Below are 72,089 nucleotides of genomic sequence, written 5' to 3'. Positions count from 1 at the left end.
ATGCTTGTGAAGGCAGCCTTTGGCTGCCGAAGCTTGCCCCCGAAAGGAGACTTTCGTCTCTGTCTGGGAGTTTCGGCCGTCGAAAGTGCCGCCGAACATGCATGAGTTTCGCCTCTGTCTGGGAGTTTCGGCCGCCGAAGGTGCCGCCGAACCTGCCTGACTTTCGGCTCTGGAGGGACTTTCGGCCGCCGAACCTGCCCTGTCCAGCCTTCTCTTGCATGTTTTTCTATGATTTTTCTATGATGTTTAGGGGGTTTTTGGGGAGTAGTTTAGAGTTATGTTCTAGTTATTTGGTCCCTCACTTGAGTCCACCTGTGTAGGTTCGGACCCGAGGAACCGAGGACCCCAGCAGTGAGTCAGCTGTTCCAGTGTCTGGTCAGAGCTATCCAGAGGTGAGTGGAATGAATCTTTACGTTTTAAAGTAAATCGATTGTAAAGTTTTGAGCATGTTCATGCATCATGAATGCCATGTGATGATTTAGGTTGTTGCACTAGAATTCACGAATATGTTGCATTGCATATTTCCATGTTGATGTGGATGAATGTTGGATGATCCATAGCCCTCGATCTATGATGTGACGATGTGATATGTACGGTACAGAATGTAAGACCAGTGGGACCCATTCTACGTTCGCTGGCACTATGTAAGAGAAAGACCAGGACCCATTCTACGTTCTGGCACAGTTGGACTATGTAGAGGGCTATTGGTGACAAGTTCATCCTTGATGTGATTAGTTGTGATGTGATGCATTCCATGTTATCATATGTTTTAAATGTTTTATTATTCTGCTCACTGGGCTCTAGTAGCTCACCCCTCTCCCTAATCCCCCAGGTTTGCAGGTACAGGGTAGACCAGGAGGTCGGCAAAAGTATTGAAGTCTTTGTATGTAATAGATAGAATGTGGACATGATAAATTGTAAAGTTATGAATAGTTGTGTATTGTAATGATATTGAGGATTAGAGGTTGTGCTTGACCTATGTGTAAAGTATCCCTTTTAATACATGATCCTAGATCTTGTATGATGTTTATGTAAACTAACTCAACATATGTTGTATTGCCCATTGGGGCATTGATGAGATCCCACAGAGGGGTCAATGTTTATGATTATGATTATGTTCAGTGTATGCACAGGTTGAGTTTGGTGTATGAGAGAATGTATGAAAGAAAAGTTTTAATTTTTATGTATATTCTTGATCATGTATGGGATTAATCAGGTTTACAGGTTGTATGTCAGGCTTGCTACGGGTCTCGGTGGCCTTAAGCCGACCTGGATCCTAGCGCCGGTAGCGGTCCGATTTTCGGGTCGTTACAAAACCAATTTCAGATAGAAGCAAACACAATCAGATTAAGATTATGATAAGAGTCATCATAGGAGTAGTAGAGTTTCTTTTAAATTGTGAACAATTATCTTTTTATTGGGAAAAAATCTATATAAAGACTGCCCTAGAATTAGAAGAGCATCCTTCATATCATCTCTTCTCCTCCTCTCTCCTTTTTGGCTCCACCTTAGTCGAATTCTTCTTCTTCTTCTCCTTCTTTTATTTTTGCACTTTTATTATGACTCTTAGAGGCTAAACTCTTTTATTCAGTTGAAGGTTAATCAAATTGAGATTTATTCAAAGTTGTGAGGTTTTATTCTTAATTTCTATTTGTCTTATTTTTATTTTCAATTAATTTTTATTTTTCAAGAACATCACCTCTATTATTGTCCTCTTAGAAAATTTATGAGTGATTCCTAATTTTTTACAAAAAAACTTCAATATTCTCATTTTCAAATTCTCTACCATGACCACTCCTTATTGAAGAAATTTGAAAACCTTTTTTCATTTTGAACTTTCTTTGTAAAACTTTTAAAACCATCAAAACAATCATCTTTATGAGCAAAGAATACAACCCAAGTATACTTAGAATAATCATCTATTATAACAAGACCATAATGCATACCATCAAGACTAGCTACTCTAGTTGAACCGAATAAATCCATATGCAAAGGTTGTAGAAGTCTAAAAGTGATTACCTTGTTAAGATTTAAAGAACTTTTAACTTGCTTACCCATTTGACAACCATCACACACTTTGTTGTTTTCAAATTTGATCCATCAACTAGCTCACCCTTACTCAAATTTTTTAGAAGATCCATACTGCATAAGAGAGCCTTCTATGCCAAACCCAAGAATCATCACTTATATAAATAAAACACTTCATATGTTGATTAGACATAGCTTATAAATCAATAACATAAATATTTTAAACTCTTTCACCAACAAAAAATATTTTGTTATCTAACATTCTAGAGACAAAGTATGATTTTGGTTCAAAGATGACTCTAAAACCTTTATCACATAATTTACTTACACTTCATAAATTATGCTTTAAACCATCAACTAAGAGAACTTTATCAAGAATAGGAGAATTCTCCTTACCAACATTACCTATTCCCACAATTTTACCTTTTTCATTGTCTCCAAATGTTACTTGTCCACTACCATTCTTTTTTTCAAGAGAGATGAAATGACTTGAATTTTCGGTTATGTGCCTTGAACATCCACTATCTAAATACCATTTGCTTTCAAGTTTTGAAGATTTCAACCATACTTACAAAAAGAGATTCAAACAGTTTTAGGTACCCAAATGTACTTGGGTCCTTTGTGGTTAGTCATTCATTTTTCAATTTCCATATACTTTCATATCCAATGTGTACTTTTCTAATAGTACACCTATAGTTGGTGTGGCCAAACTTGCCATAATAGTGACATAACCATTGAACCTTCTTCTTCTAGGTCAATAGGTGAATGAGTATGCTTGTATTCTCATGTAGCCATTTCTCCTTTGTCTATTATAAGCATGTGAGTAAGAGGTATGATTATGTGAACTAGAAATATGTGCTCTACAATTATCATTTCTTTTATATGCAAATTACCCAGATGTATGTCTTATATGAACATTGTGACTAGTGCATTGGTGTACATATGCATTCTTTTTAGGTGCATTACTACTAGAAGCTTTAGGTACATTTTTATTAGAGCTAGACACCTTAAGTTCATTCAAGTTAGTAGCTTTAACAAAAATAGTTTTAAATTATGTGAACTAGAAATATGTGCTCTATAATGATCATTTCTTCTATATGCAAATTACTTAGGTGTATGTCTTATATGAACATTGTGACTGGTGAATTGGTGTACATATGCATTCTTTTTATGTGCATTACCACTAGAAGCTTTAGGTACATTTTCATTAGAGCTAGACACCTTAGGCTCAAGCAAGTTATTAGCTTTAACAAAAATAGTTTTAAAAGCACTTACTTAAGTTGATTTATTATAGCCAAGGCCATACTTGATGCTATGAGTTGTCCGTATCTTTTAAAAATTTTGAAAGAGATGTTTTTAGCTTAAGGATTTCATTTTTCAAATTTTTATTTTCTAGTGAAATCTCATTTAAGGATTTTTGTAAATCATCATTTAAGGGTAAAGATTCCTTAAATGAGTTTTCACTTTCCCTTTTTAAGCTAACTCACTTTTCAAAACTTTACTTTTCTTATAACTCTTTTCAAGTTCATCATTTATCATTTTTAAAGTAATAACAAGTTCATCATATGAAAATTCAATAATATCATCACATATAGTGAAGAATTTTGGAGAGAATTTTAGAGTATTCTTATATTTCACTCTTGATTTTTATAAGTAATTTATATGACTATTCATACAAAAAGAATTATAATTAAACAGGAAGCAAATAATCAAATAATAATTATTGAGATAATTAAGGATCCTAATCAAATCAAATCATATCCCTAGAATCAGTAGATAAGTCAACACTTCCCCTCAAGTTGGTGCATAGAAGTCACACATGTCCAACTTCCAAATCAGATTATGGTTGATCTTATTATTGAGCCCTTTAGCAAACACATCCGTAAGTTTCCTAGTAGAAGTCACATGAACTAAGCTGAAGACATTGTCTGTTAATTTTTCTTTAATGAAGTGCCGATCAATCTTAATGTGCTTCGTTCAGTAATTTTGGACTGGATTTTATGTTATACTGATGGCAGCTTTGTTGTCACAATACAAAGTTATTTTTTCTCTCTCGGGCAACCTCAGCTCCTTCAATAACTTATGCAACAATAAAAGTTCCCACATACCTTAGTTCATTGCTCTGTATTTTGCTTCAGCACTTGACTGAGCAACAACACTTTATTTTTTGCTCCTCCAAGTGACAAGGTTCCCTCCCACAACTGTGCAGTAGCCAGAGGTAAATCTCCTGTGATTGAGAGATCCTATCCAATTTACATCTATAAAAGCTTCAACTCGGAGGTGACCATGTTTGGAGTAAAGAAGCCCTTTTCCTGGCGCAGACTTTGGATATCTTAAGATGCAAAGTACAACCTGCATATGAGTCTTACAAGGGTCATGCATGAATTGGCTAACTAACCTAACAGAATAGGCTATATCCGATCGAGTGTGTCAGAGATAAATCAACTTCCCTACTAATCTTTGGTATCTTTCAATATCCAAGGATTCACCAGTTTCTGCCTGCATGTTGTGATTACTTTCAATGGGAGATTCTGTTGGTTTACACCCCAACATACCTGTCTCTTCCAAAAGATCCATAATATACTTTCTTTCAGAGATGAAGATTCCTTTTTCTTATCTAGCCACCTCAATACCTAGAAAATATTATAGCTTTTCTAGATCTTTGATTTCAAATTTTTGAGCCAATAATCTTTTTAGTTGAGCCATTTCCTCTTTGTCATCACCTATCACCACTATATCATCAACGTACACAATAAGAAGGGTGATCTTATTCTTGTGATATTTAATAAACCGAGTGTGATTAACATTGCTCTGTTGGTAACCAAAGGAGATCATAGCTCTCCTAAATCTTTCAAACTAAGCTTTGGGAGATTATTTTAGCCCATACAAAGCCTTTTTTAACCTGCACACCATTCCTTATATCTTCTCATTAGCACACCTAGGAGAGATCTCTATGAACACTTCTTCCTCTAAATCTCCATTGGAGAAAAGCATTCTTCATATCAAACTACTATAAGTCCCAGTCCAAGTTGGCTGCACAAGACAATAGGACTTTGATTGAGTTCATTTTTGCAACTGGGGCAAATATCTCTTAATAATCCACTCTATAGGTTTGGGTAAATCCTTTAGCAACCAATCTAGCTTTAAACTGTTCAATTGTGCCATCAGTTTTGTCTTTCACTGTGAACACCCACTTACAGCCAACAAGTTTTTTTCCAGGTGGGAGAGTGATAAGCTCTCAGGTCTCATTTTTTGTCAATGCTTTCATCTCTTCAATCACTGCTCCTGTAATACCCGGCTAGATTTCGACATCGGAATCCCTATCTTCCGGTGGAATCTCCGTTGGAATCTGGAATTTGATGATGCCAGAGTCTTCTTGAGGGGTAAAATGTATTTCTAAAATGTTTTCACATGATTTTATGATTTTAAATGGAAAAGAATTGAGTTTTGAAAAGAAAAGACCAAGAAGGCAATTGCCAGGTTCGGCCGCCGAAAGTGAAGTTCGGCCGCCGAACAATGGAAGGTTTTGGGAGCGCTTTTGGCCTCCGAAAGCTTTGTTTGAACGAACCAAGGTTCGGCCGTCGAACCTCAAGTTCGGCCGCCGAAAATGCATGAGTTTGGGGGGCACGTTAGGCTGCAGAAGGTCTTTGACCAGGCCAACTATAAAGAGCCCTCAGATCGGAAATGGGCGAGTTTTCTCCATATTCTCGAGCTCAGGTGAGTTTTTGTACTCCTTTGGTCGTTTTCATGCTTTCTCTACCCATCCCTCAAGTTTTCATGAGTTCTACCCTTGTTTTTGAAGATTTGAAGCTTAAGTAGGAGTTTTGGAAGCTTGGAGGCTTTTGGAGCTTGGATCCTCCACACCTCCGAGTTAGGGATCGCACCACCCCTCGATCTTCAAGAGGTAAGTGTAGATCCTTGCTTTTCTTGTGTTTTAATGAAGTTTTAAGTAAGTTTAATGATGTTTTGATGGTTGAGTATGGGTAGATATGCATGTTTAGGTTTATGAGAGTTTTATGCCCAATGTGTGCTTATGTATGTTTAAATGATGTTATGTTGAAGGTTTAGGCTAGTTTATGCATGTGGGAGAGTGTATGTGTAACGACCCGAAAATCGGACCGCTACCGGCGCTAGGATCTAGGTCGGCTTAAGGTCGCCGGAATCCGTAGCAAGCCTGACATGCAACCTGTAAATCTGTTTAATCCCATACATGATCCACAACATACATAAAAATTAAAACCTTTCCTTTCATTCATACATTTTCTCATGCACCAAACTCAACCTGTACATACACTAAATATAAACATAACCATAACCTTGACCCCTCTGTGGGATCTCATCAATGCCCCCAATGGGTGGCATAACATGTGTTGAGTTGGTTAAACATCTACACCATAAAACATCTAAGATCATGTATTACAAGGGGATAACAACATCCATAGGGTCAAGCACAACTTCTAATCCTTAATATCATTTTACATAACATGACTATTCAAATTTTACATCATCTTACAATTTATCATGTCCACTTTCTATCTATTACAAACATATGACTTTACTCTTCTTGACTTCTTTGTCTAGCCCGTACCTGCAATCCTGGGGGATTAAGGAAAAGGGGTGAGCTACTAGAGCCCAGTGAGCAGAATAATGAAAAATAACATTTAAAATCTCATGCCAATATGTAATGCAACACATCACAACAAATCACATCTCGGATGGTATTGTCCCCAATAGTCCTCCACATTCCAAAGTGCCGGGACGTAGAATGGGTCAACCGGTCTTTCTCTTAACATAACATAACATAGCATTCCAATGTGTCAGGGACGTAGAATGGGTACAACCTAGACTTTCTCTTACATCGTGCCAGGGACATAGAATGGGTACAACCTGGACTTCCATACCGTATCATGCCGTAACATCGTCATACCATATGAGAACTAAAGGATCATCCAATAACCAATCCACATCAACATCATAAATGCAATGCAACATATTCGTGAATTCTAATGCAAACAACCTAATTCATCACATGGCATTCATGATGCATGAACATGCTAAAAACTTTATAATTTATTTACTTTAAATCGTAAAGGTTTATTCTACTCACCTCTTGGCTAGCTCTGACAATGACTGAAGCAACTGACTCACTGCTGGGGTCCTCGGTTCCTCGGGTCCGAACCTACACAGGTGGACTCAAATGAGGGACCAAACAACTAGAACATAACTCTAAAAACATCCCCCAAAAACCCCCTAAAAAACCTCAAAACAATCATGCAAAAACATGCAAAGGAAGGCTGAACAGGGCAGGTTCGGCGGCCGAAAGTCCCTCCAGAGCCGAAAGTCAGGCAGGTTCGGTGGCACCTTCGGCGGCCGAACTCCCAGACAGAGGCGAAACTCATGCATGTTCGGTGGCACTTTCGGCGGCCGAAACTCCCAGACAGAGATGAAAGTCTCCTTTCGAGGGCAGGTTTCGGCAGCCGAAGGCTGCCTCCACAAGCATGTTCGGCGGCCGAAAGTTCCTTCGGCTGCCGAACCTGGTTTCTCCCAAATGGCAGAAACTCAGCTCTTCTATGCACATACGCCTCCCAAACTTTCCAAACATGCGTAAACCTATTCTACAACACACATACACAAGCATATAAGCTCCTAGGGGCTTCAAACTATCTTAAACCCCATCTACAACACATCAAACAACACAAATCCAACATACATTGTCCATAAACCAACATAAACCCAAAAACTCATAAAACCCTACACATGCATTTCTACTTCAAGAATCAACTTAAAACTTGTTAAAAATATGTAGTGAGCTCAAGATCGGCCCTTACCTCTTGTAGATCGAGAGGAAACCGACCCTAGCTCGGAGATGGGAGAGATTTGAGTTCTTGAACCTCAAAGCTCCAACACTTGCTTTAAACTCGAAAATCTTCAAAACAAGGTGAAAACTCATAAGAAAAACATGAAAACTCGAAGGGAGAAGCTCAAAACAGAGGAGGGGTGGTGGAGAACTCACCTTGGCCGAAAACGGGAAGAAAAGCTTGTCCGTTTCGGCCATGGGGTCCTTTTATAGGGCTGTCCTTACCACCTTTCGGCGGCCTAACGTGCCCCCACAACGCATGCAAGTTCGGCGGCCGAACCTTGGCTAATTCAAACAACGCTTTCAGAGGCCTAAAGCGCTCCCAAAACCTCCTCACGTTCGGCGGCCGAACATGACTTTCGGCGGCCGAACCTGGCAAAGTCTCCAAAGCCCTCTCCACTCAAAAACTTGGATTTATTTTCATTAAAAACCATAAAATACATCAAAACATTTTATGAAAACATGATTTTACCCTTCTAGAGGTCTCCGACATCCGAGATTCCCTCGGACGGTAGGAATTCCGATACCGGAGTCTAGCCGAGTATTACATTCTCCCCCCCTTAAGAACATTCGTCCCCGAATGTTCCTCAACTAGCACATAGCATGGCATACACGTATCATACATACAAAGCATATAAAACTCACAAGGAACAAACCTCAGAAAAGATAAGGGTACTGCTGGAGCATGGACTCCCGTGTCTCCCAAGTGCATTCTTCCATATTGTGGTGGTTCCAAAGGACTTTCACCATCGGGATTTCCTTGTTTCTCAGCTTTCTGATCTGGGTGTCTAGGATCCGTACTGGCTGCTCAACATAAGTGAGATCTTCTTGGATCTCCACATCAGGCTCACTAAGAACCTTGCCCGGATCTGACACGAACTTCCTCAACATTGAAACATGGAAAACCGGATGGATTCTTGCCATTGAAGCAGGCAAATCTAGCTTGTACGACACATTCCCAATCTTCTGTAAGATTTCAAAGGGTTCGATGTATCATGGGGCTAGTTTACCTTTCTTCCCAAAGCGAACCACTCCTTTCATTGGAGACACTTTGAGCAATACCAGATCCCCCTCCTAAAACTCTACTTGCCGTCTGCGGATGTCTGCATAACTCTTCTGTCTGCTTGCAGCAGTCTTGATCCTTTCTCTGATTATGGGTAACACCCTGCTGGTAATCTCTACTAGCTCAGGCCCTGCCAAGGCCTTCTCTCCAACTTCCTCCCAGCAAACAGGTGATCTGCACTTCCTTCCATATAAAGCTTCATATGGAGCCATCCCGATGCTAGCATGATGGCTGTTATTGTAGGCAAACTCCACCAAAGGTAGATGCTGCCTCCAAGAACCGCCAAAATCCAGCACACACATTCTGAGCATATCCTCTATCGTCTGGATGGTCCTTTCTGATTGTCTGTCCGTCTGTGGATGGAAAGCAGTGCTAAAATCCAACTGGTACCCATGGCATTCTGCAGACTCTGCCAAAACCTGGAGGTGAACTGGGGCCCTCTATCAGACACTATTGAAACAGGAACCCCATGCAGCCTGACGATCTCATCTACATACACCTGCGCCAACTTGTCCACAGAATAGCCACTCCTGACAGGGATGAAGTGAGCAGATTTGGTGAGTCTGTCCACAATCACCCATATGGAGTCCAATCTGTTGGACGTCACCGGTAACCCCACTACGAAGTCCATAGCTATATTCTCCCATTTCCACTCTGGAATAGGTAGCGGGTTAAGCATTCCAGCCGGCTTCTGATGTTCCAGCTTCACCCTCTGACATACTTCGCAGGCTGACACAAATTGTGCCACTTCTTTCTTCATCGCTGGCCACCAATAAACTTTCTTCAGATCTTGATACATCTTGGTGGCTCCGGGGTGAACGCTGTATCTTGCATTATAAGCCTCCCTCATAATGTCTCCTTTTAGCCCTATGTCATCTGGTACACACAATCGACTCCCATAGCGGAGGATTCCCTTACTATCAAATCTGAATTCACTGTCCTTGCCCGACTGAACAGTCCTGGCAATCTTCACTAACTCTGGGTCCTCATGCTGTTTCTGAGCCACTTGCTCCAGAAACACAGGTGTCACTCTCATCTGGGCCACTAAAGCACCTGTACCAGACAACTCCAACTGTAGACCTTCATCAATGAGCTTGTAAAACTCCTTCACCACTGGTCTCCTTTCTGCCGTAATGTGGGATAGACTGCCTAGTGACTTCCGGCTTAGGGCGTCTGCCACGACATTCGCCTTACCCGGATGATACTGAATCTTGCAATCATAGTCACTCAGCAGCTCTACCCACCTTCTCTGTCTCAAGTTCAAATCTCTTTGACTCAGGATGTACTGTAGGCTCTTATTATCTGTAAAGATCTCACATTTTACCCCATAAAGGTAGTGCCTCCACATCTTGAGTGCAAAGATTACTGCTGCCATCTCTAGGTCATGCGTGGGGTAATTCAACTCGTGCTTCTTCAGCTGTCTAGAAGCATAAGCAATTATCCTCTCATTCTGCATTAGTACACAACCCAGTCCCACACGGGACGCATCATAGAAGACTGTAAAGTCCTCATCACTAGATGGCAGAGCTAACACTGGTGCTGAAGTCAACCTCTTCTTAAGCTCTTCAAAACTCTCTTCGCACTGGTCGGTCCACACAAACTTCTGATTCTTCTTGGTTAGTCTGGTCAGAGGAGCTGTAACTTTCGAGAAGTCCTGGACAAACCTCCTGTAGTAACCTGCCAAACCCAAGAAACTCCTGATCTCTGTCACTGAAGTGGGTCTAGGCCAGTTAGCCACAGCTTCTACCTTCTTGGGGTCCACCTCTATTCCATTCTCTGACACTACATGCCCTAAGAATGAGATGCTCCTCAGCCAGAACTCACACTTGGAGAACTTGGCATACAAGCCATGTTCCCTCAAGGTCTGCAGAACCAACCTCAGATGATGGGCATGCTCCTCTGCATTCCTGGAATACACTAAGATATCATCTATGAAGACAATAACAAGGTGATCCAGGTATTGGTTAAACACTCTGTTCATGAGATCCATGAATGCTGCAGGGGCGTTGGTTAACCCAAACGGCATTACAAGGAACTCAAAATGCCCATATCTGGTCCTGAAAGCTGTCTTCGGCACATCTTCTTCCCTTATCCTTAGCTGATGGTACCCCGATCTCAGATCTATTTTGGAGAAACAACCTGCTCTGGCTAGCTGGTCAAATAGATCGTCGATCCTAGGCAACGGGTACTTATTCTTGGTAGTGACTTTGTTCAACTGCCTATAGTCGATACAAAGTCTAAGGGATCCATCTTTCTTTCTCACAAACAAGACTGGTGCACCCCAAGGTGAGGTGCTCGGTCGGATGAAGCCCTTTTCTACCAGTTCTTGCAACTGTTCCTTCAATTCCTTCAACTCAGCTGGAGCCATCCTGTAGGGAGGGATAGAGATCGATCGGGTTCCAGGCATCAGTTCTATCTCGAACTCTATCTCCCTAGCAGGTGGTAAACCTGGCAGCTCATCTGGGAAGACGTCTAAAAACTCTCTAACCACTAGCACCGAGGCGGGCTCTCTAACCTAACTGCTAAGCTCTCTCACATGAGCCAAATACCCCTGACATCCCTTCCTAAGCAACCTACGAGCCTGAAGAGCTGATATCAGACCTCTAAGTGTACCCCTCCTGTCTCCCCTGAAGACAACCTCTGACCCATCCTGACCTCTGAACCTGACTACCTTGTCCCTGCAGTCCAAGGTAGCACCATGGGTAGATAACCAGTCCATCCCTAGAATGACGTCAAAATCAGTCAAATCTAGAACCACCAGGTCGGCGTACAAGCATCTTCCCTCAACAAACACTGGGCTGCACTGGCAGACTGACTCTGCCATTGATGGATCACACTTGGGTCCACTGACCCAGAGAGGGCACTCTAACTCAGAGATCATCAAACCCAACCTCTCAACGGCTCTCGGAGCAATAAAAGAATGAGATGCACCAGGGTCCATCAAGGCATACACATCTGAACAACCAATGACTAAGTTACCTGCCACCACGGTGTTAGATGCATCTGCCTCCTGCTAAGTCATCGTGAAGATCCGTGCTGGAGCTGATGGACCTTCACCTCTGAAACCCACTGAAGAAGAGGCTGACCCTCTCCCTCTGCCTCTGCCACTGGCCTGAGTCATGGCTGGAGCTGCTGGTTGAGCCACACTGCCAGAAGCTGTCTGCTGAGACTGTGCTCCAAAAGCTGCCCTAGGACACTCCCGAGCCATGTGTCCCTCTTGGCCGCATCTGAAGCAGGCTGCTGTCCCAACCCGGCAAACTCCCCTGTGTGGCCTACTATACTTTGCACAAACTGCATTATCCGCACCAGAGCTCGAGCCACTCCCTAGTCCCAGACTGGATTTGACCTTGTTCCAAAACTTGTTCTTCTTGGGCTTCCTAGTGGTATTACTCCACTTTTTGCTACCTGAAGCTGCTGCACTCAGAGAAGAAGAGCCTGGGGTCTTGGAACCAGAAGGCTGTGCCACTGACTGCTTAACTGTCCCCTGAATAATGGCACTGGCCTCCATTTTCCGGGCCATATCCACTATGGCATGGAAGCTCTCCCTATCTGCTGACTGGATCAAGGAGGAATATCTGGAGTGGAGTTTCATGATATACCTCCTTGACCTTTTCTGATCCGAGTCAAGATTTTGCCCTGCAAATGGCAACAGCTCCAAGAATCTGTCTGTGAACTCCTCTACACTCATATCATCAGTCTGCCTCAACTGCTCAAACTCTATCATCTTCAACTCCCTCGAACTATTGGGAAAAGCCCATCCTGCAAACTCGTTTGCAAACTCCTCCCAGGACATGCTGTCCATTCTCGGGTTCACATAATTCTTGAACCACTCTCGTGCCTTCTTGCACTTAAGCGTGAACCCAGCCATCTGAATGGCTCTACTGTCATCAGCCCCAATCTCCTCTGTGATCACCTTAACCCTTTCAAGATACACAAATGGGTCATCCCCTTTTTCATACTGAGGAGCACCCAGTTTCATGTAGTCGGTCATCTTGACCTTACTCCCACTGGCTGCGCTAGGTCTAGAAGGCTGAGTAACTGGGGCTGCTGGTTCTGTAGGTGGTGGAGGTGGGGGTGCAGCATTCCCCGAGGTGGGGTTTGCCAGGTGAGGATAAAAGGGTGAGGGTGGATAAGCTGGGTATTGGGGGTGAGGTGGATAGAAAGGTGGATGAGGCATGTAGGTAGGGTAGGGGTTAAAGCTGGAGTAATCCGATGTGCCTCCCATCGGATACCCTGAACCCTGTGGGAAGGGTGGATAATGGGGTGGAAAACCATACCCCGAGGCCTGAACGCCTCCCTGTGACTCCCCTGTCCCCTCTTCCGTCATGCTGACATCCAGATTCCCATCCCTCCTCTGGTCCTCTTCCATAACCTCCTTCACATCTGAAGAACTTCCTCCTCTATCTATCCCCCTTCTGCTAGCATCAAAAGACCTTCTAGGGTCCCTTGACACTCTTTCTCTGCTTGATCTACATGACATTGCCCTTGGCAATGCAGGAGGACGGGCGCTCGTGCCCTCATCCTCAGGTGGTACTCCAGTCAATCTTGCTGATCGACGAGTTCCCCTCATCCTGTTTTCTGAAAGGCAGCACATAACAAGCAAACATTAGCATCATATGGTTCATGTGGACACACATGAACCCTCATCACATACATCACATATCATTAATGCACATGCATATAATCATGGCATTTCACATCATCATTCAAGACAGGACACTACATCCTATCCTAGTGGACATGATCTTCCTATTGTGCTTGACCTTCTATGACATCTATGAGCCCGACACTCTAGGTCCGACCATATGAACCTAGGGCTCTGATACCATTCTGTAACGACCCGAAAATTGGACCGCTACCGGCGCTAGGATCTAGGTCGGCTTAAGGCTACCGGAACCCGTAGCAAGCCTGACATGCAACCTGTAAATCTGTATAATCCCATACATGATCCACAACATACATAAAAATTAAAACCTTTCCTTTCATTCATACATTTTCTCATGCACCAAACTCAACCTGTACATACACTAAACATAAACATAACCATAACCTTGACCCCTCTGTGGGATCTCATCAATGCCCCCAATGGGTGGCATAACATGTGTTGAGTTGGTTAAACATCTACACCATAAAGCATCTAAGATCATGTATTACAAGGGGATAACAACATCCATAGGGTCAAGCACAACTTCTAATCCTCAATATCATTATACATAACATGACTATTCAAATTTTACATCATCTTACAATTTATCATGTCCACTTTCTATCTATTACAAACATATGACTTTACTCTTCTTGACTTCTCTGTCTAGCCCGTACATGCAATCCTGGGGGATTAGGGAAAAGGGGTGAGCTACTAGAGCCCAGTGAGCAGAATAATGAAAAATAACATTTAAAATCTCATGCCAATATGTAATGCAACACATCACAACAAATCACATCTCGGATGGTATTGTCCCCAATAGTCCTCGACATTCCAAAGTGCCGGGACGTAGAATGGGTCAACCGGTCTTTCTCTTAACATAACATAACATAGCATTTCAATGTGCCATGGACGTAGAATGGGTACAACCTGGACTTTCTCTTACATCGTGCCAGGGACGTAGAATGGGTACAACCTGGACTTCCATACCGTATCATGCCGTAACATCGTCATACCATATGAGGACTAAAGGATCATCCAATAACCAATCCACATCAACATCATAAATGCAATGCAACATATTCGTGAATTCTAATGCAAACAACCTAATTCATCACATGGCATTCATGATGCATGAACATGCTAAAAACTTTATAATTTATTTACTTTAAATCGTAAAGGTTTATTCTACTCACCTCTTGGCTAGCTCTGACAATGACTGAAGCAGCTGACTCACTGCTGGGGTCCTCGGTTCCTCGGGTCCGAACCTACACAGGTGGACTCAAATGAGGGACCAAACAACTAGAACATAACTCTAAAAACATCCCCCAAAAACCCCCTAAAAAACCTCAAAACAATCATGCAAAAACATGCAAAGGAAGGCTGAACAGGGCAGGTTCGGCAGCATCTTCGGCGGCCGAAAGTCCCTCCAGAGCCGAAAGTCAGGCAGGTTCGGCGGCACCTTCGGCGACCGAACTCCCAAACAGAGGCGAAACTCATGCATGTTCAGCGGCACTTTCGGCGGCCGAAACTCCCAGACAGAGACGAAAGTCTCCTTTCGGGGGAAGGCTTCGGCAGCCAAAGGTTGCCTCCACAAGCATGTTCGGCGGCCGAAAGTTCCTTCGGCTGCCGAACCTGGTTTCTCCCAAATGGCAGAAACTCAGCTCTTCTATGCACATACGCCTCCCAAACTTTCCAAACATGCATAAACCTATTCTACAACACACATACACAAGCATACAAACTCCTAGGGGCTTCAAACTATCTTAAACCCCATCTACAACACATCAAACAACACAAATCCAACATACATTGTCCATAAACCAACATAAACCCAAAAACTCATAAAACCCTACACATGCATTTCTACTTTAAGAATCAACTTAAAACTTGTTAAAAACATGTAGTGAGCTCAAGATCGGCCCTTACCTCTTATAAATCGAGAGGAAAACGACCCTAGCTCGGAGATGGGAGAGATTTGAGTTCTTGAACCTCAAAGCTCCAACACTTGCTTTAAACTCGAAAATCTTCAAAACAAGGTGAAAACTCATAAGAAAAACATGAAAACTCGAAGGGAGAAGCTCAAAACAGAGGAGGGGTGGTGGAGAACTCACCTTGGCCGAAAACGGGAAGAAAAGCTTGTCTGTTTCGGCCATGGGGTCCTTTTATAGGGCTGTCCTTACCACCTTTCGGCGGCCTAACGTGCCCCCAAAACGCATGCAAGTTCGGCGGCCGAACATGAGGTTCGGCGGCCGAACCTTGGCTGATTCAAACAAGGCTTTTGGAGGCCTAAAGCGCTCCCAAAACCTCCTCACGTTCAGCGGCCGAACATGACTTTCGGCAGCCGAACCTGGCAAAGTCTCCAAAGCCCTCTCCACTCAAAAACTTGGATTTATTTTCATTAAAAACCATAAAATACATCAAAACATTTTATGAAAACATGGTTTTACCCTTCTAGAGGTCTCCGACATCCGAGATTCCACCAGACGGTAGAAATTCTGATACCGGAGTCTAGCCGGGTATTACAGTCTGCATGATTGGGAGAGAGCAAGTGAGGTTTTGAGTAGTTTTGATGGTTTTGGCTTATGTGGGTCATAAGCTATTTATGTATGCTTTATGATGTTCTTTGTTGGAGTTTAAGCTTGTTTAAGCTCCTTTATGCATGGTTAAGGGTTTATGCATGTTTTTAAAAGGTTGAGTGCTTGTTTGGGGTGCTTGGGAGGCTTGGGAAGCTTGTATGCATAAGAGGCTGAGTTCTGGATGAACTCAGGTTTGGCCGCCGAAGGTTTCGGCCGCCGAACCTGCCTGTGGATGCATGGTTTGGCCGACGAAGGTGATGTTCGGCCGCCGAAAGTGCTTGACTTTCGGATCTGGAGAGAGGGTTCGGCCGCCGAAAGTGCCCCCGAACCTGTATGACTTTTGGCTCTGGAAGGGACATTCGGCCGCCGAAGGTGCCGCCGAAAGTGCCCTATCCAGCCCTTTCATGGTTGTTTTCTATGCATGCTTTGGTGATGTTTTAGGGAGTTTTTCGGTAGTTGTTTATGAGTTGATTATAGTGTGTTTGGCACCTCATTCGAGTCCACCTGTGTAGGATCGGACCCGAGGGACCGAGGAGGCCATCAGTGTTAGCTGTTGCTGAGTCAGTCCAGCGTCTGCCAGAGGTGAGTAGAACTAAACTTAATCTTTTACTTTAAGAAATCAAATGCCTATAGCATGTTCATGCATCATGATTATATGTAATAGGTTGATCGCACTAGTTACACGAATATGACACATTGCATTATTTACTGTTGGTGTGGATGGACCAAGGCGACCCCAATAGCCCTAGATATGTTATGTTAATGAAGTCCTGAGGAGCCCCACCGAGGGCCGGGCATAATGAAGTCCTGAGGAGCCCGAAGGGCCGGGCACCATGTTATGTTACAGACAGAGGGAGTTTTAGTGGTCATGTCCATCCGTTATGTGAAATGTTTGTGCTGTGACGCATTTCATGAAAGCATATAATAAATGAAATGTTTTTTCTGTTTCTACTCACTGGGCTTTTTAGCTCACCCCTCTCCCCTAACCCCAGTTTTGCAGACTCCGCCAAAATCTGGAGGTGAACTGGGGCCCTCTATCCGACACTATCGAAACAGAAACCCCATGCAGCCTGACGATCTCATCCACATATACCTGCGCCAACTTGTCCACAGAGTAGCCACTCCTGACAGGGATGAAGTGAGCAGATTTGGTGAGTCTGTCCACAATCACCCATATGGAGTCCAATCTGTTGGACGCTGCCGGTAACCCCACTATGAAGTCCATAGCTATATTCTCCCATTTCCACTCAGGAATAGGTAGCGGGTTAAGCATTCCAGCCGGCTTCTGATGTTCTAGCTTCACCCTCTGACACACTTCGCAGGCTGACACAAACTGTGCCACTTCTTTCTTCATCGCTGGCCACCAATAAACCTTCTTCAAATCTTGATACATCTTGGTGGCTCCGGGGTGAACGCTGTATCTTGCATTATGAGCCTCCCTCATAATGTTTCCTTTTAGCCCTATGTCATCTGGTACACACAATCGACTCCCATAGCGGAGGATCCCCTTACTGTCAAATCTGAACTCACTGTCCTTGCCAGACTGAACAGTCCTGGCAATCTTCACTAACTCTAGGTCCTCATGCTGTTTCTGAGCCACTTGCTCCAGAAACACAGGTGCCACTCTCATCTGGGCCACTAAAGCACCAGTACCAGACAACTCCAACTGTAGACCTTCATCAATGAGCTTGTAAAACTCCTTCACCACTGGTCTCCTCTCTGCCGTGATGTGGGATAGACTGCCTAGTGTCTTCCGGCTTAGGGCGTCTGCCACGACGTTCGCCTTACCCGGATGATACTGAATCTTGCAATCATAGTCACTCAGCAACTCTACCCATCTCCTCTGTCTCAAGTTCAAATCTCTTTGACTCAGGATGTACTGCAGGCTTTTATGATCTGTGAAGATCTCACATTTTACCCCATAGAGGTAGTGCCTCCACATCTTGAGTGCAAAGATTACTGCTGCCATCTCAAGGTCGTGTGTGGGGTAATTCAACTCATGCTTCTTTAGCTGCCTAGAAGCATAAGCAATCACCCTCTCATTCTGCATCAGTACACAACCCAGTCCCACACGGGACGCATCACAAAAGACCGTAAAGTCCTCATCACTAGATGGCAGAGCTAAAACTGGTGCTGAAGTCAACCTCTTCTTAAGCTCTTCAAAACTCTCTTCGCACTGGTCGGTCCACAGAAACTTCTGATTCTTCCTGGTTAGTCTGGTCAGAGGAGCTGCTATTTTCGAGAAGTCCTGAACGAACCTCCTGTAGTAACCTGCCAAACCCAAGAAACTCCTGATCTCCGTCACTGAAGTGGGTCTAGGCCAGTTAGCCACAGTTTCTGTCTTCTTGGGGTCTACTTCTATCCCATTCTCTGACACTACGTGCCCCAAGAACGAAATGCTCCTCAGCCAAAACTCACACTTAGAGAACTTGGCATACAAGCCATGTTCCCTCAAGGTCTGCAAAACCAACCGCAGATGATGGGCATGCTCCTCTGCATTCCTGGAATACACCAAGATATCATCTATGAAGACAATAACAAAGTGATCCAGGTATTGACTAAACACTCTATTCATGAGATCCATGAATGCTGCAGGGGCGTTGGTTAACCCGAACGGCATTACAAGGAACTCAAAATGCCCATATCTGGTCCTGAAAGCCGTCTTTGGCACATCCTCATCTCTGATCCTCAGCTGATGGTACCCAGATCTCAGATCTATTTTGGAGAAACAACCCGCTCCGGCTAGCTGGTCGAATAGATCGTCGATCCTTGGCAAAGGGTACTTGTTCTTGGTAGTGACTTTGTTCAACTGTCTGTAGTCGATACAAAGTCTAAGGGATCCATCCTTCTTTCTGACAAACAAGACTGGAGCACCCCAGGGTGAGGTACTCGGTCGGATGAAACCCTTATCCACCAGCTCTTGCAACTGTTCTTTCAATTCTTTCAACTCGGCTGGAGCCATCCTGTAGGGAGGGATAGAGATCGGTCGGGTTCCAAGCATCAATTCTATCTCGAACTCTATCTCCCTAGCAGGTGGTAAACCTGGCAACTCGTCTGGAAAGACGTCTAGAAACTCTCTAATCACTGGCACCGAGGTGGGCTCTCTAACCTGACTGCTAAGCTCTCTCACATGAGCCAAATATCCCTGACATCCCCTCCTAAGCAACCTACGAGCCTGAAGAGCTGATATCAGACCTCTAGGTGTACCCCTCCTGTCTCCTCTGAAGACTACCTCTGACCCATCCTAACCTCTGAACCTGACTACCTTGTCCCTGCAGTCCAAGGTAGCACCATGGGTAGATAACCAGTCCATCCCTAGAATGACGTCAAAATCTGTCAAGTCTAGAACCACAAGGTCGGCGGACAAGCATCTTCCCTCAACAAACACAGGACTACACTGACAGACTGACTCTGCCATTGATGAATCACACTTGGGTCCACTGACCCAGAGAGGACACTCTAACTCAAAGATCATCAACCCTAACCTCTGGACGGCTCTCGGTGCAATAAAAGAATGAGATGCGCACGGGTCCATTAAGGCATACACATCTGAACAACCAATGACTAAGTTACCTGCCACCACGGTGTTAGATGCATCTGCCTCCTGCTGTGTCATTGTGAAGATCCGTGCTGGAGCTGATGGACCTTCACCTCTGAAACCCGCTGAAGAAGAGGCTGCTCCTCTCCCTCTACCTCTGCCACTGGCCTGAGTCATGGCTGGAGCTGCTGGCTGCGCTACACTACCTAAAGCTGTCTGCTGGGACTGTGCCATCGGGGCTGCTCTGGGACAATCTCGAGACATATGCCCCTCCTGACCACATCTGTAACAGGCTGTCGTCCCAAACCGACATACTCCTCTGTGTAGCTTACCACACCTTGCACAAACTGCATTATCCGCACCAGAGCTTGAGCCACTCCCTAGTCCCAGACTGGACTTAACCTTGTTCCAGAACTTGTTCTTCTTAGACTTCCTGGGACCTCTGTCCCACTGTAACAGCCCGGAAATCCGGACCGCTACCGGCGCTAGGATCCAGATCGGCGTAAGGCCGCCGGGACCCGTAGCAAGCCTAACATAACCTGTAATCCTGCTTAATCCCATACATGATCAACAGTACTCATGAACCTATAAACATTTTCATATAACAACCAAGCTCAACCTGTACATAAACATAAACATATCATAAACCTCCACTGGAGCCCTCATCAATTGCTCCAATGGGGTAACTCATCATACATAAGCTTGGTTGAAACATAAACTCATATCTCATATCATAAGGACCATGTACATACAAGTGGGATTAACAATCTGTATTGGTCAAGCACAACTCTATCCTCAATATTCAAATTACATAACATAACTTAAAACACTTTTACATTACATCAATATACAATTGTCATGTCCACAATCTAACTATTACATAACATCACTTCATACTCTGGTTAACCTCCTGAGCTACCCTGTACCTGCACATCTGGGGTTAGGGGAGAGGGGTGAGCTATAAAGCCCAGTGAGCAGAATAGAGAAAACATATATTAAAATATTTCATGCTTCCATGAAATGCAACACATCACAAACATATCACATAAGGATGGTATTGTCACCTATAGTCCTCAACATAGTCCAGTCGTGCCAGGGGCGTAGAATGGGCCTCACTGGTCTTTCTCTTAACATAATCCAGGGGCGTAGAATGGGCCTCACTGGCAATCCATACCGTATCATCATTATCATATCATACCATAGGAGGACTAGAGGATCATCCAATAGCCAATCCGCATCCACATCATATTATGCAATGCAACATATTCGTGATTACTAATGCAAACACCCTATAATATCACATGGCATATATGATGCATGAACATGCTCAAAAAGTTATATTTCATTTATTTAAAAACTTAAGGTTCATTCCACTCACCTCTGGCTGAAGCTCTACAGACTCTGAAGCAGCTATCTCACTGCTGAGGTCCTCGGTTCCTCGGGTCCGAACCTACACAGGTGGACTCCAATGAGGGACCAAACATATATAAACATAACTCTAATAAACTCCCCAAAAACCCCCTAAAACATCATGAAAACATCACCTAGAAATATGCATGAAGTGGCTGAACAGTGCACTTTCGGCGGCACCTTCGGCGGCCGAAAGTCCTGGACAGAGACGAAACTCAGGTAGGTTCGGCGGCACCTTCGACGGCCGAAAGTCCCAGACAGAGACGAAAGTCTCTTTTCGGGGGCAACTTCGGCAGCCGAAAGGCTTGCCTCCCCAGCCATGTTCGGCGGCCGAAAGTGCCTTCGGCTGCCGAACCTGGTTTCTGCCAAAAGGGCAGAAACTTGGCTCCCTTGTGCATTTTCGCCTCCAAACCCATAAATCATGCATACCACTCAACCAAAACATGCATACAAGCTCCTAGGGGCCTCAAACAAGCATATACCCCAACTACAACAATTCAAACATACTCATAACAAGCTACATTGCTCAAAAATCACATAAAACCTAACATAGCTCAACTAACTTAAACATGCATTTCTACCCCATAAAACTTCTTAAAACTTCTTTAAAACATATAAGGAGTTTAAGATCGGCCCTTACCTCTTGAAGATCGAGGGTTGAGGAGATCTAAACTTGGAGATGGGAGAAGTTCCAACTTTTGGTCTCTAAGCTCCAAAACTCGTTCTAAGCTCAAAGATCTTCAAAACCAAAGTTATAAACTTGTAAAGATCATGGAAAAAGGAAGGAAAAACTCAAGATTGGGGAAAGATGGCGGAATGCTCACCTTGGCCGAAATGGGGAGAAAAAGCTCGCCCATTTTCGGCTAAGGGACCCTTTTATAGGTGGCTGGCCAGGCCACGTTCGGGGGCCGAATGTGCCTCCGCATCCATGCAATGTTCGGCGGCCGAACTTGACTTTCGGCGGCCGAACCTTGACTTCCCTCACTCATGCTTTCGGGGGCCTAACGTGCCTCCAAAACGCATGCATGTTCGGCGACCGAACTTGCTTTTCGGCGGCCGAACCTGGGTTTTCCTCCAAAGCTATTTTCATGCAAAAACTCATTTTCTTCCATACTTAAAACATTAAAATACATGAAAACATTTTATAAAACATGTTCTTACCCTTCTAGAGATTTCCGACGTTCGAGATCCCACCGGACGGTAGGGATTCCGATACCGGAGTCTAGCCGGGTATTACACCCACTTCTTGCTACCTGAAGTTGTTGCACTCATTGAAGAAGAGCCTGGGGTCTTAGAACCAGAAGGCTGTGCCACTGACTGTTTAACTGTCCCCTGAACGATGGCACTGGCCTCCATTTTCCGAGCCATATCCACTATGGCATGGAAGCTCTCCCTATCTACTGACTGGATCAAGGAGGAATATCTGGAGTGGAGTTTCATGATATACCTCCTTGACCTTTTCTGGTCTGAGTCAAGGTTTTGCCCTGCAAATGGCAACAACTCCAAGAACCTGTCTGTGAACTCCTCTACACCCATCTCATCAGTTTGCCTCAACTGCTCAAACTCTAGCATCTTCAATTCCCTTGAGCTGTCAGGGAAAGCCCATCCTGCAAACTCGTTTGCAAACTCCTCCCAAGACATACTGTCTACTCTGGGGTTCACATAATTCTTGAACCACTCTCGTGCCTTTTTGCACTTAAGTGTGAACCCAGCCATCTGAATGGCTCTACTATCATCAGCCCCAATCTCATCTGTGATCACCTTGACCCTCTCAAGATACACAAACGGGTCATCCCCTTTTTCATACTGGGGAGCACCCAACTTCATGTAGTCGGTCATCTTGACCTTGCTCCCACTGGCTGAACTAGGTCTAGGAGGTTGGGTAACTGGGGCTGCTGTTTCTGCTGGAGGAGGAGGTGCAGCATCCCCTGGGGTAGGGTTTGCTGGATTTGGATAGTAATGTGGGGGTGGATACATTGGGTATTGTGAATATGGTGGGTAGTAGGGTGGGTATGGCATCTGTGTGGGATAAGGGCTAAATCTGTGGTAATCCGATGTGCCTCCCATCGAATACCCAGGGTTTTGTGAGAAGGGTGGGTAGTAAGGTGGCTGAACAAATCCCGAGGCCTGAGTGCCTCCTTGGGATTCTCCCATTCCCTCTTCTGACATGCTAACTCCCAAACTGCCATCCCTCATCTGCTCTACATCCATATCATCCCCCATGTCCTCTAACGCTCCTCCCTGAACTGTTCCTCTGACTGATCTGCTTCTTCCCAGATCCAAAGACCTTCTAGGGTCTCTTACTGCCCTTTCTCTGCTAGACCTACTAGACATTGCCCTAGGCAATGCTGGAGGACGGGCGTTCGTGCCCTCATCCTCAGGTGGTACTCCAGTCAATCTTGCTGATCGACGAGTTCCTCTCATCCTGTTTTCTGAAAAACAGTACACATCACATAAACATTAGCATCATATGGTTCATGTGGGCACACATGAACCCGCATCACACATCAAAGCATATCATTCATATCATAACATTTCACATCATCATGTAAGACAGGACTCCACATCCTATCCTAGTGGACATGATCTTTCCTATTGTGCTTGACCTTCTATAACATCTATGAGCCTGACACTCTAGGTCCGACCATATGAACCTAGGGCTCTGATACCATTCTGTAACGATCCGAAAATCGGACCGCTACCGGCTCTAGGATCCAGATCGGCTTTAGGATCCAGATCGGCTTAAGGCCGCCAGGACCCGTAGCAAGCCTAACATGCAACCTGTGAACCTGTTTAATCCCATACATGATCAACAATCATACATAAAAATTTAAAACTTTTCTTTCATCCATACACCAAACTCAACCTGTGCATGCACTGAACATAATCATAAACATTGGCCCCTCAGTGGGACCTCATCAATGCCCCCAATGGGTGACATAACATGTGTTGAGTTGGTTAAACATGGTCATCAATAAACATTAAGATCATGTATCAAAAAGGGATCACAATATACTATGGTCAAGCACACTTCTAACCTTAATATCGTCACATTACATATCTATACATCATTATACAATCTGTCATGTCCACATTCTAACTATTACATACATAAGACTTCATTACTCTTCTCGACTTCTCTGTCTAACCCGTACCTGCAAATCCTAGGGAAATTTGGGAGAGGGGTGAGCTACTAGAGCCTAGTGAGCAGAATCATAAAGCATTTAAAACACATGCTATCATGGAATGCATCACTTCACAACTAATCATATCAAGGATGAACTTGTCACCATTTAGCCCTCTACATATTCCAATCATGCCAGGGGCATAGTGCAGGCCACACCTGGTCTTTCTCTTATACATAACATAACATACATATTCCATGGTGCCGGGGGCATAGTGCAGGCCACGTCTGGTCTTTCTCTTACATAGTGCCAGGGGCGTAGTGCAGGCCACATCTGGACTTCCATATCATATCATCATGTCATAACATATGAGGGCTAATGGATCATTCAACATTCATCCACATCAACAATATTTTATGCAATGCAACATTTTCGTGATTTCTAATGCAACAGCCTAAAATATCACATGGCATCCGTGATGCATGAACATGCTCAAAAACTAATTTATTTATTTAAAAGCATAAGAGTTATTCCACTCACCTCTGGCTAGCTCTGACACTGACTGAAGCAGCTGACTCACTGCTGAGGTCCTTGGTTCCTCGGGTCCGAACCTACACAGGTGGACTCAAATGAGGGACCAAACAACTAGAACATAACTCTAAAAACATCACCCAAAAACCCCCTAAAACATCACAAAAGATCTATGCAAGAACATGCAAAGGAAGGCTGGACAGGGCACTTTCGGCGGTAGGTTCGGTGGCCGAAAGTCCCTCCAGAGCCGAAAGTCAGGCAGGTTCGGCGGCACCTTCGGCGGCCGAAACTCCCAGACAGAGACGAAACTCATGCATGTTCGGCGGCATTTTCGGCGGCCGAAACTCCTAGACAGAGGCGAAAGTCCTCTTTCGGGGGCAAGCTTCGGCAGCCGAAGGCTGCTTCCACAAGAGGGTTCGGCGGCCGAAAGTCCCTTCGGCTGCCGAACCTGGTTTCTCCCGAAGGGCAGAAACTTGGTCCAAACACGCACAACCGCCTCAAATTCATACCATCATGCATTTAGCTCAACCAAAACATGCACACAAGCTCCTAGGGGTCTCAAACTAACTTAAACCCCAACTACAACACACATACACAAGCATTTGCAAGCCACATTGTCCATAAACTAAAAAATCATCAAAACTCACTAAAAACCTACACATGCATTTCTACCCCATAGATCTTGCATAAAACTTATTTAAAACATACTATAAGCTAGAGATCGACTCTTAGCTCTTGAAGATCGAGAGTAGAGGCGACCAAACTTGGAGTTGGGAGAGATTTGGGTCCTTGAACCTCAAAGCTCCAAAACTTTGCTCAAAAGCTCAAATCTTCAAAACAAAGTTAAAACAAATGAAAAACTTGAAAGATCTAGAGGAAAAACATCAAAGATCGATGAGGGACGGCGGAGAGCTCACCTTGGCCGAAAATGGGGAAAAACTCGCCCGTTTTCGGCTAAGGGACCCTTTTATAGTGGCTGGCCAGGCCACGTTCGGGGGCCGAACGTGCCTCCGCATGCATGCCATGTTCGGCGGCCGAACTTAAGGTTCGGCGGCCGAACCTGGACTTCCCTCACTTATGCCTTCGGGGGCCTAAGGCACACCCGAAATGCATGCATGTTCGGCGGCCGAACTTTAAGTTTCGGCGGCCGAACCTGAGTTTTCCTCCAAGGTTGTTTTTATTCAAAAACTCATTTCCTCTTTACTTAAAATCATCAAAAACATTAAAACATTTCATGAAAACATGGTTTTACCCTTCTAGAGGTCTCCGACATCCGAGATTCCACCGGACGGTAGGAATTCCGATACCGGAGTCTAGCCGGGTATTACACTCTGAAATTTAACTGCATCTCCAGTACAGTTTGCTTGGAAGTCATGATAGTAATCAAGTTCCTGCCATAAGCAACATAACTCATAATAAAATTAGGAGATAGTTATTTCTCCTTGCTTAATACCATGGATCTTATTCTGAATATCATAAATTTGGGCATCATTCCCAATCTTGGAATAAGTTAAGGACAAATCCTTCCATATCTTTGTAGCAGTATTAATTAACAAATAGACCTTAGAGATATGAGGTTGCATAGATTAAGTAACTATGTCATAACAAGACAATTATCCAAGTCCCATTGAGGAAAATATGAATCACTCTCGTCAAGTTGCTTCTTATTACTAGTGACATAGCTCTACAGTCCTCTAGCCTTGATAAATAACAAATAAGACCTTGACCAAGCAAGTTAATTGAATCCATCAATTTTGACAGGACTAATTTGCAAGGAAGGATTATCAAAGTTAGGAATTGAGACCTTTTTACCTTCTACCATGGTAAAAATAAATGAACTGTGAAAGAATAGGAGATATCCAAGGTTGTATACACAAAAGAGCCCAACCAAATCACCAAAGGACCAGGTAGTGGCAGCCGGAAAGGAGGTCGAAATTAGCACCGGAGTGGACAGAGCGGTGAAGCAGCATTAGGAAAATCTCATGCGCTAAGAAGGAAGGGCCCGTGAGCCTTCTACCATGGTAAAAATAAATGAACTATGAAAGAATAGGAGGTACCCAAGGTTGTATACACAAAAGAGCCCAACCAAATCACCAAAGGACCAGGTAGTGGCATGGGATGGCTGGAAAGGAGGTCGAAATCGGCACCGGAGTGGACGAAGTAGTGAAGCAGCGTCGGGCAAATCTCACGCGCCCTTGTGACTTTCCAGCGTCGAAGCTAGGCAGTCTATCCGACGATAGTCCGACTATCGTCCTAGTGGCGGCGGTGAGATGTGAAAAGTCCCTAGATAGAATAGTACTAAAAAGGTATATCTAGGGTTTTAGAAACCCTAAAGAGGAAAAGTTGAATTTAAACCCTAAAATCAGGAAACAACTCTAATACTATGAAGAATTTTAGAGAGAATTTTAGAGAATTCTTGTATTTCACTCTTAATCTTTACAAGTGATTTACATGACTATTTATACACAAAGAATTATAACTAAACAGGAAGTAAATAATCAAATAAAAATTACAGAGATAATTAAGAATCCTAATCAAATCATATCCCTAGAATTAGCAAATAAACCAACATATAGTAATATCATCAAGTGTAGTTATCTCATCGGAGCTTTCCTCTAAAGCCATGAAGCACATATTGACAACTTTATCACCAACATTCTCCTCTTCGGTGTCACTTGACTCATCCCATGTTGTTTTGAAAGTCTTTGTAACGACCCGAAAATCGGACCGCTACCGGCGCTAGGATCCAGGTCGACTTAAGGTCGCCGGGACCCGTAGCAAGCCTGCTATACTCTCTGTGTACCTGTAAAATCCCATACATGATCATACATTTTCTGTAAAAATATAAAACTTTGCTCTGAACCAAGGCTCAACCTGTGCATGCACTATCTCTGTACCACATAACCTCTTACTAGAGCTTGCTCTAGACAGGTTAAACGCATACATGTTAAGCCTGGTTTTCACATATTCATAAAAACATTTACATAAAACAAACCATGTATAAAAAAAGGGATTTATACTACAAATGGGTCAAGCACACTACTACACACTATACAAAGCTAATACATCTCTTTCACTATGCTATTACAAAACTCTTTACTCTTCCTGTACCCTGCTGAACTTCCCCTGACCTCTGATCCTGCAAGACTGGGATTAAGGAGAGGGATGAGCTACTATAGACCAGTGAGTAGAATCTATAAAATCATGTTCATAAACATGCTCACATGAAATGCATCACATTACAAGTAAATCACCCATCTCAGACGGACTGATTCAAAAATCCCTCAACTGTGCCCGGCCCGCGAAGGAGCTCCTCAGGACTTTATTACGCACCTTAGGGTGCCCTGTGCCCGGCCCTCTCAGGGCTCCTCAGGACTTTACTACGAGGGCTAATGAATCCACTATGTCCGATCCGTACAAGCATAGAATTATGCAATGCGTCACATTAGTGTAGTCTAGTGCACTCAACCTATTACATATCATGATGCATGGAACATGCTAAAAGCATTTAATTTCTCAATTTAAAACCTTACGTTTAGTTCCACTCACCTCTGGCTGACTCTGAACTGACTCTGAAGCAGTGTTCACTGCTGCTCTCTTCGGTTCCTCTGGTCCATTCCTACATAGGTGGACGCAAATGAGGGACCAAACTAACTCAAGAACAACTCTATAAAACTCCCCAAAACCCCCTAAACCATCCTAACACAATCACATAAAACATGCAAAAGAAGGCTGGACAGGGCACTTTCGGCGGCAGGTTCGGCTGCCGAAAGTCCCTTCCAGAGCCGAAACTCAAGCACTTTCGGCGGCACTTCGACTGCCAAAAGTCCTCTCCAGAGACGAAAGTCCCCAACCTTCGACGGCACCTTTGGCTGCCGAAACCCCCCTCCAAAGCCGAAAGTCCAAACTTTCGGCGGCACGCTTAGGCAGCCAAAACCACCTCCTCAGCATGTTCGGCGGCCGAACCTTCCTTCGGCGACCGAAACTGGATTCTCCAGTAAGGTAGAAACTTGTTCTGCTTCATGCAAAACTCACCCAACTTCACACAAACATGCAACCCAAAATTCCACAACCCGCATATACTCAAGTATAGGCACAAAGGGGTCTAAAACTACCTTAAAACCCCAACAAACATCACAACTCAACATATATACATGCTTTGACCACAAATCAACCAAAAATGCCAACATAACCTAAACATGCATTTCTACCCATAAAACACCATAAAACCTGCATAAAGCATGAAAAGAAGTTCAGGATCTACACTTACCTCTTATAAACAAGAAGCTAAACGATCCCAACGTGGAGATATGGAGAAACTCTCCCTCAAAGTCTCCAACTTCAAAACTTTTGGTAGATTTGCTCAAAAGCTTCAAAACAACATAAAACTCATCAAAACTTTGAAAGATTTGAAGAAAATATGAAAATCACCCAAGGAAAAGCATGGTCTCACCTCTGTCTGTGAATGGAAAGAAAATCTTATCCATTCACCGACCTAGAGCCTTTTATAGGTGGCTGGCCAGACCACCTTCGGCGGCCTAACGTGATTCCAAACTCATGCATGTTCGGCGGCCGAACTTCACCTTCGGCGGCCGAACCTGGCATTTCCTCCTTGGTGCTTTTCTTTCCAAAACTCATTTCCTTTTATACTTAAAACATTAAAACATACTCAAAGACTTTAGAAAAAACATAAATCTTACCCTTCTAGAGGCTTCCCACATCCTGGATTCCACCGGATAGTAGAATTCCGATGCCGAACTCTAGCTGAGTATTACAATCTCCCCTCCTTAAGAACATTCGTCCCCGAATGTTCCTCAAACAAACAAACACATAAAAAGGAGGAAAAACTAACCTTAAAATAGATATGGATATTGCTAGAGCATAGACTCCCGTGTCTCCCAGGTGCACTCTTCGATATTGTGGTGGTTCCAAAGGACTTTCACCATCGGAATTTCCTTGTTTCTTAGCTTTCTAATATGCGTGTCTAGGATCTGCACAGGCTGCTCTACATAGGTGAGATCTCCAAGGATCTCTACATTAGGCTCACTCAGAACCTTACTCGGATCTGCCACGAACTTCCGTAGCAGAGAAACATGGAAAACCGGGTGAATTCTCTCCAGAGAAGCAAGTAAATCCAGCTTATACGACACATTCCCGATCTTTTGCAAGATCTCAAAGGGTCCAATGTACCGTGGAGCTAGCTTACCTTTCTTCCCAAACCGAACCACTCCTTTCATTGGAGACACCTTCAGCAAAACCATATCACCCTCCTGAAACTCTATCAGCTTTCTGCGGATATCTGCATAGCTTTTCTGCCTGCTCACAGCAGTTCTGATTCTCTCTCGGATAATGGGCACCACCCTGCTGGTGATCTCTACTAACTCTGGCCCTGCAAGAGCCTTCTCTCCCACTTCTTCCCAGCAAACAGGTGATCTGCACTTCCGTCCATACAAAGCTTCATAAACATGCTCACATGAAATGCATCACATTACAAGTAAATCACCCATCTCAGACGGACTGATTCAAAAATCCCTCAATTGTGCCCGGCCCGCGAAGGAGCTCCTCAGGACTTTATTACGCACCCTAGGGTGCCCTGTGCCCGGCCCTCTCAGGGCTCCTCAGGACTTTACTACGAGGGCTAATGAATCCACTATGTCCAATCCATACAAGCATAGAATAATGCAATGCGTCACATTAGTGTAGTCTAGTGCACTCAACCTATTACATATCATGATGCATGGAACATGCTAAAAGCATTTAATTTCTCAATTTAAAACCCTACGTTTAGTTCCACTCACCTCTGGCTGACTCTGAACTGACTCTGAAGCAGTGCTCACTGCTGCTCTCTTCGGTTCCTCTGGTCCGTTCCTACATAGGTGGACGCAAATGAGGGACCAAACTAGCTCAAGAACAACTCTATAAAACTCCCCAAAAACCCCCTAAACCATCCTAATACAATCACATAAAACATGCAAAAGAAGGCTGGACAGGGCACTTTTGGCGGCAGGTTCGGCGGCCGAAAGTCCCTTCTAGAGCCAAAACTCAAGTACTTTCGGCGGCACTTCGGCTGCCGAAAGTCCTCTCCAGAGACGAAAGTCCCCAACCTTCGGCGGCACCTTCGGCGGCCGAAACCCCCCTCCAAAGCCGAAAGTCCAAACTTTCGGGGGCACGCTTACGCAAGCTTAGGCAGCTGAAACCACCTCCTAAGCATGTTCGGCGGCCGAACCTTCCTTCGGCGGCCGAAACTGGATTCTCCAGTAAGGCAGAAACTTATTCTGCTTCATGCAAAACTCACCCAACTTCACACAAACATGCAACCCACAATTCCACAACCTGCATATACTCAAGTATAGGCACAAAGGGGTCCAAAACTACCTTAAAACCCCAACAAACATCACAACTCAATATATATACATGCTTTGACCACAAATCAACCAAAAATGCCAACATAACCTAAACATGCATTTCTACCCATAAAACACCATAAAACCTGCATAAAGCATGAAAAGAAGTTCAGGATCTACACTTATCTCTTATAAACAAGAAGCTAAATGATCCCAACGTGGAGATATGGAGAAACTCTCCCTCAAAGTCTCCAACTTCAAAACTTTTGGTAGATTTGCTCAAAAGCTTCAAAACAACATAAAACTCATCAAAACTTTGAAAGATTTGAAGAAAACATGAAAATCACCCAAGGAAAAGCATGGTCTCACCTCTGTCTGTGAATGGAAAGAAAATCTTATCCATTCACCGACCTAGGGCCTTTTATAGGTGGCTGGCCAGACCACCTTCGGCGGCCTAACATGATTCCAAACTCATGCATGTTCGGCGGCCGAACTTCACCTTCGGCGGCCGAACCTGGCATTTCCTCCTTGGTGCTTTTCTTTCCAAAACTCATTTCCTTTTATACTTAAAACATTAAAAAATACTCAAAGACTTTAGAAAAAATATAAATCTTACCCTTCTAGAGGCTTTCGATATCCTGGATTCCACCGGATAGTAGAATTCCGATGCCGGACTCTAGCCGGGTATTACAGTCTTCTTCTTGAACTTTTTGATAGACTTCTTCAACTTGGGACAATCTACTTTATAGTGACCCAGTTTATAGCACTCATAGCATATAACTACTTTCTTTTTGCTTGGTTTACCTTTCTCCTTTCTAAAACTTTTTTTTGGAATGAACTTTTTATTTTGAAAGAGCAACTTTCTCATCCTCCTAGTCACCAAGGTTAATTCTTCTCCATTTAGCTTTTCTTCTTCCTCACTAGAGTCTTCAAAAGATACCCTTAGAGCAATGGTCTTTTTTACTTTTCTAAGTTCCTCCACTTGCGCTCTCTTTAATTTCATCTCATAATTAATGAGATTCCTCAAAATTTCATCCAATTGTACCTTACTCAAGTCTTTAGCATCCTTTAAACAGGTCACCTTAGGTAGCCATTCCTTAGATATCTATGAATTTTCTTCACCAATTCCTCATTTGTAAATGTATTTCCAAGGGATTTTCATCCCTCCAATAATCTCAATGAACCTATCATACATTTGGCTAATAGTTTCATCAGATTTCATTTTGAACAGCTCATATTGGTAGATGAGGGATTTTATCTTGTTTTCTTTAACTTGATTGGTACTTTCATGAGTGACAACTAAAGCATCCCAAATCTCTTTGGCGGTAGATTTCATGCATACTTTGTTATACTCACTTCTAGTAAGAGGACAAAATAAAATGTGAATGGCTTTGTCACTAAGGATTACTCTTCTCTTCTCTAGTTTACTCTATTCACTCTTAGGCTTTTGCTTTTGTTTTCCCTCTACCACTTTTGTTGGAAAGAAAGGACCATTGTCCACAATATCTCACAAATTAAATCCTTCCAATTTAAGGAAATAGTATATTCTATTTTTTCAATATAGAAAATCATTCCCATCAAAAAAGGGTGCTCTCACAATTGATTGGCCTTCTTGAGTATTGATGATTGTCATTTGATCTTTACTCCAAAATAATTAAATCTTCTAGAAAAGGAAACTAGCTCTAATACCACTTGTTGTCCCTTGAAGCAACCCAAGAGGGAGGTGAATTGGTTTATAAAAAAAAATTTAAAGGCTACAAACACAAGCTCAAAAGCAATAAGAAAGGAAGAGTGATAATGAATATAAGGATTTATAGAAGTTCAGTTATGCCAAGCCTACATCCTTTCCTTAAAACCCTCCTAGAGAGTTCAACTTCTCTATCAAATCTTCTTTGGATTTTGGGTGAAGATTAAAATCCCTTACAATTTTAGAACAAAACTCTTACTCTTTATAATCTTTTTTTTTTTTTTACAAGAGTAATCCTTTACTCAAAATCACACCCAATATAATAAATTCACTCAACAACCTTTAATCAATCTCAAAATACAAACCAATTACAAATCAAAACTATTTTTCAAGAAATTAATGTTATGACTCAAGGTTTAAAGAGAAAAAGAGTGTGAAAAGCTTGAGAGTGTGAAAAGCTTGATCCTAATAAATATATGCTTAGATGGTTGTTGTAACTTTTTTATATCAAAAATACATTATATTTATAGTTTTAATATAAATATGACTATTGGGGATGCATTAAATGCAAATATATTCGTTTGTATACTAAAATAGTCATTATTTTGTATTTAAAAAAAATTCAAGTTCAACAATTTAAAGTTAAAGTTCGGCGACCGAACCTTTGGAGATAAAAACACAACTCTTGAAAATAAACTTTCTACAGTCTAAAGTCCCACTTTCGGTAGCCGAACAGTGAAATTTTTGCCTCTACTTCTCTTTTCCTTCGCCACTTAAAGTTCACTTTAGAAGTACAAAATCCTTTATTAAATCTTTAAAAAATCATAACTTCGACTATAAAATTCTGATTTTCAATCTGTTTGAAACTTTGTAATCTATATTTTAATATTTTTTACTTTGTTAAAAAAATTTCAAAATCGGTCCATTTATAAAATTTCATTTTGGTTCCTCAAAAATTATAGAGCAAAAACTTAAGCTACAAACATTCAATTTTTATTCTGTTTGAATTCTTGTAACTTATAATTTGAAATATCTTATTTGATAAAAAGTATCTTTAGAAAAGCTCCATTTATCAAATTTCATTTTGGTCTTAAAAATAATTTCTTAAAAATTAATCATATTTTTAAGTTTTAGAATTTAAAATATAAACTTAAACCAACATAATTAATTAATTGAAATTCACAATGCATAAACTAAAAATTATATTTTAGTCCCTTTCTTATAGTATGCTTCAAATCTTGATACTTTTCATCGTAAAAATTAAAGCAATTTTATTTATTTAAATTAGAGGTCTACAATCTCACACAAACACTTCTAAAATTAATTAGTAGTACGTACACTAATTATTTATTAGTATCAAAACAAGAATTAGAACATTTAGGTCCAACAATCTTAATAAATAAACTTACGATAAATATCATTTCTGAAATTTAAAGTAATAAATCATAAAAAAATTAACAAAATATATACTTTATCAAATACAAATATGATTCTCTCTTTTTATATAGAAATAATGTCATATAATTGTCTAACAAACTTTTTCCTCCGACATCTAGCTTCTATTATTTCCCTGCATTTCCAATTACTTCAACTATGTAACAATATTCTCTTGTGAGGATCTTATTTACTCCAATAAGATTTAAAATCTGAAAACTGATTGAAGATGAATAACTTAGATATCTAGATTAAAAATTAAACAAAAAACTTATTTTTATATTTAAAAGATATTCTTTTTTTTTTCTACTCAAGTTTCAATTGTATAAATATTTTTTAATCAATAATCTAGCTTGAAAATTTAACCTTTTTTTAATAATGACGATATTATTTTATATTTAAAATTTATTCATTTAATTTTTTTTCTTTTTAATCTTTTGCAGGCTTGCTTGAATATTTCAAGCTTCAACTGTATTTTTTTTTTTTTACCAATTTTAATAGTTCGTCCATTAATTTATTAATAAATTTTGCAGAAAAATGTACTTACTCCCATGCAATTTAATTTAATTGATATTTCTCTTGATTTGGATGCTTCTATCAGATGTACTTAAATTCATATATTTATTTATGATTATTATTTATTACAAGAGTAATTTAATAACATGTATTTTTATAGTAAAGTTATATCCATTGCAATCTTATATATTTTACCAATAAGAAACGCTACATTATTAATCAGTCTGTTGAAACTGAACATTCTTTTATTATTTACGATGACAATTTGCTTTACGGGCATCACTTACGAGTTGTTTGGCTGTGATTCAACTGATCAATGTCTTACTCTTTATTTTTTACTTTCTTTTTCATGTTTCTAAGATTGTAATTTACTCTTTTTTTTTTTTTTCTAGGCTCTACTCTCTAGCTGCTCGATTTAAGTTGTCTGCAGCATGCTTGTGACCATTGAGGCTTATTATTTTGAAAAGCTGAACGCTTGAAAACATCTCATAGAAGTAGAAAGTTAGCTTGTCCTCTTTGTTGTAAAAAAGAGAAGATTAGCTAGGTTGTCGATGCTAAAAAAGCCTCCTCTATATTTAGCTTAATTATTAAATCATACATCAGGACCAATATGCACAAAATTCAAAGAGAATACACATTTATATAATTTGATTTTTGCTTTCACTTTTATAGGTGTTAAAATTAACCACAAAATTAATAAAATAAATGGTCCTTATGTTTTCAAAATAAGTGGCTAGGTTTATCATGCTATTGGATTTTTATGACATGTTGATGGAGAGGTTGTCATTATTTTCATATGATTCACCTATAGATGAAATATCGTTCAAAATCTTATTGAGATGTTCAATTCGAATAATCAAATTGCCAAATCATTTAGAATAGCAAGAGATAGAATTTTGGAAAGAAGCTTTATGCCCATTAAGCCAAAAGTTATTCGTAAACATGAAAGTGATGATCTGCAATATGGAAATCTAGTTGCCTCTAAAATTGAAGGAACAATTTTGGAATGTATGATAAAAATCTTGATATCATTGTTGAACATAAAAACGATTAATTGAAAAGAATTAGTATGTTACACTCAAGCTTAATATCTATGCAATATCTTATATTATTTTTTTCATGGAGAAGATAGATACATATTTGATATTGAATACATAGAATTTGATCCTCAACTGAACCTAAATTTGTGATTATGCGATAGTATTATACTTATCGACTGCGACAACGGGCTCTAGAAGCAACATCCTTACTAAATGAAGGGTGATTATTTGTGTGAATATGAATGACTAGATTTTATTAATAACTCTGGTCGAAATATATTTAAAAATTAAAGAAGCATTTATTAGAGGAAATTGCTTTAGAAATAATGTTATGAAATTAGTAATTTTGCCTTCCAGTTATATTATTAGTCCTAGATATATGTTAAAATATTATCATGATATTATAGCTATTTGAATGTTTTATAGTCATTTAGATTTATTTATTACTTTCACATATAATATGATTTGAATTGAAATAAATACATGTTGAATTTAATTTTAGGTCAGAGGTCTGAAGATAGATTAGATATACTTAGCAGAGTTTTTAAAATTAAACTTGATTGCCTAATAGAGTACGTAAAGAAGTATAAACACTTTGGATCTTTTGTGGCTATATTGTATATAACAGAGTTCCAAAATTGAGGTTTACGACATGTGAATTCTTTAGTTTGATTAAAGAAAAAAAAAAAAAAAAAAAAAAAAAGAAAACAGACTTAGGAAACCATAGGAAATTGATTTTGCAATACCATTGAATTACCTTGTAAAATACAAGATTGATAGATTATGAAACAGTTTCTTAGTTTATGATTCACAGTCCATGTGGTAATATGAATCCTCATTTTCCTTGTATGCATAAAAGCTATTGCTCTAAATATTATCCAAAAAAGTTTGCCAGATAAAAATGGATTTGCATTCTATAGACGAAGAGATGATAATTCATTTATTGAAAATAAAAAGGAAATAAGATATACAATAGGTTTTTAATTTCATATAATAGAGATTTGATTGTTAAGTATTAAGCTCACATAAATGTTAAATTTTATTATGTCAGTACTTTAATAAAATATTTGTTCAAATATTTTAATAAATAACTTGATAGGACAACTTTTGTCGTACTTGAGAGATCTTCTAAACAATGTATAGATTAACATTAGTTAGACTGCTTAAAGAAAGAATGATTGTCACTTCCATCAATAAAATTATAAATGCAACGTCACACATTAAAATTATATATAATAGCTAGTATAAAATTATTAAATAATATAGGTTAGCCATTTTATATTAAGTGAAAAATAGGTATAAAAAGTATTTATATCAGTTTGGGTCGAATTGTTATAATTAGGTGAGGAAATGACTATCTGTACGAGATGAAGTGGAGCCATTCTAGATACTAGCGAACCATAATATCCAAGAATCCAGTCTTGACTTAGCAATTATATCCGATTCAGCTATGATGAGAACATTACAAAATTTAGCAGGGGAGAATGAAACGTCCCACTAGCACAAAACTATTAAATAAAAATAATTTAAATTTATTATTTTAAATTAAGTGAAAAATAAATCCATAAGTTATTTGGACTGTTATAATAGATGAGATAAATAGGAAAAAAAAAGTTAGATATGGTTCCAATAGAATAAAAAACTTATTGCAATTTTGATTAAATTTATAAGACTTCGGCAAATTATGATTAGGGGTGTAAACGAATCGAGTTCGAGCCGAGTATTAAGAAGCTCAAGTTTCGCTCGTTAGTAAACGAGCTTAGATGAGTCGAACTTTTATCGAGTTGAGTCGAGTTTTTATCGAGTTTAATCTCGAATAATTCAATTTATTTACATGTATAATGAGTTTTAGTTTAAAACTAATAAGTTTAAAATTAAAATAATTTGTTAAATAAGTATATCTACAAATTAGTTCATAAACTTATAAAGATGAGTTTTTAAATCTTAATGATCTAAATATATACAAGTTTAAGAGTGTAACTAAACTATATAGAGCTGAATTTTAGAAAATTTAGGTTTAGCTCATGAAAGTATATGCAAGATTTGAGTTTATTTCTCTTATAATAATAATTTCAGCTTACTTAACGAGACAGTTCACGAACCTATTCGCGAACCTGCTCATGAACTCAGAAACGAGCCGAACTCACGAGTCAAATACTATGAAACTCGAGCTTGGCTCGTTTACCAAACGAGGCTAAAAATTAAGCTCGACCTTGGCTCGTTTAGAAATTAAGTCGAGTTCGATCGAGATTTTATCAAACCGAATCTCAAGTAGCTCACAAACGGTTTGATTCATTTACACCCCTAATTATGATGATCTTTAAGTTCTATATCATGTTGAGTTTTAAAACATTTTAGAATTTAATTGTTTTTCTCAATAGGAATTATACTTAAAAATAAATGCTCTAATAATGTTGCTTAGTTAGAAATTTAAATCTCAGCTTAAAACTATGATGGAACTAGGCTAACAATCAAATATCTAGAAAAGCATGTAATTACAGCTATAATTATGACAAATTCTTTTACAAGAAATAAAGTTTATATTCCTCAGATAATTTTATCAATGACATACAAGAAAATGGTCATTTACATTAAAGAGAAGACAATTTCTTATAAGACTATTGATAAAAGTTAAGGTCAGGCTTTATAGCAAGTAGGTATTTTTTTAAATCAACTTATATTTTATCATGTACAATTATACATTGTTTTATCTAAAATTATTTCAAAAGAAGGAATAAAGATAGCATCGTCATCAAATCTAAAGCACTCAAGTTCGACAGAAATAAATATATATAAAAATATTGTATATCATGAAATTTTTTATGAATTATTTTGATTACTTTAATCCATAGAAATTACATTTATATAATTTTTAAATTTTATTTATTATTTAATAAAACTTTTTTGTAGAAAAATTCCATGTATGTCTCAAATCAATGAAAATAGCAAGAATATTAAAGTTAGAATTGCATGGACATGGAATTTTTGTAATCCATACAATCCAACTGATTTATATAAGTTTTATTTTTTAAAGAAAAAAGGTGATAAAAGTTTTTAAGTAATCGTTAATTAAAGGACAAGTATATCATATATCTGATATAATTGTGTTACACTACCAAAAGAATTACAAATTAAGTTATCTAACTATAACAAGAATTCTGGGAATTTAGTGAAATTAAATTGTGTATTTATTTTTCTTAGTTTGCTCATTATTGTCTGTTTTTAAATATTCTTTTGGTCGATATTTTTTTTATCTCTTTTACATGGGCAAGGAAAATTCAATATTACATTATGTGAAAAAACTGCTTTTGAATTCTCTGGAAGTGATATTTTTAAAGAAGAAGATAATGGACTAGTTGCTGTGGCTGTCAAAAGTTTTAGAGACATTAAATCCATTATATGTAAATTAACTATATATCTGAAATTCACAATTAATTTTTCAACTTTTTTCCTCTTAGACTCTGAATTTTAACAGCACATTATTCACAAAAATCTATATTAATCCAGAGATTCCAAAAGAACCACTAGGAAACTCTTTGCGCTTGACTCACATGAAAAAGGTATAAATTTTATTATTTGTATTTGTTAATCGTCTTTTATTTAATTCTACGTTCTTTTTTAAATAATAAAAAGTGAAATTCACATGTAAAATAATGATTAAAAATATTAATTTAACGACTGATTGATAGTATAAATTTTATTTACATTGTAAGATTTATACAAGAAATTTCAATGATATTATTTTATTCAACGACAATTGCCGCATATTAAAAAATACTTCTTGATATTTTAATTATGTATTTTTTATTTATTTATAGTATAAATGAAAAATATATAAATTTTTATCATATTATCTATTACGATTTTTAGTATAAATTGAGACTCATCATTTTTGGTAGACTTGCTTTAGAACTTATTCCACTCCTGCATCTACGTTAGTTCTTAGTTCAAAAGATAGAATTTTGATATTAGTTGTCAAAAAATATATAATATTAAAAAAATATTTCAAATTATATCTCTATAGAATCTCAATTGATAGTTACCCCTTTTCAATCTGAGAGCATTATTTATTCAAATTCTTTTATCCAAAAAAATTGAATAAAGTGTTTGAAAAACACGTGATTTATCAAATATTGAAGAGAATTGTCCCTCTCCTTCTATATTGAATGTTAGTTCTTCATAAACAGAATCATTATCAGCTTTAAAATTAACTGATGATTTGACTTTGAGTCAAATAGAATTAATTGTCAAAAATGGTAGATTAGAGTATGTGTTACAACATTTACTTTTTTTCTAAAATTATATAATATAATGTTAAACAAAGGTTTACTTGTTCTCATAATTATGTATTTACATCATCATTATAGAATGAGATTAAAAAAAGAAGGTTCATCAAGCAATACTTCAATCGACGTGATTCTGTCGAGCATAATTGGAGTAGGCTTGAAACTAATATCATAGTATAAAACACAATTTCTTTTCAACGTTACTGTTTTTGGCCTTTTTTTTCTTTTTGGCAAGAATAGGAGGAAGAATAGGACAAAACAAACCTGATATGCGTATTTTTATTTTGACAAATTTAGGTTTGTTTTTCAATCATATCGCATTGCGCACGTAACTATTTAGTATTATAACACCAGAAGCTAGCTTAGTAATTCCCCTAAAAAAAGGCAATGCTCTAGAAGATTTCTCACCCTAGATTAATGCATTCAGCCAGACAATGGTAAAAAGTGTAGCAGGGAATGTTAAGGTTGGTGTTTAAGGTGATAGTCTTACACTGTGCCTTTGGACACCTTTTTTTATAAATATCCTGCAAATAAATCCATAAGAGGACCACAGTTGCATCGCCGGTACAACCGTACAAGTGACTTGAAGGGTGGGGAGTCAAATGACCATAGTCCTGCCAAACTGGCCCCGTCTAAAACCACCCCATCCCCTTCCCATCACTCCATCTGAGGGCAGGACGGGAACTCGCCAAGTCTCATATTGTGAATTACCGGATTTGGCATAAACTCTGACTTTACATCTAGGCTCATATTGTGGTGTCTCTACGTAAACATAATCAAATCCCAAACAAAAATGAATTGCTGATAAGTTTGGAGCCATTCGACAGGGAATGGCTGCTTCAGAACTCGGCTCCAAGGTGCCTTCACACAATCTGCAAATCTCCAATTCTTTTCATATTCTGGTGTCATTTTGGATTGGTTTTGCAAGCGAATTCCCAAATTTGAGACCCGTTGGTTCTTGAATGTTTAGCTCGTAGGCAGGGCATGCAGTTGGCTCTTAACTAAGGTTATAGTTCAGTTGGCCTTGAAGGGGACTGCCTAGAAGTTATTCATTGTCTCACTTGCCCCTCTCAAATCCCAGATCTGATTCAGGATATCAAAGATCTTGCTTTTGGATTGACACCAGTCTCCTTTATTCATGTTTGACGATCAACAAACAAAACAGCGCATGAATAAGCCTCAAAAGCAAAATTTTCTTTTGTAATCCTATAGCACAACATGACTTTGTAATAGGCTCTTTGCCTTCATAATTTTATCAATGCAACATCATCTCAACCCAAATAAAAGCAAAAGCGTTAAGCTAACTAAAGGGTCAAACATCAGAATATTTTCCTCTTTGCAGTTATGCCATCTACTGCACAAATTATCCTAATTGTTCTTTTCAAACTGGTGAAAAATGATATGAAAACACAAAAGTGAATCCACAATTACAAGAATGCCTTCATGAATCATATGAATCCACAACTACAAGAATGCCTTCATGAATCATAAAATTCAACCGGGCTAGAAAACTAATTTTTTTTCATTTAAAAAAAAAAACTACGTCTAGTGGAATTTTTCTTTATAACAAATCACATTCACATCAGTTTGAAATGTTAATTACAAGGGTTAAATTGCGTATGCATATGTAACAACAGTAAAACCAATATTATAAAGAAAGCCCAAATCAAGACTAACAAAACTTTCTTGATCGAAAGAGTGAACTCTACGAGGAGGTTTAGTCAAGAAAATGAAGCAAGTATGTGTAGACTCACATACGCACCTTGCATTGAGAAATTGACATACCCTTTTGTCTAACTCATGAATGCAACTTTCCAATCAATTGGCAATTGCATGCATCGAACTACAGTATCAAAGGTAACTAAGACTTGCATTATTTCGGATAGCAAAATCAATTGTCAAACCATGTATGTCATGCCAACCTGCATGAGATGCGAGTGCGGAACACTCAAATTTGCAACCCCTCTTCTGCAATTCTTCCTCAGAAAAGCATAGAAGTAATTTATGACTAGCTTCTTTATAAACCATGAATCCTTCCTTGCCCTAATATCACCATGACCAAGAAGATAGACCATCCCAGATTCTTTAGCTTTGTGAATAAAAGAGAGCTCCCTTTCAAGGCTCAGTTCTGGATCAGAGGTGGTTGGGTCTGCAGAAGTCCCTAGTTTCACCTCCTCAGAGGTGCTTGCTTCAGAAATGGGCTTACTTGTATCCCTGAAGTCGGCCAAGAGAGGGAGACCAAGTGAGTAAACACTTCCATTGGGAGCTATTAGAACCCTGGTACAAGCGTTCTCTTCTTCAGAGTCTGTATCATCATCTCCGTCACTCTCCAATGACCGTTCTTGGGCTTCCCGGCGAATGAACTTCTCGAGGCTCTCAATTAAAAGTTGTTCAAATGTCTGATGATTCTCTTTGCGAACATCCTTGTATCCATACCTGTTTAAGCAATTAGTCGTGATCTCTAAGGCAATATGATAGAACCATGAAGGCCAAACAAATATACATTATATAAATCAATGAAACAATATTAATTTCCATAAAAAAGTTAAGGTAATGATATGTTACCATTGCATAACAGCAAAGAATAACTATTACAATTAAGTAAATGCCATTTGCATGGACATTTTTTTACTTTAAATTGCAGTCATCATGATAATTGGACGCTAAAAAACACCTAAATAATTACTATTATGTTACGCAATAGCATTATCTGAAAACATGGCTTCACCATGTTATAAGTTATAGAAAGTAAATATGTTAATATAGAAAGTAAATATTGATAGATGGGTCAGTTACTTAATCTTAAGAATTGTATAATCATAGGCTTGATTTTCCTTCCTATTTAAATACTGTCTCTCATGTATAAATAGATTGTAATCTCTATTGTGAGATAATAACAAATATTATATTTCTACATGGTATCAGAGCCTTTCTCGTAGAGATTTTTTTTTTTTTCTCTCTCTCGTCAAGTTCTAAATTTTTTTTTTTTGAGACTTAAGGCTCTATTCATTTGGATTACCCATAAAGGGTAACATTTGGATCTCATCGTTGTTAGAGTCGCCACACCGTCCCCTTGTCAGATCTGAAGTTTGTTTGTCGTTTCGGTGTTGGGTGGAGGTGTTTTAGGTACTATTCATATTCGGGTACTGTTCACACCGGGTACTATTTTCTAATTCTATGTTTCTTTTGTTGTATCGTTTTGGATTGGTTGTCCTTATGGCTGAAGTTAAAACCACCACCGTAACTGATGTGATTCCTATGATGACTAAAATCACGAAACACAAATTGAATGGATCTTCCGATCAGGGAATTTTGATATCTGCAGATGAGTATGCACAATTCATCCAATACCAGGCATCTCTAAAATCCTCTAATTCCTCCTCTATCACCGCAATTGCCGAGTCAGGTAACTCTACTGCATGTCTTGTGTCTTCATTCTCCAAATGGATTATTGATTCTGGTGCTACCGATCATATGTCAGGTAATTCTACCCTTTTATCCAATCTTAAGTCTCATACATCGCCTTCTTATGTTACTCTTGCTGATGGCACTAAATCTTCAGTCATGGATTCTGGTCATGTCAACTTAACTCCTTCTCTTTTTGTATCCTCTGTGTTGTGTCTCCCTAAGTTCGCATTTAATTTGCTTTCCGTGAGTAAACTCACTCGTGCATTGAATTGTTGTCTCATTCTTTCTTGATCACTGTGTTTTTCAAGATCTTTCGACGAAGCAGATTATTGGTAGAGGGAGTGAGTCAGAGGGTCTTTACGTCTTGGATCTGCAACTATCTCGATCTCTGGTATGCTCCACGCGTTTAACACCTTTTGATGTTCATTGTCGTTTGGGGCATCCTTCTCTCTCGGCTTTGAAAAAGTTATACCCACAGTTTCATTATGTCTATTCTAGATTGTGAGTCTTGTCAATTTGCCAAACATCATCGTTTACCTACATTGTCTCGAGTCAATAAACGAGCTTCGTCCCCCTTTGAGTTAGTACATTCAGATGTTTGGGGTCCTTGTCTTGTTGTGTCTAAGTCTGGCTTTAAGTATTTTGTTACTTTTGTTGATGATTTCTCTCGTACTACTTGGTTATTTTTAATGAAGAGTCGATCAGAATTATTTTTTATTTTTTGTGCATTTTATGCTGAAATCCAAACCCAATTCAATACTTCCATCCGTATATTGCAAAGTGATAATGCTAAAGAGTATCTCTCTGGGGAATTTCAATCTTATTTGTTACAAAAAGGGATTCTTCATCGGTCCTCTTGTGTTGCCACTCCTTCACAAAATGGAGTTGCTGAAAGAAAAAATCGACATCTTCTTGAAGTAGCCAGAGCCCTCTTATTCCAAATGAAGGTACCTAAATATTTTTGGGCTGATACTGTATCCACGGCTTGTTTTTTGATCAATCGCATGCCTTCCTCCATCATTCATGGTAATATCCCTTATAACATTTTGTTTCCCACTAAATATTTGTTTCCTATTGAGCCACGTATCTTTAGTTGTACTTGTTTTGTTCGTGATGTTCGTCCACAGATTACTAAATTGGATCCCAAATCACTCAAATGTGTCTTCCTTGGCTACTCTCGACGTCAGAAAGGATATCGTTGTTTTTCTCCTGATCTAAATCGGTATCTTATGTCCGCGGATCTAACATTCTTTGAGTCCACTCCGTTTTTTCTGCCATCATCTGTTTATAACACCCAAGAGGAGGAAGATAACCTCTTGTTATACACTGTTCGCTCTCTGTCTCCTCAGACTACTCCTACATCTTTCGCTCATATGCCAGGTCGCCCTCCCATCTTTCATGTGTATTCCAGATACTTAGAGGACTCTGACTCCGTTCCGATGCCCGCTTCTTCGTCGACTGATCCTGCTCCCACTGATCCTTCACTGTCTGATTTGGATTTGCCCATTGCTCTTCGCAAAGGTAAACATACTTGCACTTATCCTATTTCATCTTGTGTCTCTTATGATCAATTATCCTCCTCTTCTCGTTGTTTTGTCACTGCTTTAGATTCTATTTTAATTCCCAAAACTGTTATTGAGACTTTGTCCCATCCTGGTTGGCGTGCTGCAATGGAAGAGGAAATGATGGCCCTTGACACTAATGGTACTTCGGAGTTGATGTCCTTGCCCCTAGGAAAGCGAGCTATTGGGTGCAAATGGGTGTTTGCAGTGAAAGTAAACCCTGATGGATCTATTGCTCGCCTCAAGGCCCGTTTAGTGGCCAAAGGTTATGCACAAACTTATGGAGTTGACTATTCTGATACATTCTCCCTAGTTGCCAAGCTCGCATCTGTCCGATTGTTTATTTCCTTGGCGGCTACTCATGATTGGCCTTTGCATCAATTGGATATTAAAAATGCTTTTCTTCATGGTGATCTTCAGGAGGAGGTTTATATTGAGTAACCACCTGGTTTTGTTGCTCAGGGGGAGTTAGGTAAGGTTTGTAAATTTCAAAAATCCCTTTATGATTTGAAACAGAGTCCTCGGGCATGGTTTGGCAGGTTTAGTGAGGTGGTCCAACAGTTTGAAATGAAGATGAGTAAGTGTGATCACTCAGTGTTTTATAGAAATTCTGATAATGGAGTAATTCTGCTTGTAGTATATGTGGATGATATCATTATTATAGGAAGTGACATTGCTGGCATCACATCCCTAAAAGAATTTCTTAAAACACAGTTTCATACAAAGGATTTGGGTTCCCTGAAATATTTCTTGGGAATCAAAGTTATGCAGTGTAAGAAAGGCATCTTCTTATCTCAAAGAAAATATGTTCTTGATTTGTTGGCAGAAACAGGAAAATTGGGTGCTAAGCCTTGTAGTGCCCCAATGACCCCTAACCTTCAACTTACCACAGAAGACAGTGAGCCATTTGCAGATCCTGGAAGGTATAGAAGATTAGTTGGCAAGCTGAATTATTTGACGGTGACTCGTCCTGATATTGCATATTCAGTGAGTGTGGTAAGTCAGTTTATATTTTCTCCTACTGTTGCCCAGTGGGATGCTCTGGGACAGATTCTTTGTTACTTTAAAGGAGCCCCAGGGCGAGGCCTATTCTGTGGTAACTATGGGCACTCAAATATTGAATGCTTTTCTGATGCTGATTGGGCAGGCTCGAAAGTTGATAGGAGGTCAACTACTGGGTATTGTGTTTTTGTGGGAGTTAACTTGGTCTCATAGAAAAGTAAGAAGCAAAATGTAGTCTCCCGTTCTAGTGCTGAATCTGAATATCGAGCCATGGCACAAGCCGTTTGTGAAATCTTGTGGGTACGTCAATTGTTGAAAGAAGTTGGGTTCACAAATTCGATGCCTGCTAAGTTGTGGCAAGATAATCAAGCAGCTATCCACATTGCCTCCAACCCAGTATTTCACGAGAGGACTAAACACATCGAGATTGATTGTCATTTTATTCGTGAAAAGGTCCAACAAAAGATAATATCAACAGGACATATCCGAACTGGAGAACAATTAGGAGATATTTTCACTACAGCTCTGAATGGGACTCGAGTTGATTATATATGTAACAAGTTGGGCATGATTAACATTTATGATCCAACTTGAGGGGGAGTGTTATAAGTTATAGAAAGTAAATATGTTAATATAGGAAGTAAATATTGATAGATGGGTCAGTTGCTTAATCTTAGGGATTGTATAATCATAGGCTTGATTTTCCTTCCTGTTTAGATACTGTCTCTCATGTATAAATAGATTGTAATCTCTATTGTGAGATAATAACAAATATTATATTTCTACACACCACAATGAGGATCTTTAAAATTCAAATGTTTATTACACCTTTTTATTTTAGTTGAGCCAATAAAAGAATAATTGTTTAAGTTTTCAGAATATGAGCTCACTAAATTTTTTCTTTGATATTAACTAATCTAAACATTTCCAACTTTTGCCTGAGTGGGGACTTTTTTTTTTTTGGTGGGGGGGGTGGTGGTGAAAGTACCTGTGCAATTAAAAATTAAAATTTGGGGTGGCCCATGCCAACCCCATTAAGTCCGTCATTGCCAACAAACTTAGAATTGCATCATCTACTCAGAGATGCGGACTTTAAAAATTGGCTCACTTGTGTCCTTCAGTCCTAGTACCTAGCTATGAGATCATAGGTTTTTCTGGAATTAGTATTATAGGAAAAGGGACACGTTGGGTGTTTCAGGGAGGGAGGAAGACGTTATCCCCTTGTCAGCCATGATATCAAGAATAGAAGAGAACATCAATTTCCCACACTTCAAAAAAATCATGACAGTATCAAACTAGCAGAAACTGAAATTTACCTGGCAATACAACGAAATATGTGGTAGCCTTTAGGGCAGACACGCCGGAAAAGGAACCTTTCACTCTGAGGCACTACTGGAACTGGAACATACTTTATGCACACAAATATGATCATGGAATGGATTGCTGGGAGAGTCGTCAGAAAATGGCCAAAAATAGCAGGTACTCCCTTCACCAATTCATTATAAAGCAAGCCAATGCCTGGTGCACGGATTGTCCCAAGATTGGGGCCTAATTCCCGCATTAAATCCATAGACAACTTTTTCTTAACTTCAGTTTCATACTTTAGCTTGCTCCCATAGTTCCAAATGTACATTATGAAGAACATAATCGCAGCAAAAACCAAAATTATCCAACTTCCATCCCCCACAAGCGCTAAAACTGATGAGAAAAAGATCAGTTCTATCCCTAGGAAAATAACCGCAAAACTCAGAACAACAATGATGTTTATCTGCCATATAAGAAGCATAACAATAGTCACTAAAACTGTTGTCATCATCATTACCCCCAGCTCGGCAATGCCTGCAATAACCAATCAACATCAAAAGATTAATTTTCACATAAACAGCACAAGAAAATTAGTGACATGAGTTCACGAACAAATAATAATCTCAACCCCATACCATGCAGCCAGCTTCAGTCTAATTATAGACAGTATGCCATCAGTTCAATTCAAATAAAGACAGATAAGTTCATTACTATCTACACTGTAAACACAAAGCGAACTGAGGTTAAGAAAGGCTTTACGAAACCATATCCCCTTGAAAACTTTCAATGACACAATTATCAAGCATGCAGAACAAGACAGTATACGAAAAGATACAACAAATAGTTGTCCTGTCCAGTATCCCATGCACTCAAGACAAAATAGATTAATTTATAAAAAATAACTGTTGATTTATTAAATAAATAAATATAAATAAGATGATATATAAACACTATTACAATATTAAATAAGAAATAAATGTCAATATGTAATATTCAAGAAATATAACATATTTTAAAGAACTTAGAGAAACTGTCCCACAAAGAGCGATCTCTCAATTGTAGACATGACAAGGTTTGGTTAACCAAACGCTCAAACACTCTGACCCTTCACTTTGCCATGCCGTACCCGTGTCAACTCAGCACAGCAAATGGGACACGATATGGAATATGTGTTCAACACGTATTCATGCAGTCAAACGTTCAAGTTACATAGATCTCTAGAGTAGAGGTGAATATCATAGTTAATAGAGCACTTTTCTCTCAGGATGGAGAGCATAGATAACAAAATATAATTTTTCTTCTTAGATAGAAAATAGTTATTTGCTTGTATTTTAGATTATGAATTTAGTTGTATTTAATGATCTTTTTAGGTTATATTTATTATTTTATATTTTTTATTCTATTTTATTTTATGTAATATAAAGTATCTAGACACCCATGCCTAACTCCATAACCCCATATTTTCTATTTAGAAGGTTAACAAGTCAAACACAAGGATATATACCCATTTGTGGCACTTGTACCCGAGTGCAAGTAATAGAGAGCAAACCAAGCACCCAAACTTTAAACCTAATCATTTGAAGCTAGGAAATTTATCTCAAACAAACAAGAAAATCTTCCATCCAATGATGTGCAACTCTAGGACAATGCTAGTCAAGGTATTTATTGAAAGAAATAATTAGCTTGCACAATGCTTACCAAAAAAAATTTTCATTTACAGAGCCTGTTAACTTATTTCTCTAAGAAAATACTTGGACATCAGTGAATGTAAAGCATTTTTCTGTCTTGGACAATTTTGAATGGTTAGCAAATGGGCATGGAGCCGGAACTCATAAAAGAGATAGAAAGGCGACTTCCTTCATTACGTACACTTTTTCACCAATGTTTCCCTTTATGAGCACATGGCAGCTCTGCCCAGCATCTTAACAGATGAGAATCCACTTAATAGAATTGGCTTATTCTTCGCCATTACTATATTTCTAAGGGTATGTTAAATCATCATCTCCATATTTTAGACAACTTGAGAGATTATAGTTATAGCATATATGCCTTATTAATTTGGAGTTAACTGGGATGTCCACAGCATGAGCCAATAAAATAAAACTTGAAAGAAATTTCAGGCATACATTCTGCTACAACCAACAAAATAATAATACCCAGGCACACTTTAGCAATATCATGCAAGGCCGGGTGCCAGGCATTCGACAATTGATTGTCTTCGAGGTCTGTGGGTGAGAGGAACTTCACAATTTCAGGACACACTATAATATCAGTGAACATAAAAAGGGGATTTCATGAAGTTTCTTATATATATGAGAAAACTTTATTGAAGAGAAAGAAAGAAATACAAAATGAATCCAAGTATCCTCCCAAACTAACTGGGATGTTTACTAAAGGCAAATCAATCTGGAGTTTCTTTATACATGATCCTTAATTATGTTTCCTGTTGCCTTTTAATTACATTTGTCATTATTAATAATAAGTGATTAATAACAAAACATAACCTAATAAATTGATAAAGAAGAAAACAGACACGAAGAAGACAATTTAATTTTTAACTAAATCTAGGAAACAAGAATTACCATATGCATTTCCCATCTCAGTAATGCTTGAGATAGAGCAGACGAAAACTAGGCAGACTACCAGCAAAAACCAGTTTATGACAGGAATATATATCTGACCCATGAACTTTCGAGACGTATGAATGATTTTAAGACGAGGGAAACAACCAAGTGCAGTAGATTGTTTTATGCATGAAAATGTGGCTGTTGTCATGGCCCGGCTGGCAATCAATGCCGCTATATTAGCAATGAGGAAAACCGGCCAGAAAGCACTACCTGCAGACACAGCGAAATTATATTTTACTGGACCAAATAAATAAAAGGATCCAAAATGCAAAATAGTTATCCTTCAAGGCTTCAACTCAGTAAATGCAAATGACCAAAAAAATTCTTTTTTGTTTTCTAAACATAAACATAAAAGGACCTATTGACAAGCAGGTTATCCTAATATAAAAAGATCCATTTATTGGTGAGATGTAGCACGCAACCTACTTGGAACTGATGAAAAAAATGCTTGCTCAGCCACATCCGCTGCATGATTTTCCATAAGGTATGCAGCTTGACCCAAATAACCCAATAAAAGGCACGGCAAAACAAGAAATACAAATGTAAGCTGCAAATGAAAACTATTAAATAAATCAGAATTCAGCAATCAGAAAAATAAGAGTAAAACCACCAGAGAGCAGAAAGAAAGATGTAGCATTCTGGTACAGCAAAGTTACTGCGTCCTTGCTAGCTTACCTGAATTGATCTGACAGAAAAATAGCAAAGATCTGCAAACATGGCCTCAGAACCTAAAAGAAAAATTATATATACAAAAGTATCAACAACAATCACAAAAGAAAAGCACATATGATACCCACTTGGTAATGACCAAAAAAGAGCTTTCATCAGCAGTTAAAAGACACACATTTCTTCATATTTGCATAATCACATTTTGATCTCATCATCTAATAAAATTTCATTGTTTGAAAAACATTGCTTTTGTACAAGTGTCTGGCTTCTTCCTTTCTATGAATACCTCAAGACAACTTGTAGAAAGATTTGATAGCTCTCTATCCATGAACCTTACATCTAAAACTCAGATTCAAAACATCTTCTAAACCATCCAAACTGAATAACACAAGAGTGGCAACATATTAGAATCTTCTTTTTCCTGTTATTACAAAATCTAGATCTGGTGGAATTCATATCACTCCAGAAGCCAAAGTTCAACATTCTCGTACTTCAGTTAAATTAGATACATATGCTATTTACTTATTTAGTATACCATATAGAGAATTCACCATCTACTTTACCTGTTGCACATAGGAGGCAGCCTCCAAGGGCGCGCCAAGCCTTAGAAGAATTCCGCTTGAAGAAGTAATAGATGTGAACAGGATTAAATGCCCTCACGACACTACTGTCATATTTAACAAGGTTATAAATCCCTATACCCGCAAGCGAACAAAACCATAAGAATAAAGCGGGGCCCACTCCTAGTCCCACTTTACTAGTTCCAAACTTCTGTACACTGAACAAAATTACAAGAAAGGCAACTGAAATCATCACCACTTGCTCTGCAAAAAAAAATGCAATAATTAATTCAACAAAAAAGCTGGATTACCATGATATATATATATATATATATATATATATATATATATATATAAGAATAAGAACAGAAGGAATGCAAGACTTAGCTAAATGGTTTATTAGAAGAATCTGATTGACCCTGGAAGCCTTTTACAATGTACTTTAGCAAGAAAAGTTATCATTTTATGGAGCACCGAATCCAGATCCCACAAAAACAATGAACACAGCTAATGGAATTAAAATTACTATGTTGAGTACATCTAATATGACAATGAGCGCTAGTCACAAAACAATTCTTCCCCTTTGTTTCAATGATAGGAGGGTGCAAAAGGCTGGCTAAATATGACAATAGAAACTTAGACAGAATGACTTTTTAATAAACAAATTAAATTCTATGGATTTTTTAATGTAAATGTCAAAATGCAAGGACAAAGTGATGAGCAAACCTTGTGGACTTTGGCGTAATTCACCCATGAAATATTTACATTGAAAAGAAAAAGGATCTAGAGAATTAGTGCTTTCAAGATCCCATGTGAGATAATATAAACTTCCGAATTAATTATTTCTTTTGTCTTATCTCTAATTCCAAAAGCCTTGTTTAGCTATTATATTTCTGTTCAATATTAATATCCAGTTTACCATCTAGATCAAAATTACCTAGAAGGCAGTAATAATTTGATTGTGGTACGAGTGCATGGTATGGCACTCAGCTAGATATAGGGTATACAAGGAGTATGCTTAATTGGCATACCGATTTGGAATGCAGTACATGAATCATATTAATTCATAATGTAGTACATGAGTTACACCTAATTATCATAATCCCCAAGTTTTAAAACAACAAAACAAACAATAATATTCCTTAATTTTTCATTTTTTTATGATCTAAACATTTTGCAATATTAATATTAATAAAAAAAGTTTATTATTATATTTTATATTTAACTAATAATATTTTATTAGTTAAATATAAAATATAATAATAAATTAAGGGTAAAATAGTTTTGCATTCCTAAGTTTCATCAAAATTAACATATGTCCTCTGATTTTGAAAAAATCGATAATTTTGTATTTGTCCTCTGATTAATTGAAGGGGAAATAATCCAACTTCCCTTATTAAATTTTAAATCTCTTAACTAAACAAAAACCCCCAAAGGCGTCCATGCATTTACACTCTCTCTTTCTACCTCCCCTCTCCCTTCCCCTCTTTGACAGTCAGTGACCAATTTCTCCTTTCCCAAGCCAATTACTAGCTTTTTGCTCCCCCCTTTTAAACCACCATCATTAACATTCATAAAGAAGAAAAACTGACAATCACAGATGACCCGCCAACTAGACCAAACGTCAGTGATGAACATGACTAATAATCTCAATTTCATCCTTAAATTCTTGGTCACCCTGTCCACCTATCTTAAGGTGCTTGACAACCACAACTCTCCCATCATGCACTTGCTGGCTGCTGCTTGTGAACACTTCCAAACCCATCCTCACCAGTGTTGTTAAAGGCAGCCCAAGGCACCAAGTGAGGCGCAGTGAGGGTGCCTGTCTCAAGTGCACCTGGGTTCAACAAGGCAAGCACCTCGGCCAAGTAAGGACTAAGGAGCCAAGCGTGAGGCTCACAAGGCAACGCCTCTCAACAATAACAAGTAATTGTTTTTTCTTTATTAAAAAAAAAAGAAAGGGAAAAAGAAAATCTTCCCATCCATTTCAAAGAATAGATGCAGCAGAAGTCTACTTTCTTCCACTCTCTAGCACTCCTAAAAGCACATCCAGGTGTGTCAATCTCTCTCTCTCCCCCCCCCCTTGCTCTCCCATTCTGACCTAGTGCAGCAGTGCAGAAGCTCACCTTGTTTTCACTTCTCTTCTCTCCTCCTCCTCACTTTTCTTTGCTGCTTCTCTTCCCAAATGGCAGCATGTACCATTTTTCTGTTTCTTCATAACTTTAGAAATTCAGCTTTTTTTGTTTACTGTTTTTTTAGATGCTTGTTGATTTGTTGAATTATTTTTAATTTTTGTTTCCTTATAATTACATCTTTTACAAATAATTATTTTTTCTTTTCAATATTCTTTTTAACTTATTAAACTAGTTAAAGTGTACACACACACACTAACCATGGTGCATCAATTCAAAAAGCCCTCGCCTCTCACCTAAAGCCATAGGTTACCTTGTTGCCTCTCACCCTAACAACATTGAACCTCATGAAAATTTTGACAAGAAAATCCATCTGCCATTTCAATCACCTCTTCAAAGCTTAAATGGGTCTTACTACCAGCGATGACACCTGAACCTCCAATTATTTTTCAACTCCCATAGCGAATAAAGTGATTGTGAAATTTGTGAACCCATACAAGTTATTTGCCTGCCAAAGAAAGGTGACAATATGGAGATTATTTGCAAAGGGTGTCACATCTTTGTAGGGGTAGGAGGAGGAAAAGTGAAAGATGATGGTGATGGCAAAGGATTGGCAACCGAGATGTTGCAGATTAATGTGTTTGTAGTGAACTTGTAGTACGATGTGAAGTTGGGTTAACAAACTTTCTATAGTTGTTCTAATATTTGTCTTCCTTTCCTCCACCATAGATGATGAGATAGAGCCTCTAGTGAGGTTAGTTTGCGTAAAATGGGAGAAAGGAAATGAAGTGAACGATGGACAAAGAATAACTTCAATAATAAAGAAAATTAGAGGGAAGAAAGGAAGTGAAAGATGGAGAAAGAAATACAGACTTTAACAATAAAGAAAATTAGAGGGAAGAAAAGAAAGCTGACAAGTTTTTTGGGAATTTAAAATATTTCTATTCTTCACAAGGTTCAAACCATTGACCTTACAAAATATACAGACAGAGGAACCTTGAGTTGCACGGATTTAAAGCTCAGGAATAAAGCCATTAATTTTTCAAAACCAAAGATGTTTAATTTTTGAGAAAAACCAGGAATTAAAAATAGTTATTTTCCATATATTAAAAATTATAGGCTTTTAACTAGAATTTAACAATACAAGACTCTTAAGAATTTGACAATACAAGTTACAGAATTCAACGTATATGTAACTTTGAGTCCAAACAATTACACCCAAATCTAACTAAACCCCTTGTATTTCAAGAGTTTAAGAATTTTAAACCAAAAAAATAAAAATAAAAAACAAAAAGTTAGACATAAGCATATGCAAAGACACTTTGTCTTCCTCATGAGTAGATAATTTCATCTTCTTCCTTTGGAGTTGAAGGCCAACCCACCAAAAAGAAAAAAAAGAAAGAAAGAAAGAAAGAAGTCCCCCAAGGATAGACCTGGGCATAGGTATTGAAACTGATCAAACCTTGATAGGAATATAGAGTACTCTAGAATATATTATAACAGAAAGGATAAGGTTTGTTGGAGAGAACTGGGGTGGAAAAATGTGACAGGACAGCAAGCAAAGAGAGCAAAAATTTGTATAAATAGAGGAAGAGAAGAATGAAAAGGGAATCTTTCTGGTTGTAATTGCAGCTATAAGCTTGGGCTAGCCTTGATGGTTCGGGAATTGAATTCCTAGGTTCTTCATGACCATTTTAATCCTTTCTTCTTTGATTGTATCATTTAATTCTTAACACAAACAAATATATCAAAAGGCATTCTGCTACATTTATTGAATATATAGCATTATATATCCTTCATTATTCTTCTATCTTTTCTAGAAATATATTCATCAAGTTTCTAACCCTATCAATGGGTTCGACCTGCCGGATATCAGCTCTTTAAATTCCACAATGGAAAACAGAATAGAAAAGATAGAGAAGAGATTAGAGAAGATAGGGAGGAACACGAGAGACTTCAAAGAAAACCTAAACACCTACCATTGTAAGGTAGAACAAAAATTTCATAGAATCGAGCATTTACTTACTGAACTGTTATTGAAGGAAGCGGTAGCTGGGAATGAAGTAGCTATCCATCTATATCTTCATCCACATCTGCCCAATAATGAATCTGGTGACACAGATCTATTTCTCCAGGACATACAATCCTTCACCAGCAGCATCGAATTTCCTAAATTCCATGGCCAAGATCCAAACGAGTGGATTGTTCATGCAGAGCAATACTTTGAAAATTTTGGCACTCATGACAAGATGAAGATCTACAAGGTTCTTTCTAGCTTGGAGGGACCTTTTCTTGACTGGTTTCATGGGCTTCAAAAACAAAATCCATTCCTTTCCCTGGAAGGATTTAAATATGAGTTGTTGTAGCATTTTGGTGAAGCTAACAACAACCATTCCACTACAGATTTCATTACTGGTGAATTGAAAGGCTAAAGAATAGAGATTGAGGAAGGGTTTGACCCTTCTACAACAATGGGGTTCAACTTTTTTGAAGATGCTTTTCGGAGTTGTTTGATTAGTGGAGCGCAGAAGGACCTCCATGAGTGGTTGCAATTGTGTAGCTTTCTGAATACAAGGCAATCGAGTTTGCTTCGTTGCTCTCTGTTTGGGGATTTGCTGAGAAAGATAGAGAATGGTGATGGACTTGGACTGAAAATTGATTTGCTTGAAATGCAACCCGTTATTTCCCATAGAAATAAATTGTTAGCCAACCCATTTTTCTCCAATCAATATTTTAAAAGGCCTTCTCCCAAGCCTTCAGACCCACTCTACTCTCTCTAATCTCTTCATTTAGTAGCAAAGCCATGGTTTTAAATAACGGCCGTTACGTTACGTAACGGCCGTTATGTAACGGATTTTGGGGGGCCGTTACCCGTTATCCCGTTATATAACGGCCCCTCCTGATTTGCAGGCGTAACGGCCGTTACGTAACGATAACGGCCATTACCGACCGTTATGTAACGGTAACGGCCGTTACCAATAATTAAAATTTTTTTATATCTTTTATCTTTTGCTCCATTCTCATTTTCATTAGTTTCTACACTTTTCAGCAGCTTCAAATAATTTCAATCTTCTCTGAATATTTCTCATATAAACTTAGATCCATTATAAACTACTCTATTTCCAAGCTTATTTCTTCTAAAAAGTTAGTTAAATTTTATCTATTTTAGTTTTTAATTGTTGTTTTTTTTCCTTTTTTTTTTTTTTTTTTGTAAGTTTTTGTGGATTAAAGTGTTAGTTTTGAGTTAAAATTATACTTTGAGCTATTAGTTTACTCGTCTATAAAGATTATGTTGATTTTTCTTATTTTAAACTATATGATGTTTAACTTAAGTTAAATCATCTATATTTTATATATTTATGTTTATTATGCATTTGTATACATTGTTCTAAATTAAATCTAATCAATATCATTTTATTTATGAACTTTGCAAATTTTTTTAAAAAATTTGCGTAGCGCCAGGCCGTTACCGTTACGGCCGTTATAGGTCTGTTTCCGTTACCCGCGACCACGACCGCGAACGTGGCCGCGACCGCGATTTAAAACCTTGAGCAAAGCAGATGCCAAAATCTAGTGATACTTCATGGGATTGTCGCTTTGTTCTTCAGGATAGGAGGATTGGGCTATCATCTATGAATGAAGCTATTTTGTCTCCATTGTCAGCGGTTTATTTCACACGCAGATGCATGGTGAAATAAGGTCATGATTTTTTTGGTTTGACATGCATAAAAGATTGAATGATTTGGCCACAATTCATTTCTATTCGAAGTGAGCACATTGAGGTATTTTTCCATTATTTGAAAATTGGATTGTGGTGGACTCCCTCCGGTATCATGTTCTCAAGGGATCTACGATCTAGCTTGTGTAATCTTATTCTTAATTTGGGTCCTCGTACTGTTGTGGAACAATTTGGGTTTTTTCCCTTCTGAAAATATTGGATTCATAAAATTTTCACTTCAATCAACCATCAGTGTTCTCTTCAACATTTCTTATGCGTTCAATAAATATTTTCATAATTTTATCATTTATAAAGGCCAAGGAGGCCTAAAGTTTTTAACTACGATGCAATCGAAGAGGTGCAACAATGAAGGATCTCCATCTCAAATTAGAGACCAGATTTGGTGGGTCTTATCTTTTGTTGCATTCTTGTCGGTCTTTCACGATAGGGAGTGTTTACGTTTAATTGACTTTCCATTGAGATCACCACATTGGATTGCTAATAAGTTTTTTGAGGATAAATTAACTGATGGGTTTATGATTATTTTCCTTTTCAAGATGGTTGACTTGGTTAAATTGGTAAAGTCGGAAAAGGGAAATGCAAATTATTTTACTACTCTTGAATTGGATATTATTCCAGTGGTGCTAGTTTCAAGCATCGAAATAGCTCCGATTAACCTTTCTGATCAATCAAATCAAGTGCTTCAATGGGCTTATGGTTGTGTGAAAATTCTTTTCAGCCAATACTATCCAATTGGTTATTGTTATTGTGATAGCCTAAAATGCCTACCGAGGATTGCCTATGTTAGTTCCACCACTTACCCAATCACAATCATATTCCTGCAAAATCTTCGGTTATCACATCCATTAATGTGGATGGAAAGAGCTCTTTGGATAAGTCAATTGCAAACATTCAGCCTTGAGGACAAAACTAGTTTTTTAGGGTGTAGTCATAATAGGAATATGGAGTATTCTAGAATATATTATAACAGAAAGGATAAGATTTGTTGGAGAATTGGGGTCTTTCTGGTTGTAATTCTAGGACTAGCCTTGCTAGTTCGAGAATTGAATTCCTAGGGGTCTTCATGACCATTTTAATCCTTTCTTCTTTGATTGTATCATTTAGTTCTTAACACAAACAATATATCAAAAGGCATTCTGCTATTTTTATTGAATATATAGCATTACATATCCTCCATTATTCTTTTGTCTTTTCTAAAAATACATTTATCAAGTTCCTCGCCCTATCAAACCTAGACTTACAAATACCATATTCGAACCAAACAAAAGCCAATTGGTCCAATTCCAAGTCAAAACTGAATTTTTCCCTTAAAGAAAAGAGGGAAACATTTGGGGGGAAAAAAATTGATGTCTGAATTTGTCCAAAACTGAAACCAAAATCTGGTTTCAATCCAATGGCCTTGGAACTAGAACTGCTAGTTCAGTTTTGGCTTCCAATCAAGCTGTGGGAAACCGTGCCTGAGGACATAAGAGAGCTTTCATAGGGTTAGTTTCAACTTGGCTACTTCTTATCTACTCCCTAAATTTCTACCTTCTTTTTCTTTAATTTTTGTTGAGCTTTTGGATCACTCCTTTCAAGTCACCTAACGAATTGGGACAAATAAACCAAATTGTTGAACTTGTGGGGTCCAGCTAATTTGGTAACTATGGCCAAGATATTATCTAATATGCTAGAATTCTTTTTTTCTTAACCTTTGTTATTTAGTTCTAAAGCAAACTGGCATCAGAAGAACCTCTTTTAACATGTTGCCTACAAGCAATCAAAACTGCATCTCCTTGTGAAATTTCCTTCCCTTAGTTAACTCTTAATGTCACCATGTAAGAAAAAAACTCGCTAAACCACCATCGTTGACCGTCAAAAGATAATGAGGCCAGTGTTATCAAGGTAAGAGGCTATACTAAGACAAGGTCTCCTATCACCCTAGGAGAGAGGTGGAAGGTGAGGCAACACTTTTTTCAAAAAGACAACAAAGGAAATATATATATATATATAAACACATCAATAAACATCCATATTCAAATGAATAGGAGATAAATTAAACCTTAACTATAAATTCAAATTAAATAAAAGTAACCAAGCAACATCAATTAAACAAAACAGTAAAAATCGATAATGTATCACCCATTTAATCAACAATAAATGAATGAGACAACACCCATTTAAAATAAATAAAAAAGCAATCTATAATTTCTAAAATTATTCAATTATAAGCAATAAAACAATATGCATATATAAAGTAATAAACTAAAATTGCAGGAAAAGAAAAGAGTTGTTGGCTGACATAGGGCAGTGAGGGGCAAAAGAGGAGAGGAAAAAAAAGAAAAGAAAAGGGAAAGGAAAAAAAAAAGTATTGTGGTATTGGGCTAGCGTGGGGCAATGGGGGAGAAGAAGAAGAAGAAGAAAGACAGAGTAGAGGCAGCTGAGAGATATTCCTCGTTTTGGAAAGTTTCTTTGGTGGTTGTTGTCCACAAAGCATGGTGTGAGATATGACTGTTAGGTGGCAGCTAGGATATTACTTTAGAGTTTTAAAGTTAAAAACACTTACAATTAAAAATAAAATAAAATAAAACTGTGGTTGCAGGAGGCGACGCCTCTCGTCTGGCACCTTCCTCCCTGAGGTGTTTGCCTCAGAGAGGTGCCTTGCCTGGCCCACAGGTGAGGGAGGGGCGCCTTGCCTCACCTCTCGCCTAGCACTTCAAAGTGCCCTTTACAATACTAAATGAGGCCACTAGCATTTCATTGACCATCAAACAAGTCCAACTATACGAGTCTAACTACTTGAGGTGGCTCATAAATTGAAATACAATTGGATCATATTTCGACCTAAACCACAACTAGACTAGACCCAATAGAATCCAGCGTTTGACCCTCCCCCTGCCTCTCTGTTATCAATCAATTTGCCCCTAGCACACGTCATCTACACCTTATAAGCCCAAACCCAATGGTTTAGGTCTAGATACTACTCAAACACACTTAAATTAAAGTTGCATCAATATGTTGTTTTTAATTTAACTTCTTTGATGTTAGTAATTTATGAATTATATTATTACTTAGGAAGTAATATAGTTTATTTAAGAAGTTCGAGTTGATTTGGGATTCCTAATTAGTGTTTTCTTGTTTGCACTAGCAGGATTGATAATTTCATTATAAATATACATGTCCACTATAAATAAATATACATGTCCCCTATAACTAGACTTCATTTTTTGTTATTCTTTCCCTTTGTTCTATTTTTTCTACACTTGGTTGCCCGCTTCTCCAGAAGTAAACAAACAAATAAATAAATGAGCACCCCAATAGCGAATATATCTTAGAGCAAGAGAAGGAGCGATCAAGGGTTTGGGTTGGGGCTCCGCTGCCTCTGGACAGAGGGGACCTGCATTGTACCAGCAGCGAATTTCGCTTCAACTGAACGAATTTTGTTGTAGCTTTGTATAGTTTTGTTTTGCTTTGCAAGTTCTGTGAGGTGCTTGTTTTAGGGAATCTGGTTTTGGTGTTGTGTGCGAGGTGCAGAGTGTTGTTCTGGTTGCATCGGTTGCTTCCCGGCTTTTCTTTGGCCGATCGTTGTTGGAGGCGGTGAGGAATGATAGATTATTCAGCATTTGAGTGCAGGAAGCCTCCTTAAGGCTACTCCATGGATGTACTAGACTGGAAATGCCATAGAATCATCTTCTTTGTCTCTAATATCAATCACCATCACTGGAGCCGTCGGCCTTGCTATGGGTTGGGTGGGGTAGTGTTTTCTGATTTGTCTCTAGTTTGTAGCTTCCTGCTTTCACCACTGTTGTTCCCTTGAGCTTGGATTCCGGTTGTGGTTTGGGCATCTAGATTTGGTCTCAGGCATGCACGGTGCTTGGCAGTAGCTATTTCTTTTCCTGTTGTTTTTGTATATTGTTGGCGCCAGTGGCGAAGCTGGAGCAGTGGCATGTTTCTGGACTGTTTCTGGTTGGCTCTTGGGCTGGGCATTCGGTTCTTCAGCTAGGCTTTGGGTTCTTGAGCTGATCTGACCTTTGTGATGGGTAGTTTGTTCTCTTTGGTGGTTTGGATTGGTCCCATATATCTAGCTACTTTTTTGGGCTTTTAATGCAATTCTATTGCATGGTCAAAAAAAAAGTGTACCCCAACATCAAACCTTGAAAAAAGTACCAAATTCAGACACTAAAGGGAAAATTTTCCAACAAAAGCAAGAAATTGATATTATAGAACATACAAATAATTACACCATAACAAGGAGAATTACCTTGTTCAATTGCAGCCACACCAACCTTTAGACCACCAACAGCTGACATTACTGCATCAAGATAACCATAGCAAATTATCAAGACATTAACAAAAACCAGTCAAAAGTAATAAAAAGATGTCTTGCATTACCAGAACCTGCTAAATAAAGGGTATATCAAAAGCAATGTTTTGTATCTGAATCGCATATACCAAATCAACCATAAAAAGGAAAAAAGAAAAAAAGGAAAACCTGACATTGCTGGCGTAACAACCCCATCAGCTATGACCATAGATGTACCAGCAAGCACTAATATCAAGAGCAACTTTTTCAGAGTCTGTGAAGTCTCCAGTCTTTCTTTGATTTTCAGTGATCGCTCAAGTTCAGGTGATGGCACCTTGAGCCTGAAGCTTGATATACGAGCATCTGAAGGAAGTTGATTTGGGAGAAGACTAACTTTGGCATGCCTACAAATCAGGGAGTACAAGGCAAATGTACCACCTGCAATATTTAAAACACCAATTGCTAAATCATTCATATGTGAATATTTTGCATTCATGGATATGGTTCATGCGCATATGTGAGAGAGATGATAACAGAAGTTGTGGATTTACAGGTTTCAGCATACCTTCACCATCATCATTGGCCCAAAGAACAACAAGGACATATTTGATTAGGGGAATCAAGATTAAGGTATAGAGGACCAGTGATAATGCACCAAGAACATCTTCTTTTCCATTAATAGGTGCCTTTGTAAACATCACATCAAAGGCGTACAATGGACTTGTTCCAACATCACCAAAGACAATACCAAGTGTCTGAAAAGCAATTATAATTTTCCTTCCCACACTGAAGTCCTGCAATTAAATTTTTAGAATTAAAACAGCCAGTCCTTATTTTTCTGTTGGCAACCAATGCCGCATCCTGCATATTAGTGTTTACGTCTGTGTGTGATGTAGATAAAATTACATAACTCCATAATGTTATCAGGAACCTTAGAAGCTATCAAAGGAAAATGTAGGCCCCAAAATAAAAAATAAAATAAAATAAAATAGAATCTAATAAAACATAATGTCCAAAGAGACAACTCATAAGCAAAGTGAACAGTAAAAGTTATAAACATGCTAACAACAGAAAGATCCACACGGCCAGCCAAGGACTCTGAAACCTAAACCAGCAAGCCACCTCTCAATGACAGAAGAATAAGTATGGTACAATTTGCTGATCCATCAGAGACATGCTGAATAAAACTCTTCCTAATCACATAAGCATGACTTGAGAGGCTTTCCCAAGGAAAACTAAGATTCTCCATTTTGGCATGCCAACCAAATAAAAGCTCTACGACTAAATACTATCTATAACATAGCCATAAAATTATATCATTAACTTTCTGAACTTGCTTACATTAAATTGCAATTATCAACTTGTTCATAAACCTTCTCATTTATAAACAGAACTCAACACAACCAAGTCTTAATCTGCACTAGTTAGGAAAAGGTGCATGGATCCTTTACATCCAAATATAATACTTAAATTTGTGAAGGATTAGCATGATTTCTAATAGTTAAATCTGAAATTCATGAAAGATGTTATAATTTTCATATGCAGAATGGCAAATATGATATCAATTATTTTGATGCTAAGTGTCCAATAGTGTCCTAGAACTTGTAATATCGGCATCCAAGAAAAGGAAGGCATTTTAAGTACAGTAGCCCTACTTCTGATTTAATAAGCAAAACGTTTGTTATTATATAAGTTCCATTTAGCAAGGGTTCCTTTGCAGGCAATTAACCACCACATCACATAATATCAATATACGCTGCTTCTACTTCTAATAGTGTGACCAATTCAATTTATACTAAAAGTTAAATTATAAGGAGATCACTGAATCAAGAAGAGAATCCAAACAACTTGAAATACCGACTTGTCTGCCCTAGGTTCACCATTCCGCTTGGATGGAGAATGTTGGTTTCATAGAATGGCATAGGGCAACCCATATTGTGCAGCTCAAAAGTTTGATCAAAGAATCAGAAGGGACCAATATCATCAAAACAGATGTGGAGAATTTTTTGGTACATTCACATCATTATTTTGCTTATATATAGTCTACCCAAAACTCCAGCCAACTGACAATTAAGTAGTCGGTGGAGCTTTGGTGTATTTTTTTAGTAGCTCGACTTCCAACATAAGGTTCAAATTTAATAAAAAGGTAACTAGAAGCTACCATTTAGAGACTTGTATTATGCTCTCAGTAAACTGAATAACAACAACACGCACAAAGCCGAAACGGTAAGCGCCTAACCACTCGCTTTCATCGCAAGCAGGTAGGCGCAACCATAGCTCAAAAACCAGCTACTCAAAGGAGTCTAAGAAACACATAAATCTACAGAGAAATGGAGAATGAAGAACACAGACCTCGTAGTCATTACGCTGAGCGCCGGGGATCTCAAGGGCTTCAACATCGAAGGAGTCGATGCGAGGACCAGTACGGATCAGACGCTGCTCAGCATTGTCATCGTCGTCTTCTGAATCCATAGCAGTGCGGTGTAGAGCACCATCATCCTCCTCATCTTCATCGTCATCGTCCATAACGGAATCATCATCGTCTTGGAAGACCCAACGCGACTCCACAGAGTCCATAGAAGCCAATCTGCCGTTAATCTCCGATCCTCCACCAACACTACTGCCAGTGCCAAAATTCTCCTCCGCCATTGGAGAGACAGAAGAAGAAGTCAGCCAGAGAATATAGAGAAATGAGATTGATTGTTCTTTCTAGGGTTTTGGTGATTAGATTTCTGCTTCTGGAAATGGGAAATTGAATGAGAAGTGGAGAATAGCAGAAAGGAAGGAAAAGAGGCTTTTGGAGATCACGTGGCGAAGAGAACAGGCAAAATTGTATTGTATGGAATAAAACTGTAACTAATAATCACGCCCACGCTCGTTGTTCTGCCGACTGGTGACTGCCGAGTCATGAGTGTGCTAGCCCAGTCGTGAATCTGGATCTGTTCACTCGGCGGGCTAGACCGGGTTCGGATCGCTCCATTTATTAAATTCGGTTTGAAATTTCAAATTTAAAAAAAAATAGAAAAATAAAAAAATATATATGTATTTTCACTTATTTTCACTCTAGAATATGTAATTTAATTTTTCAGAATAGTACCTATGATATCATGCTATTAACAAATGGTGATAATTTTCTAACGTCATTAAAAAATACTATCGTACCAAATAAAATATAATTTAGTAATTAAAAAATAAAATTTTAAAAAAATAACATGTGATTTTACTAATTTTTATTTCAAGATTTATGATTTAATTTGTATTAAATTTGAATCTCATAATATGATTTACATATCAATATTGTTGACAGCATTTAAAACTTACCGCTATTTATTAACGATACGATATCACATATACTATTTTGATACAAATTGAACCATAAACTTTAAAGTGAAAAATTGATAAAACTACTAATATTTTTTTATACGTTTTTCCTTTTTATTATGATATGAAATTTTCATTTGTTATAGCATTTCAAAGTAGAGTGAGAAGTGAGTTGTGAGAGTTTTGTCGCATGCTGACAGAAAAGCAGCTTTAGCCTCTACTTTTATGCCTTGCACGCTAGAGTTTTGTTGCTTTTGTTCATATTAAAGTTTTATTTGAGGTTTGTTTGTATTCATTTCTTTTTTATGGATTTTGTCTAGATTTTCATCTCTGCTCAGGAGGGTCGAGAAAATTGACAATACCGAAAATTTGAGGTACATTTGGCGATCTTCGCTCCCATATACTATGAGTAATCGCGAGCTCTATTGTGTTCTCTCTCCTATTGTGGCTATGTCAAGCTTTTCATGGTGGTTTTTGATTGGTTAATCAGTGATTATTGGTAGCTAGATGTTAAAGGCATAGACTCATCACTCGACAAGACGGAGACAAAAAGAGGACACTCAGAATTACAAGATGTAGACTCATCACTCGGCAAGGCCGAGGCAGAAAGAGGACACTCGAAACTACAAGATAAAGAAGGAATATCTCAATTAGCAGCAACGATTGATCGTGATTTCAGTAGCAATTTAAGATGGTAATCAGTAGTAATTTAAGATTATAATAAGCTTAACTCAAGCCTTAAATTTAGGCTATAATTAAGTTTACCTTTCCTTGTCAAACATATTTATGAAACAAGTAGAATTTGCACTCACACCCAAGGTCTTAAGCTCCCTCTCTTGAGCTTTCTTCTCTATAATCATAGGTCGTTCCCGGAAGGGTCGGAAGGGTCGGAATATCAACAAGGGGGACTTGTCCCTTTCCACCAAGGATTTTGCTCTTTCACGACTCCTAACTCGATCCATGTTCCAGGCACATAGAAACTTGGTATCAAATCCAAGAGTCATAGGGGATGTTGATTGGCAAGACAAGGTGGAAACCTTCATGCAGAAAACACAAACAAGGGTGCAACAGATGCAGAAATCTCATGCAAGAGTGGAACACCAGATAGCTAACTTATCACAACAACTAATGGAATTCTTTAAAAGTACTGGTACAAGACCCAGCCAACAGGAAGAAGGGGGCCACTAGCCATAGCCAAGCCAATTTGCTAGAACGAAATGAAGGACGACTCACAGCATCGATAGTTCCCCGATATACTAAGCTAGATTACCCTTCATTCGATGGGATCGAGGATCCTATTGGCTGCCTCAACCAGTGCGAGTAGTTTTTCCAAAACTAACGAACAGTAAAAACTAATAGATGGGACTTGCGGCCTTCCATATGGTAGAGAAGCTCAATTATGGTACTACAAACTCCAGTAGGAAGAACCGGAGATTAATTGGGGCACTTTCAAAGAATACTGCAACTTATGTTTTGGTCCTTTAGTGCGTGGCAATCCTTTGGGCGAGCTCGTCAATATAAAACAAAGGGGAACTGTGGAAGACTATTAACGCCAATTCCAATCTCTACTGGCGAGAGCTACGACAGTCCAACCTGACCAGCAGGTTGACCTCTTCACTGCTGAGTTAAATGACCCCATCAGGATGGATGTGGAATTGCAGAACCCCCACAACTTGGCAACAGCAATGAATCTCGCCTGCGCTTATGAAAGATGTATGCAACTAGAACAAAGTCAGGATATACGAAAAAGTAACACAAGTTATCATACCATCCCTGCAACTATTGTCAACATCAGCCCAAAATTGGTAAACAACACAGGAAGCAGGTCAGTTAAGAACATCACAACAAGCATTAGTACGATAAGTAGTGCAGCATCTTCTCCCTATATAAAAAAGCTAATAGGGCGAAATTGGTTGAACGAAGGGCAAAAGGGCTTTGTTATTATTGAACAAATTATATTCCTTTGGGCATCAATGCAAAAGGTCATTTTGGTTGGAAATGGATGATATTGACTGCAACACAGAATCGCAGGAGCCTGAGGAACTTGGAAAGCTAGAGATTTCCATCCATGCCATAATAGGGAAGCAAAATGACCGAACCATGCAACTCACAGCTATTATCAACAACTGACTCTTGCTCATTCTCGTGGACTTTGGCAGTACCCACAATTTTGTTAGTCGAACAACAGCAACCCACCTGGGTCTTTCCACCATGCCTAAAATAGGAATGAATGTCTTAGTAGCCAATGGAGAAAGGATCGTAAGCCAAGGCATTTGTCAGGCGGTAACATTCTTACTGGATTCTCATAATTTCACTGTTAATTTCTTTGTTATTCCTCTAGATGGCTTCGACATTGTCTTAGGAGTTAAATAGTTGAAAACTTTAGGCCCAATATTATGGGACTTTGCAACACTCGCCATGAGCTTCCATTATGAAAACAGATAGCTGATATCCAAGGACATTAACCCAACTCTGGAAGTTATTTACATCTTTTATAGGAAAATGAGGCCACCAAATCACTTAATAAGATATTAGTAGACTTCTAGGACCTATTCCAGGACCCGCCGACCTTCCCCCACCAGTATCCACACTTGCAGAAAAATGAAATAGAGCGATAATGTGAGCAAATGCTACAATAAGGCATTATTTGGCCCAGTCGTTCACCATTTTCCTCCCCAGTACCCCAGTACTCCTAGTCTGCAAGCAAGATGGACCCTGGCATTTTTGTGTGGATTACCGAGAGCTCAATGCCCACACTATGAAGGATAAATTTTCCATTCCAATGGTAGAAGATTAACTAAACAAACTCCATGAGACACAATATTATTAACTAGAAAAACTCCATGAGGCACAATATTTCATAAAATTAGACCTCAAATCTGGATATCACTAGGTGTGAATGGACCAATTTGATGTCAAAAAAATGGCTTTCCGGACACATCATGGGTATTTTGAATTCTTAGTTATGTCGTACGGTCTCACCAATGCCCCTTCCAAGCATTGATGAATGAGGTATTCAAAAAACACTTATGTAAGTTCGATCAAGTCTTCTTTGATAATATTCTTATTTACAGTAAAACATAGGATGCCCATATGCTGCATTTACAAGTGGTTTCTACTCTACTGCGTGCTTACCGATTATTTCTCAAAAAAACCAAGTGTTCTTTTAGAGTAAAACAAGTGGCTTATCTAGGGCATCTCATTTTGGGTGAGGGTGTTTTTATTGACAAGGGAAAATTTTAGGCCATTCTAGACTGGCCAACTTCACAGTCCATTAAAGCTCTCCGGGGTTTTTTAAGCCTTGCCGGGTACTACTGTAAATTCATCCAGAATTACGGGTAAGTAGCAGCTCCCTTAACTAGTATGTTGAAATGACATTCCTTTCACTGGAACAAATCAGCCCTGTCTTCCTTTCATGAGTTAAATCAAGCTCTTGCTCAAGCACCAATCCTATGCCTTTCTAATTTTGACGAAGAATTTGTCATCGAATGTGATGCCTCTAGCAGTGAGTTTGTGGCTATGCTCCACCAACACAATCATCCCATTGCTTATTTTAGCCACAAAATAGCTGAGCACCACTTCAAATTACCGGCATGCGAGCAAGAGTTTATTAGACTTGCTAAGGCAGTCCAAAATTGGCATCCATATTTTTAGGGAAGACATTTCCTAATTTGAACTTACCTCTATAGTTTAAAATACCTGCTGGAGCAATGGTTGACCACCACTCCACAGTAACACTGGGTGAGTAAACTCTTGGGCTATGATTTTAAAGTTGAATATAAGGCAGGAAATTTGAATAAGGTGGCCAACGCTCTCTCTTAACGGGATGAGAACGAAGGGTCCATTTATGTTATATCCCAACCAAGAGCCCTGTTATTTGACGTCATCCGCAAAGAAATGGCTGACTCTGAAACTCTTCTAGAATTATGGGCCAAAATTTAACAAGGACAGCTGGATGACTCCAGGTCATATTGTGACAGCGTAATCTTGTATAAATGGCGAGTCTATCTCTCTCCCACTTCCACCGTAATTGTCGCAGTCTTAGCCGGCATTCATGACAACACTAATGAAGGGGTTCACAAAACTTTGCACTGTGTACGCTAAGACTTCTACTGGAAGGGCTTAAAATCCATTGTTCAAGAATATATTGCCTCTTGCCTTGTCTGCCAATAAAACAAGGCTGAACATTTGTGACCAGCAAGATTGTTACAGCCTCTAGCACTTCCTACACAAATTTGGTCCCATCTCTCTATGGACTTTATTGAAGGATTACCAAAATCTAGGGGGAAGTCAATTTTATTGGTAATGGTTGATCGATCTTCTAAGTATGCTCATTTTATTCCAATGGTGCACCCATACATAGCATTGGTGGTAGTAACCACCTTCTTTGATCACATTGTGCGATTACATGGGTTGCTGGAATCCATCGTGAGTGATCGCGATGTAATCTTCACTAGCACCTTCTGGAAAGATGACTCGCAGTTGTCGAAGCCGGTCAAAAATAATCTTTCTGGTTATCAACAATTTATAACTGCAGATAGTGGTGAAAGGATCGAATCCACAGGGAATTGAGAACTTACCTATTTTCCTTATCAAGACCAATAAAATAAACTGAAATAAAAATAAACTGAAAAAGAAGAAAACTGAAAATGAAGAAAACTGAAAATGAGATAAACTGAAACGAGATAAAACTGAAACGAGATAAAATTGAAAGAGAAATAAACGGAAAGCAAAATAAACTGAAACGAAATAAAACTGAAAATGAGATTAACTGAAAACGAGATAAACTGAAAGCGGAATAAAAATAAATTGCAGTAAAAGTAAAATGGGGGGTTTAAGATTGATTTAATTTAACAACTACTGAAAGCAATTAAAATAAGCGAATAATAAAATAAAAGAGAAATAAATAATAAGAAAGTTCTAGTTGAAGAATTGGATCCATTTCAGTTGTTGGGATTGATCATTAACACTTAGTTTCTTTTGATTGATTCAATAGATTAGTTATGGAGATGGAAGATGCTTCTCACCACCATGTCTCTCCTTATGATTAAACCAATTAGGGAACGTCCTCTAATTAATTACTAATTAACAAATTGCTAAGGAACGTTCTTGGGCCTTAGGCATCAAACAATTGTTAATTGCATGAAGAAAGAGAGAGATCCAATCCTAACTACTCAAACGCATGAGATGTTGCTAGATCATACAATTTCCTTGGTTTTTACACCAAGTGTTCTTATGTTTGAATAATCCAAGCAATTACGGACTTAAGTCACCCAAACTAACATATTATTACCTTGCAATCAAGAATCAATTGGCCATATTGATCAAAACAACAATGGAATTAAGCACGAGATTGTATGAATATTGAATAACAAAAGATAAACAATGTTTGATCAAGTCTCCCAATCCATAAAACAACTAAAGCATCACCTAATCTTCAACTAGAAAAAAGATTTTAGTCTCTCATGGCTGAAACAAAAATAAAAAAAAAAAAAAGAAGAAAGGTAGAAGAAGAGATGTGAATCCCGTAGGTGTCTCCAAGGTGGTGTGTCTAAGTGAGAGTGTAAAAGTTGTGTGGAGGCTCCTTATGTGTCTTTTTATAGTTGAAAGTGCTGCCTTAGGTCATACTTGCTTCCTAATTAGTGAAGAGGCTGCCCAAAGTGCTGAAAAGGAAAGAATCGCATTGCAAAACTCTCCAGAAGGAAGGAGACGCGCGGCTTGCACTGAAGAGGAAGATGTGTGAGCGGCTTGGACTGCAGAAGAGGAAGGAATCGTGCATTAATGCTTTCAGAAGAGGAAAGATGCGTGGCTTGAGCTTCAGAAGGAAAGAGGCACGTCCCAAGCTTCAAAAGAGGAAGGACGCGCGTGAATCATACTTCCAGAAGGGGTGTGCGCGCGGATTGCAGAAGAGGAAGGAGAGCGTGCAGTCATTAATGTGTAGAAGTGGAAAGATATATGTCCAGTCTTTCCTTTTTAGGTGGAGCCTTCGTTTAAATTTTGAACGCTGAATGTGGAAGAGGCAAGTGCATCTCCTTAAAATCTTGCTGCCTAAATAGAAAGATATGACTGTTGCAGTGTGTGCACATCTTTGAATAAGGAAAGAAAGATCTGCGATTTGAATTTCAAATAATCTTCTGACTGAGCTTTCCTTATTTGCTTTTGCTTCTGCACTTTCCTTATTTGAGGACTTTCCTTTTCTGAAAACTTTCATTATTTGAAAACTTTCCTTTTTTGGCACTTTCCATATTTGACACTTTTTGGCAGTTTTAAGAGCATTTTCTCCAAAATGTCTCTTTACACCTAATATCTACAAAACATGATTAAAACCATAAAATTAAGCAGAAAAGATGTAAATAAATATCAAGAACATAATGATAATATGGACTAAAATATGCTCTATTAAAAGAACTCTTTCGACTGAGTGGTACAAAGTTATCCTTTTCTTCTACCTATCATCCCCAATCTAATAGCCAAACTGAAGTCGTCAACTAACTATTGAAATGTATTTACGGTGATTTGTTGGGGACACACCAAGCAAATGGGTGAAATGGCTTCCTTAGGTTGAATACTGCTACAACCCTTCATTCCACACTACCTTACTCTCCTCTCCATTCAAAGTTGTTTATGGACGTGATCCTGATTATGAAACAGATGATGAAGAGTATTTAGAAGTAATACAGAAACAAATTGATTTTTATAATGGAATAAATGTGGATAATGTGAATGGATTGAGTGTTGATGGTTTATATGCAGATGCTGAAAATTGTAATAATGGAAAGAATGCAAGGAACAATGAAGACAATGAAAGTGAATATGATTCAGATGATGATAGTTTTCATACACCATACAGTAGTGATGAGAATGAAATTGAGCTTTCAAGAAGAAAAAAGAAAAGAAAACTAGTTTATAATCCCAAGTGTAATAAGAGCACCTTTGAGTTTGAAGTTGGTATGATATTTGAGAACTACCAACAATTTAGACAATGTGTAGTCAAGTATGCTTCGAGCAATGGTTATCAAATTAAGTGAATAAGGATTAATTAGTTCAGAATGGCAGCAAAATACCATGGGAATTGTCCATGGTATATCTATGTTTCTAAACTAAAAGGTATAAGAATAGTTCAGGTAAGAACATACAAAGTAACTCACTCTTGTTATAAGTCTTTAACAAACAAGTTGGCAACTTCTGAATAGTTGGCAAAGGAATTTTTACAAAGGATTAGGATGAATTGTAATTATGAAGTTGATGAAATGGTAAACCTGATGCAGGAGAAATATGCTTTAATTATTAATAAATGGTTGTGTTATAAAGTAAAGAAAAAGGCACTCAATATTATAAGAGGTAGTTTAGAAGGTCATTATGCTAAGCTGGGTTCTAACAATATGGAATTGGAGAAAGT

The 72,089-nt window shown here is 38.7% G+C and overlaps 1 protein-coding gene across 1 annotated transcript; it reads right to left on the bottom strand.

Moving 5' to 3' along the window:
• Positions 1 to 41,627: 41,627 nt before the first annotated feature.
• Positions 41,628 to 64,242, bottom strand: LOC110631093 (potassium transporter 7). The gene is made up of 10 exons (XM_021778808.2): positions 63,722 to 64,242; positions 61,935 to 62,163; positions 61,559 to 61,807; positions 61,328 to 61,378; positions 51,220 to 51,480; positions 50,663 to 50,715; positions 50,414 to 50,534; positions 49,943 to 50,197; positions 47,372 to 47,894; positions 41,628 to 42,519 (listed from the first exon to the last, which is right to left on the bottom strand). The coding sequence occupies exons 1-10, from the start codon at positions 64,016 to 64,018 to the stop codon at positions 41,982 to 41,984; spliced, it is 2,577 nt and encodes an 858-aa protein (XP_021634500.1). The 5' UTR covers positions 64,019 to 64,242; the 3' UTR covers positions 41,628 to 41,981.
• Positions 64,243 to 72,089: the final 7,847 nt, after the last annotated feature.

This window comes from Manihot esculenta, chromosome 14 (genome assembly GCF_001659605.2).
Source record: "Manihot esculenta cultivar AM560-2 chromosome 14, M.esculenta_v8, whole genome shotgun sequence".
Lineage (NCBI taxonomy): Eukaryota > Viridiplantae > Streptophyta > Magnoliopsida > Malpighiales > Euphorbiaceae > Manihot > Manihot esculenta.
This window is presented reverse-complemented; position numbering and strand designations above follow the sequence as displayed.

What these genes read in the sequence shown, in the direction of transcription:
- LOC110631093 (XM_021778808.2), bottom strand. Translation starts at nt 64,018, where the DNA reads ATGGCGGAGGAGAATTTTGGCACTGGCAGTAGTGTTGGTGGAGGATCG. An exon ending in CTCAGCGTAATGACTACGAG is followed by an intron (nt 62,164 to 63,721) that starts GTCTGTGTTCTT and finishes ATTTAATTGCAG; the next exon opens with GACTTCAGTGTGGGAAGGAA. An exon ending in ATATTTCGTTGTATTGCCAG is followed by an intron (nt 42,520 to 47,371) that starts GTAAATTTCAGT and finishes TTGCTTAAACAG; the next exon opens with GTATGGATACAAGGATGTTC.